The sequence below is a fragment of the Henckelia pumila genome, chromosome 4, assembly GCF_033568475.1.
Source record: "Henckelia pumila isolate YLH828 chromosome 4, ASM3356847v2, whole genome shotgun sequence".
NCBI lineage: Eukaryota > Viridiplantae > Streptophyta > Magnoliopsida > Lamiales > Gesneriaceae > Henckelia > Henckelia pumila.
In genome coordinates this window covers 190,951,917-191,024,005 of record NC_133123.1, presented here as the reverse complement: position 1 = coordinate 191,024,005, position 72,089 = coordinate 190,951,917, and the positions used below count along the sequence as shown (strand labels likewise).

The window sequence follows — 72,089 nt, the reverse complement described above, 5'->3', positions numbered from 1 at the left end:
ACAACAGCATACTTATTCACAATTCTTCAAAAAAATGAGAAAGTTTGTGAGACTATGTTAAGAGATTTACTCACGCGGTTCACAAAGTCCAACACGTGAACCACGATATGTTATCTGGAATAATGCAGCAGAACTTGCGTCCTAGAAGATTCAAGGAATCTATAGCAGAAAAATCTCCGGACACCTTGGAGGAGCTGTTGTCTAGAGCGGAAAAATACATCCGCATCGAGGAAACTGATGAGTTTCACTCCTCGGAAAAAGAAAACGAAACAAAGAATACAATGAAATATAACGCAGGACAGAGAGTCATGTCAATCTAAAAAAACTCTATACTCATAGAGCAAACACCTGCAAGCTAAAATAAATTTCTTGTTGCTATTTTATTTGCTCTGCAGATCAAAATGTTTATTTAATTCTCTTTTATTTTAAGTTTAATAATAAACTTACGTTGATTTGTTACTTTTTTTATTTAATTATATAGGAAGGAACCCAGATCCGTTAACGAATGCTTAACTCATACGTCACGACCCATGCATTCATTAAGGCTACTCATCCATCAGAGGCTTGGCTAGTCCTGTAGGACTACCTAAGCCACGATGCTGTAAGAGGTCAAGACGAAAAAAATACAGTCCCGGGATACCTCACCACCTAAAAAATAAAGTGGGTTCAGGACTTCTCCATGAGACAAAATCTTAGGAACTTGATCCACTCCTAAACATTATTTCTCCTAGAGCACAACAAAAAGTCATAGTGACACAGCAACTATAAATAATCCAAAAAGTAATAGCGACTATAAAAAAATTTTCAAAAGAAGTCGTAGTAAATATTAAAAAATACCAGAAAAAGTCATAGCTAATATAAATATTTTTTCAGAAAAAGTCATATCGACTATAAAAAATTTATCAAGTTATAATGACTATAAAAACAAATTCATCAAGTCATGATAACCATAAAAAATTCACCAAGTCCTAAAGATTATACAGAATCATAGCCCCAAGGGGTTACATCCAATGCACCAACCTAAGAGGTTATGTGAAATACACTAACTCAAGGGTTTCATCGAAAATACTACTCCAAAGGATTGCAAAAAACGCATTCCCTCAGGAGATTTCTTAGAAGACAAAAATCTCTCAGGCGTTCGAAAAACTCTCCGTCAAAAATATTATAAGTGACGGTCCTTACGCATCCATCGGAATAGCAGTTGCGGTCTAACACCCATATGTGAAAAAAAACCGTCGTTATATTCCCGCGGTCCGATTTTTGAAAATAGTGAAAATTCACTTATTACATTCACTATCATCGTTAATTAGGTTCCGCTAGATCAACAAACTAGTTGGTATTTCGGCTCACCCTCAACAAGTACAATACCTTATACCATAACGAACACCCCACCAAATATATATTTTAAAATATATATCTATTGCACCTTTTACACTATCACTCAATGCAAATAGCCAAGTCATAATATTTTTAAAATATTAGACAAAATTTGTCATAGTGAGACATTCAAAATTCTCACGACTTTATGGTGAAGCAGACCATGCATTTAAACACAAATAAAATAATTATTATCAACAACAAATAACATGTGTGTATATGCATATGCATGTATATACATGCATCTATCCATCCCTCTCACGGCCCAAGAAATTTATCGCCGCTTCGTCGCCGCGCCATTATAATCGCACTATCATCGCCGCTGTACCACGGCCACCGTCACGCTGCAACCACCGTGCCCATATCGAGCCGGGAAATGGAGCATCCACCAGCGGTGAACGTTCCATGCTGGAAGTCGACTCCGGGCACTGCTTTTTCTCCATCTCTTCGAGCGACCATGCTCCTCGCACAAAAATGCCACAAACGCTGCCGCCTCCATCGAGCCAGATCAGGAAAGCTTGGAAGCTACTCCATGGCTGTAAATCAACGAGAGCCCATCGCCACCTTTACATCGCGCTGCCAATCACCCTTCTCGAGTAGCATCGATCGAGCCAGATCTGGACGCATCCACCAACAGTGGATGCTCCATGGCTGGAAGTCGATCTTCGAAAGCTGCCGCATCTTCTTTCTCCTATCACAGCCATCGCCATTCAACGCTGTCGTCGACAATTTAGCCGTCCGTCGATGATCCTTGGTAATGGTGGAGAGATGGTAGATTGAGATTTACACACCACAGATAGATAACCATATTTTCACCCAAACTCATACGCGAAGATAATACACAAATACAGATATGGACACATACACACAGAACTCACATGATAAAAAAAACAACAAATAACTAGATAATAATATTCATGAGAAATAATATAAATATATATATATAGAGGTTTGTTATGCTGCCCACCAACCATGACCGACTCCGTGCCCACCATGTACAAGTCAACTCACCTATTGTACTGGTCAATTCACATATTGTACATGGTGGGCACAGAGTCGGGCATGATTGGTGGGCAGCATAACAAAACTTTATATATATATATATATATATACACGCATGAGCAAAAGAATAATTATGGGGTATTCACATATTTGCATATATATTCATGCATCAATATCAACAAATAACTAGATAATAATAGATCATGATAAATAATATAAATATATATATATATACGCACATGCACAAAAAGAATAATTATGGGGTATTCACATATTTGCATATACATGCATGCATCAATATAAATGTGTATATATGTATCCATCTATATTCTCCACTGCCCAAGAGCATCGTCGGCATCACTGTCGCCCTCTCACCGACACCCACGATCGGAGCTCCAGATTCAGATCTGGCGTCATCGTCGCTGTATCTCCTTCAAAGCTAGCTCAAGCCGCCGTTCCTCCTCCCTTTCAAAGATCTGCCCGCCGCACCTGCATCTCTTCTAACACGACCCGCTGCCTCGCTCTCCTCTCACCAGCGAACGGAAACATCCTCCATCCTGCCTAGGCTGCTGCCACCGTTGTTTCTCCTCCAGGGCTACATCGTGTCATCTCCTTCTTCTCGATCTGCCATTCATCTCCTTCAGATATGTCGGTCCCCTCTCGGCGCCGCAACCACCGCCATCCCTCTTGTCGTCGATCGATGATGGAACAAAGGTCAATGGAGATGTCGGAGAAAATAGACACCTATCCCATAGGGATACACATGATAGATGCTTATGCGTATCGATATATGCACACAAATTTAACCATACATTAAAACCAAAGGAAGAACGAAGGTGGAAGATGTGCAGAGGTTGTGCCGCAAGGCCCACAATTACATATATTCTAATATATATTGTAGGGAAAATTGCTTTTTTGGTCCTGTATGTTTGTCACTTTGCGATTTTGGTCCTTTATATTTTCAGATTGCAGTTTTAGTCCGCTATCTTTATTTTTTTGGCAATTTTAGTCCTTTTTCCGATGTGGCGCTGACGTGGCACAAATTCAATGCTGATGTGGAGCTGACGTGTACAGTGTCACGTCAGCATTTTCGAAGAAAAAGGACCGAAATTGCCAAAAATCGAAACATACAGGACTAAAACTGAAATGTGAAAACATAAAGGACCAAAATCGCAAAGTGACAAACATACAGGACTAAATTTGCAATTTTCCCTATATTGTATATTATATATTATATTACGTACATCTACACCTATCTATCTATCTACATATATGAAAGCATGCTATTTCTTAAAATGGCCAGTTCACTCCCGGTCTCCCGTCCGCCCCCTTCTTACAAATACACGTGTCTTGTGTCCTACTTCTCCACCGATTCCCTGAAAAAACCAGAGAATATCAGAGGTATGATTGATAGACTAGTTTTTTCCCATGTGCATTTCCTTTCATCGGTTTTTAACTTAAACTACATACATAAATTTCTGCACCTTGTAAAATCTCCGATTCATTTACACATTTAACAAAGCCTAGATCTACATTTATATTCTATTCTTATTTGGGTTTTTGGTTTCCAGGCCTGTAATTATTACGACTAAAACTAAAACATTTTTAACCATTTTGGTGTCAGTGCAATTTTTGCGATTATTAGTCTCTCAATGGAGCTGCTTTTCGAAGGTAACCATCTTCTAACTCAGTTTTTCCACTAATTTTTTGAATTCTTCCTTCCTAAGATAGTTTGTTCCTTCCATTATGAGTATATTTTAAAAAATGAACAATATCCTCATTTTCAATCATTCTTCTGCTGGGTTGAAGTTTGGTCAAATGTACTTACTAAATTCTTTATTTATTCTATCAACACAAGACGTCTTCTCATGGGTTATTAACTTTTCTTCACCCTAAATTAATATCATCTTATCTTCATGGCAAGAAATAATATCACCATGCTAGGTGAACTATTCCCTCAGTTTATATCAGCATATATTAATAGTGCTATGTATGGAAAACACAAACAATAAATAGTAGAGGTCTCAACTTCGAAAACTGACAAACATGGACATTCAAAGTGTCATTTTGTGATGATTGACATATTTAACAGCAAGAAGCTTGAAGATATTGTTCCATCCTCACACAACTGTGAGTTAATGTGTCGTCGATTTATTTGTTTAATCCATGCAATCTTTGTTTCTGACCTTCAAACAATGCACTCAGCTTTTGTATTCAATGACCAACAAATTTGACTTCTTTTATTCTTAAACGTTTTCTAAAGTGCCTCATGTCAACCATTCTGATTATCAGCTTACTAACATTTGTGAAGATGGTTTTGTAAGTTGTTTCATTTTACACTATCCTATGCTGAATTTGGTTTAATTATACTTATCCTCCTATATACTGTTGTCGTTATTTATGTGTATGATCTTACTATTAGTTTATTTGCTATATATTTCTCTTCCTTCATTTCTTGTGATTCGTTTATTGCTTCCTCTTTCCTATTCTAATTTATATTTTCGCTTTTTTTATAAATTTAATTATAGTTCAGGTTATACAAATTTGTTCTATTTGTCTATTCCAACACAAAAAAGCTTCAAAGCTCATAAGGAAGACTGAGAAACTTATCATTCTTACGCTCCAAAAACTTTTTGGTAATTAATTTCTTATCCATATTAATTTCCATATAAAACAATAGTTCGTAGCTCCAAAAAAAAAAAAGTAAGATATTTAAAATTATTGCTTAAATAAAAGTACAAATATAGAAAAATTATTACTTTACATTTACGCATCATTTAAGCTATTACAATTTAAATTTTCCCATTTCTTCAAGTACAAGTTATTCTCGGTCTAAATGTACAACATCAACAACTGCACCATCCAAAAGTAAACACTTTCTGCGTTTGAAACAACCCTGACACTATAATAACCAAATAATAGCAAGGTCCAACTAACCCCTCTCAACTTATTTCCAGGCTGTGATATTTTTGTTTCTTAACTCCTTCATTTACTTCGATTTTGCTTTGTTGTTTGCTACTAAGTTCCCAGGCTCTGACATTTTGGTTTTTGTAATTCCTTCATTTGCTTTATTTTTCCTTTGTTGTTTGCTGCTAAGTTCTAAATTAAATATCAAATGAATAAAAGAAAGTGGTCTATCATGAAGTTTTACAAGCAGCAAGTTCTCTTTAAAATAGATAACTTCTAATTTAACAATCGTTCATTTCATACATTCTCAATTCTTATATTGAATTAAATATTGTAAACACTATTATAATTGAATTACACTTCTCAACATCTTGTTAAACTTGCTTAACGCTGTTCCAAAGCTTTAATTAAAAATGTTTCATTCCACTTGTTACTGAAAATATATAATTCATTATAATTCTTACGAAATTCTTTTAAACTCCATGTTTATTTTAATCATTATTTGTAGCTCTGATTATTTCTCCCAAGAGGTAAAAAAATATTCAAAGAGATAGTTAAGCTAACTTTGCAAACCAACCATTATCAAATGGTGGTACCCTGCCAAAGTAGCAATAATCATGCAAGGAAGTCAGCTCAGAAATATGGAAATGCATGACGATGGTATTAGCATTGTCAACTTTCTTCAAGGGAAGGCCTTTCTTACCATTGATGCTACTTTTTTTTTTTGGGAAAAATAATGTCAATAGCTTAAAAATATAAAGTAATTTCAATTTATATAACTTTCATTTTTTTTGTCAATAGTAAGCTTTGAATTATTGTACACTTGCCCTTTATATCTATTATTTTCATTTCTACTTCTCAGTGGATTGCTTCATTTTCTGTTTATTTTACTCCCATTAACGTTAGTTTTTCTGGTTAGTTAATGTCTATCTTCCCTTTGTATTTTGATTATGTTAATCTATAATCTTAAGTAGTATCCATCTCATGAATCTACATATTTTTATTTCCTTCTGATTTGTTCACTACTTCAGTTTGCATAACCTTGATCATTAGTTGTAAATCATACTTTAAATTTGCCCAAGGTCATGATGATTGATGGTGAGACTGTTTTTTGTTCTACCTTTTATTCTACAGTTTTTCATTGACTTTGGGATTGTTTTCATCCAACTCTATTATTAATCTATCTCGGATTACGATGTAAAATTCAGATTAAGCGCAGGTGAAACAGATTAGGGTTGAATAATTGTTGTCAATGTGGTTAAGTGAACCCCAGCTGCACCACATTGCTTACATGCTGAACTTGCTTCTTCATGTAGTGATAGTTATATTGTCAATACTCTCCAATGCTCTATCAGCTCCCGTCTGGTGTTGTCATCATATGTAAGGTTAAGTAGTTTCTTTCTTTTTTTCATGTGTTCCAATCATTTCATCTTGCTTTTTTCCTCTTTTTTTTTCCACAACTTATTGGTTATATGTTCTCTTAATTGAAGCAACCATTTAATTTTATTCATATCTCGCTTATCATTGAGTACTAATATTACCAATCCACTTGTTATAACTTTGGTTACAATCTGTTCAATTTCATATTCATTTTCTTGATTTGTTGGTTTCCGAAAGTCGTTTCGTGTACTCACTGCTCACTTGGAATTAATGACACTCAGGTACAGTTGAATTATGAAGGCCAAGCAATTGGACTCACATCCAAAAGAACAACAGCCAAGTGCAATAAAATTGTATGCAATTCTTCTTATCAATCAATCTTGCATCAACAAAAATACCTTTTGAATTAGTCCATTATATTGTTATATATAGCAGAAATCAAAACACTTACATGATGACTCATGTTTTAAACTTAGAATTGAAAGGTTATAATATAATACTTGTCAATAATCATACTTGACTCATCGATCTGCCATAATATATGCAAAATACAATACAACAGATGTCATAAATTATTATGACTCATCATATCTTATATATCTAAGATGATTGTAAAATATATTTTAGCAAAAGATATCTACCTCTTTTGTAATAAACAGCATCACGAATAAGCTTTCTCATTCCTTTTTCTTAAATCTATTGCATTCTATTTATAGCAGTACAAAATAAGAACAGAATAAGGAATAAAATATCACTTTTGATCCCTAGCTACACATATCTCCCTTAGAACAGACACTTTCCATGAATCTATCCAGACATCCACTTCTAATGATGAACTCTCTAAGATTACTGGATTAGTAGAAAGTTTACATAGAACCTTGTGCCGCTTGATGAGTGAAAGAAGGTAAATGGCCTTTAGGACTAAAAACCTTTTCAAACTTCGTTGCACCCAGTAGTCGCTTGTATTTCTCGTACTTGCGATGCCTCCTAGGATAAACGAATAAACAATTTTTGGCATACTGGATTTTAAGCTCCAACAAATCCACCTTCAGTGCAACCTCCTCCTTAACGTATTTTTTAAGCATGCACACCTCCATTATCTCGGTTAAATGTGATTATATTTGGCTATTTTGTTTTGTTGAAGATATTTTTTGCAATATGTATAAATACAAACAATGTTTTGTTTCCTTCAAAATATTTTTTGCGATATCTATAAATATATCAATGTCATAACTATGATTTCGATTTACAAATATTAAATCTATTAACAACCCAACACCTGTCATGTACATGCTGACTAATCTATAAATCAGTTACAAACAATTGTCATAAACTCTTAATGACTCAGCTTATTTTGCATATTTATATATAGCCAAAATTTAGTTTATAGATAAAATCCAATAGAAAATAAATATTGCACATATATTAAGTATGGACAATATTCTTACAATTATCTACTTTAAAAAAAGTCGAAGAAATAATACGAAAATTTCACTCCAACTCAGCGTAGACATTCATCTTCCAAAGTGTTTTGTTTCCTTCAAGATGGTTTTTGCGATATGTATAAATATAACAATGTGATAACTATGATTTTGATTTAAAAATATTAAATCTATTAACAACCCAACACCTGTCATGTACATGCTGACTAATCTATAAATCAGTTACAAACACTTGTCATAAACTCTTAATGACTTAGATCATTTTTCATATTTATATATAGCCAAAATTTAGTTTATAGATTAAATCCAATAAAAAATAAATATTGCACATATATTAAGTATGGACAATATTATTACAATTATCTACTTCAAAAAAAAGTCGAAGAAATAATACGAAAATTTCACTCCAACCCAGTGTAGACATTCATCTTCCAAAGAGGGGTTTTTTTATTTTTAATTTAAAAAAAATAAAAATTTCAAAAATACTGTAAACTGAAAATAATTTCAAAACTACCGTAAAACGCTGTCGGTGAGAGTGGACGCTCGAAATTATTTTTGCAGCGGACGCTGCCAGTTGGCATGGGGACCTGCACCTGCAAGTCCCCATGCCTTATTATTAATATTTTTTTTAACTTTTTATTTATTTAATTTAATTGTTTTTTATACTTTTAAAATTTGTAAATATTTTTATAAAAAGTTTAATTATTTAATTTATTTTTCTTTATAGTTTTTTTAATTTGTAAATTTTTTTTACCTCTTAAATTTATAGTTTTTTTCTTAATAATTTTTTTTAACTCGTAATCAAATCGAAAATTAAAATTTGATTTTTTTGATAAAAAAATTACCATAATTTCAATAACAAATACATAATAATTTTTTATAAAAAATTTTACAAATTAAAAAAATTATAAATAAACAAATTAAATAATTAAAATTTTTATAAAAATATTTAAAAATTTAAAAATTATAAAAAAACAATTAAATAATTAAAAAAGTAAAAAAAAAAAAAAAAGATAAGAAAAAAGGCATGGGGACCTGCAGGTGCGATTGCCTTTTTTTTTTTTTTCCTTTTTTTAATTTTTTTTAATTATTTAATTGTTGTTATAATTTTTTAATTTGTAAATATTTTTAAAAAATTTTAATTATTTAATTTGTTTTTTTTATAATTTTTTAATTTGTAAGTAAACATATTTTGATTAAAATTTTTGATTTATATTACTATTACTATTAAGTGTTGTAAATTGTTATTTATTTATTTTGTAAAAAAATCAAATCGAATTGATCGGATTAGTTGAGTTCGAGTTCATATTTTCGAGATGATTTAGATCCAACTCGAATTTTATAAATACAACTGATAATAATTTTATTAATATGGTATTTTTTTCAAAAAAATAAAATTTTAATTTTAATTTTTGACTTGATTACCATCTAATAAGACACATTAGAAATTTAACATGTAAAAATTAAAATGATTAAATAAATTTTTAAATTTTTTTTACAAATTACATAATCGTTTTTTATAAAAAAAAATTTACTAATTAAAAACACTATAAAAAACAAATTAAATAATTAAACTTTTATAAAAATATTTACAAATTTTAAAAGTATAAAAAAATAATTAAATAAATAAAAAGTAAAAAAAGAAAAGAAAAAGAAAAAAGGCATGGCGACCTGCAGGTGCAAATCCCCATGCCAACTGGCAGTTGTCATGATTCCCCAATTGAATTTTTTTTCCCCTCTTCGCAATAACTTTTAATGATTCGAGACTTGGACCAAAGTAAATTTTAATGTTACGGAAGTGAATGAGTAATATGCCAAACGAGAGTTGTTGATCAATTTATAACGCTGATTACAACCATAATTATATTATGATGCTGAATTTATAATGATAATTCAGTCACAGTTTTACTAGGTTTCTACAATTATTATTCTGGCAGGACTTTGATTCCTATCCAATTACACTGCAATTGTAATTTTGCCAGGATTTTAATTTCTATTATTTTCAATTCCATTACATCACAGTCCTATTACAATTTCTTTATCACGGTATTTCCAATTTTTCTACTCTCGATCATCTATACTAAACAAGACATGCTCGAGAGTGGGGGGTTTATGATGGGTTATAACCCAATTTGATTTTCTTCCGGTCGAAACCCAAAGGACTCAATCCATTTGGGTCTCATATTATTTATTTGGACACTTTATCAAGGCCCACAAATTTTTAAAAACCCATAAAAGGCTCAAACCTATGAAACTCTCCGACTATCTATAAATACCTCAAGTCCTCTCAATATTAAGGTACTCATTCTATAGTCACATGCTCTAGTTCTCTAGAACTTTTATTGGGCAAATACTGACTTGAGCGTCGGAGTGTTTTTGCCGGGCAACCCCCGGCGCCACTCACTTTGATTTGTGATGCGGGTAACAACCCACGAAGTTCGGTATTTGGAACAACCCGAGTATTAATCCGGTTATCCAGATCTCTACCAGTTACCCAAATTTTTTCCAATTGGGTAATATCAATTTTTCGCTACATCATTGACAAATAGTTTTAACTATATCAGCAAACTTGTAATTAATTGCCTCCACAAATGCGTCATCACCTTGCATTTGGTGCTTCCGTTTCTTGGAATGTGATTTTTTTCTAGCAGTGGCACCTATCGAACTTGGATGTACGATAGGGATTAGTTCAAATATTTTCCTCAACAGTATGAAGTAAATCTTCCAGCCCCTCATTCATATCATGACCTCCAGTTCATCCATATTTAGTACACCCTGGACATGTGTAAAACTCACTGCATGTTCTCTAGTCGCACGATCATGTCCAAAAATTTGACACCAGTAACTCGTAAATAATATTCTGTCATGAGATTCAGTTAATTGAATTGACTTAAGAGGTAAATTTACCCCTTTCTGGATTTAACCTTCACAAATCCCTCTTCAAATTTTAAATTTAAATCTCAATAACTTGAAAATGTAAATTGCATTCGATGATTATTCTAGGTTCTTTATTCAATACCAAATGCTAATATTTTGAACCATATTAATGGTAAGTAAGTCGATTTTGTGTCCATAAAAATAAAATTTTTAAGTGGAGTAATGGAAGAACAAGAGTTGTGAAGTATGCGGCTTAATCAAATGAAGATCAAGTCAAAATTAAATCATGGAGAGGTGGAGAAGAAAGTGGCTAGCTCATTCTTTGCTAAGTGGAATATGGGAAGTTGCCCAAACATGGAAGAAAAGTGTACCGCAACCATTTGGAAAATCATTCATAAGGTTTAGTCTATGCTAGCACATGGGCACTATGTGCTGCATCAAATGACCCAATTTTTTTGCATTTGAGTTCAAGATCCAAAAAAGCTCTCAAAATTTACAATAAACATTTTTGCAGATTTCCAGGCGTCCAAGCTTCAGCTTTTTCTTCTATATTTAAGTATATTTCCAGCTTTTGTTTTTGTGGGGACCTCGGGTTGCTAATCTCATATTAGGGCAACTAATGATTAATTAAACAATTAATCAAACAATTAAAGAATATTAAATCAAGAGCAGAAAAAAAAAATTTAAAAAATTTCAGAGCCTCGCTCGATCGGGCAAAGTCAGCCGATCGAGCGAGCAAAAATATCAAATTCTCGGGTCTGTACATATATTGGCCTCGCTCGATCGGGAAAAAGCAGCCGATCGAGCGAGCAAGAAATTTCATATTTTCTGCCCAAGAATACAGGCCTCGCTCGATCGGTAACTTTAACCCGATCGAGCGAGCTAACTTTTGCTCGAAATCTGCTGCTGATTTTTTGCTGTCAAAACGTGGAACCATAGCATGATTTCTCAATCAAATTCAAGTCTAAACATATAATAAATTCTGAGAACATGCATACTTTCATATACCAAGTTCCTATCATCAAATCATACATGTATTACATCAAATGAATAGCTTAAGAGATATAAAACTACAAGCTATTCAACATAGCATAAACAACTTCAAGTCTTAAGTTCTTGCTATGTTTGATGCTATCACTATACCAAGCTTTAACTTATAAACCCGAGTCCACACTTGCTACATCTCTCTCCCGAGCTATCAATGTCGTCTCAGACCAGCTCCTGCCCCATCTATTGTGATGCACACATACAAAACAAAACAATAGCCGGATAAACTCCGGTGAGAAATCATTCTCAATATAATCGACATATAACTGCGTTAAATAAATTCATATCAACTCTAAACATATCAAATCAAGAATAGAGTAAATATAACTCATAATTCGACTCAAACTTCAAATCAAAACTTTAATTTATATAGAGCGCTTATCTCAAGAATTGATTCTTATCACTTCATTGCCATCAAGATTCGTAACCGATCTTGACATGGAAAACCATCTATCGTAGCCATTTTGGGCTAGAAAATAAGGTTAACTACAACCTTGGCATAGAATCAATTCAATATACAATCATATCGACTCAAAATAAAAGATCCACTACCTGCGATGGATCGACAACATCAAACATAAATCAAAACATCTCAAGTATGTGATTTTCGCGGGCCAACTCAAGAATAGTCGTTCTTGAGTTTCAAAGTCCCTAACTCGTGATGTCGTCATTATACCTTTCATTCTCGAGTTTGTCATGTTCCACATCTGGATAGGAAGTACAACAACTCCTACAAGAATCTGATCATTCAAACTTCAATCAATCTTTAATCAAATTCACTTCAATCTTGATCACTTCTTCTTTGGTTTCAAGTTGAGGTTCTTGAGTCAATAGTCTCCTATTAAACTCTGAAACATATCATCAAACATGCGTATCAAACTTTATTATATTCAATCATTTCAGAATTGAATCAAAATCATCAATATAGATTCAATCAACATCATTTCAAACTTCAACTTCTTCTTATTCGGTATAACTCGGAGTCTTGCATCGTTCGTCTTTCAAACATGACTGAAACTGAGAAATAAAAATGCTATATCATTGCTAACATTTCACTAACATCTCAATTCAATCTTTGGTTATCAAAACTGATCCTAAAACATCAACCGATGTTGTAGCGATTGAAAATCGGGAACCGACTCGGTATCGAATTCATTATGAACTTCTTATCAACTTCTAATCACTTCATATCATTCATACTCCTCATATCAGCAGCTATAATCACATGTTAATAAGTCAAAAACATGCTGAAACCATGACAAGTTCGTTTCTTAATTCATTTCCAATCCGACTGCGATATCGAATGACATACGAATTCAAAAACACAACATAGTTTCATAATCTGATCTCTGTCATATTTCATTCTTCAAAACATGCCGAAAGGATTAAATACTTACATCAATACAAAGGCTTCGTCGCAAGGATTCCAAAACATCTTTCGGAATCGAAATCGGACAAGCGAAACGAAAGTTATCGACATTTGAAAATCGAAAAGCAAAGGAAATGGAAGAGGGTTCGAGCTCCTCTGTTCGAATTTCCAAATTCTGTTTTCTTACAACATATGCACGTGTATATGCTTAAAAATCTGATTAAATCGGATATGTATTGCATAAATTACAATTTAGCCCCTCAAGTTTTCAATAATTGCAATTCAGTCCTCGGCCTTCGTTTTAATTCAATTTTCAATCCAAAATAATTTAAGAATATTATAATTAAAATCAAAACTCTAAATATTCCCTAATTAAATATACTCGAATTAAAATTAAATAAATTCGGATTAAATCAATAATCCCGGCCTTTTGCACTTTAGCCCTCGAATCTTCGATATTCTCCAATCAACCCCTGATCGGGTTTCATCTTCAAAATACATCTTCTTTAATTTTTGAAATATGGAATTTAATCTCAAATTCCATAAATATTCAAATCGAATATTTATTTTTTTAATTTAAGAATTCTCGGAATTTAATTCTCAAAATCCGTAAATTCTCAAATTAAATATTTTCGGCTCGGAAATTAAATCTATCATTTTCATAAATGCTCAAATCAATATTAGCCCATAATATGGAATTTAATTCTCAAATCCCATAATTAATAATTTCATATTTTCGGGCCTTACAATTCCTCCCCTCTAAGAAATGATTTCGTCCTCGAAATCGTATTCATCCAGAATATCAAATCTAATAGACTGAATGATTATCTGAAGTGATTCTCACTTCAATCATCCACTTTGCATTTCGTATCTCACTTCATCTTTCAATCTCTTGTCAGATTATTACTTCGAATCTGCTTCTATTCTCTTGTAATCAGTATCTATTCAGTTGTACTTTAAGTCATTGAAACGACTTTGTTCTGAGCTGTTTCTTTCTTCAATCAAGGATTTGTCGAATAATCGACTTAACTCAGAATCTCGTCAATATCTATCTCATCTGAATAAAGTACATACGAAGAATCTACTGATACTTCTTTCACTTAGATACTGAACTTATCCAGCTGAAAAGAATACATTCGTTCAATGAAATCATCAATTCTGTCTGACATTTCATTCAGTGAAATTCATCCTTTGGGACGACTTGATTCTTTCTCTATATCATTCTATACAGAGTATAGAAATAAATCAAGTCTACACTGTTATTTAGTTCATCACTTCAAGATTAGTATTCAACTTCATATTCTGAATCTGTAAATTAAACTCTGCCCTTTCTCTATTCTGAATTGAATGATGTTTCAAGAATAACTTTTCCACTTATCTAATCAATTTCAGCTTCAAAAGTTATATCTATCATTCAATTACTAATTCTGGTTCATCTTCTCTGCTTTCATTCTATACAGATTCATATTCATCATCCTTGTGTTCCTCAAATCACATCTGATCTGCTGACAACAAATCATGTCTGATCTGATATCATATACTTTAGTAGTATCATTCCAATACAAAGAAATCTGATTTCTTTTCATCATATCATTATCTCAAAATCGATTCATTAGCTGTTACAGGAATTATAATCATCAAGTGGCAACACATCAAGACAAGTAATACCGAATCAGGTATTAAAGTTTTGAGAATAGTCTCAATATCTGGAAAATCAACTCAGATAATCCATCAATCAAATTATGGTATAATGCAATCACATATAACCACCTCTCAGAACATCAATCAATCAATCGATGCCACATTCTATCGAATAAATCTAAAGTCTTAATCTTGACAATAGATTTTTATCATTCCTGTAATTTCATCATATCTCTTTCTTCTTCATAGATCTGAATAGATAGCTGTTATTCACATCTCATACAGTGTATTCTGCAAATCTAATTAGTCTATTCGGACTATCTATGAATCAGAGTTTAACATGCTATATTCACATATTTCAAAGTATTCAGAGCTGTTGATAATCGGTATCATGTCAGATAAAAATTCATTCTCGAAATTCAATTCATCTTCTCTGATTATTCTTCCAATTCAAGGATATCAAATTGCACCTTTACCTCAAAAAGTACTTAAAGTCTTCGAATCATCTGTATTACAATGTAATAGTAAACCCAATATTTCAATCTGAAACATTATTTCTTGGCTTACTGTTCGTCTTACAACAAATCTAATCACAATTCAGTGATTTGATCATACAGACAAATTATCGTATACAGTATTTCAAATCAATCTGTTTTTAACTACCACCTGTTTACATCATATAAACGGCTTCATATTGGTAGTTTCACAAATTACTCTTCCAAATCATGATCTCATTTCAATTTCTGGAGTTTCTAAACTATCACTGAACTCATCTGGTCAACGATTTTTAACTTAATCAGAAACTCTCTGTACGTTTAACTTCGAAAACATACTAATTCGTTTACTTCTATTTGCTTTATCTTCTGATAAAACAATTATTGGATGAATCTTAAATTCATTGTCGTGCATTTTCTTCAAACTCTGATATTTCTTTTCAGAAATATCAATCACAATTAGATAATCAATCATAATAGAATTCATTCATTCTGATCTGAGGCTTCAATTCATATCTCTATATGGCATTCTGTACTGAATTCTCATCGCTTCAGTTTACTTTCTGTGTTTCTTTCATCTTCTAAACAGTTTGGATTGCTTTCAATCAAAAATCATTCTGATTGGTCATATATTCATCTGAATATTCAAACCAAAATACACAAAATCTGAAATCAATTGACCGAATGCCTGTTTTGTTCTTCATTTCTATTTCTCAATTGAATTCTAATAACTTGATCTCATCTCAATGTGCTTTAATCCTTCAAAATCAATTCTCACTTAATTTGGATTACAGCAATTCGGACTGTTTTAGTATCATCTCGATACCCAAGCACATAAATTTAAAAGATCAATCAATCATGCATTCATCTCTTCTCTTCGTTCTATTTTCCAAATCTCAATTGGAAATTCTGTCAGTTACGAGTCATAAATATTATAATATATTGATTATATACATCAACCAATCAGTAACTCTTGAAATTCATAATCAAGAAAACTCACTTAAGTCAAGGTCATCCACAGAACAATAATATGAATGACAATATGCTAAGTGAAAACAACTCACTAGCATCTCAACTCAAGATGAGTAGATCAAATCAGACTCTATAAAAAAATAAGAGTCAATCAAAATCGATTGAGGTCGGTACCAAACCCTCAAAATCAATATCAAGAATTTCAAAAATCATGATTTTATGATGTAATAACTTCAGTAAAATCAAATAAAAAACTCATCTGTAACTGATTTTCATATCATCATCTATTTTGTAAACCTCAAAAGCAGTATTCAATTCATAAACTCATCAATTCTCTGATAAATTCCAGTTCACAACTTAAACTAAAGTTAAGAATCTTACTGAAATATATCTGTCATCTCTACTCATCGGCATATCTTTCAATTCTGGTTTAGATCATGAACATATCTAGTGCATTGAATATACTTATTTCAGAATATTTCTGTAATCAAACATCATATAGCAAACCGAAATCACAGAATCTTAATTCGAGATTCTATATCATCATATTCAATTGCACATTATGTTCTTACTGATCTAATTTAATTGCTTCTTATCATCAATTCTTCTACTAATCTGTATTCGATTATTGCATCATCATCTATCATGCAACATAAACAGATATTTCAATACGAACAAAATCATCTTCAGTTTCAGTTCATCGAAGCAATAGTTCCATTCTTCAGTTCAATTCACACAATCTCTTTTCTGATACAGAGGTGATCATATAATAAGCTTTCAGCTATCATGAATCTATTGCACCAATAATAGATAGGTCAAAACAAAATAAATCTGTTACCTGAAATTTCATTCTCAGGTGCAATTTCATTCTGATTTTTTGTATACTTCTGGAATAGAAATTGTAGCTAAATATGTGTTTCTCTCACACACTATAGCATCTTTACAATTTCAGTCCTTTTGCTCCATCATTCAGCTTCAGTTCTACTAAACAAGACTATGTCTTTTATAATATGTTTCAGTCATCAACATTTATTCAGACATATTCTTCGAATTCAAGCCATAATTAAACAACTCAATCTTGAGCTTTTTCATCATCTCCAATTCAAAGAATTATAATAGGCTTGAAAATTAAGAAAACATTCTTCAATACTCAAAATATTCAGCTTCTAAAAGGTATATTTGTCTTTCTGATCATTTCTATCTGTTGTGGCAAAGAACTATAAACAAAAATCATGTTCTAAGCACTTACCAACAAATTAATATACCTCTGTTCTTTCATCATTTCTTCATCAAAATTCATCAGCTGATTGCTAGGTTTCGAAGTTGGTATTCAATCAATCTGATACGTCATTCATCTGTATCTTTCAGGTATCTGAACGATTGATCTAGTTCTTCAGGCCAACTTCCACCTGCAATAACATCTATTCATTGGCTGATATGCTGTTCTGTTCTGTTCAATCAGAGATACTTCTTTCAGCTGAGCAATAATACAGTTCTGTTCAATCTAACCATACCATTCTGTTCAGTCTGGCCATACTATACTGTCAGTCTGGGGTGCTTACATCACCCAAAGAACACTGTTCTCTTCGATTCTGGGTGCTTACATCACCCGGGAAAATTCTTATAATAACATCGATAAGAATTCGAAAATTTACAAATCAGTAAATTAATCAATTCAATTTCAAAAGTAGATCAAGAACACATGCAATTTATTAAATCATCGAATCAAATACTGCATAATCATGCAATACTATAAATGCATGTGACTCACTCTACCTCGCTCAGCTTCTATCTCAGTCCAGAACCTATGCTCTGATACCACCTGTTGTGGGGACCTCGGGTTGCTAATCTCATCTTAGGGCAACTAATGATTAATTAAACAATTAATCAAACAATTAAAGAATATTAAATCAAGAGCAGAAAAAAAAATTTAAAAATTTCAGAGCCTCGCTCGATCGGGCAAAGTCAGCCGATCGAGCAAGAAAAAATATCAAATTCTCGGGTCTGTACATATATTGGCCTCGCTCGATCGGGAAAAAGCAGCCGATCGAGCGAGCAAGAAATTTCATATTTTCTGCCCAAGAATACAGGCCTCGCTCGATCGATAACTTTCACCCGATCGAGCGAGCTAACTTTTGCTCAAAATCTGCTGCTGATTTTTTGCTGTCAAAACGTGGAACCATAGCATGATTTCTCAATCAAATTCAAGTCTAAACATATAATAAATTCTGAGAACATGCATACTTTCATATACCAAGTTCCTATCATCAAATCATACATGTATTACATCAAATGAATAGCTTAAGAGATATAAAACTACAAGCTATTCAACATAGCATAAACAACTTCAAACCTTAAGTTCTTGCTATGTTTGATGCTATCACTATACCAAGCTTTAACTTATAAACCCGAGTCCACACTTGCTACATCTCTCTCCCGAGCTATCAATGTCGTCTCAGACCAGCTCCTGCCCCATCTATTGTGATGCACACATACAAAACAAAACAATAGCCGGATAAACTCCGGTGAGAAATCATTCTCAATATAATCGACATATAACTGCGTTAAATAAATTCATATCAACTCTAAACATATCAAATCAAGAATAGAGTAAATATAACTCATAATTCGACTCAAACTTCAAATCAAAACTTTAATTTATATAGCGCGCTTATCTCAAGAATTGATTCTTATCACTTCATTGCCATCAAGATTCGTAACCGATCTTGACATGGAAAACCATCTATCGTAGCCATTTTGGGCTAGAAAATAAGGTTAACCACAACCTTGGCATAGAATCAATTCAATATACAATCATATCGACTCAAAATAAAAGATCCACTACCTGCGATGGATCGACAACATCAAACATAAATCAAAACATCTCAAGTATGTGATTTTCGCGGGCCAACTCAAGAATAGTCGTTCTTGAGTTTCAAAGTCCCTAACTCGTGATGTCGTCATTATACCTTTCATTCTCGAGTTTGTCATGTTCCACATCTGGATAGGAAGTACAACAACTCCTACAAGAATCTGATCATTCAAACTTCAATCAATCTTTAATCAAATTCACTTCAATCTTGATCACTTCTTTTTCGGTTTCAAGTTGAGGTTCTTGAGTCAATAGTCTCCTATTAAACTCTGAAACATATCATCAAACATGCGTATCAAACTTCATTATATTCAATCATTTCAGAATTGAATCAAAATCATCAATATAGATTCAATCAACATCATTTCAAACTTCAACTTCTTCTTATTCGGTATAACTCGGAGTCTTGCATCGTTCGTCTTTCAAACATGACTGAAACTGAGAAATAAAAATGCTATATCATTGCTAACATTTCACTAACATCTCAATTCAATCTTTGGTTATCAAAACTGATCCTAAAACATCAACCGGTGTTATAGCGATCGAAAATTGGGAACCGACTCGGTATCGAATTCATTATGAACGTCTTATCAACTTCTAATCACTTCATATCATTCATACTCCTCATATCAGCAGCTATAATCACATGTTAATAAGTCAAAACATGCTGAAACCATGACAAGTTCGTTTCTTAATTCATTTCCAATCCGACTGCGATATCGAATGACATACGAACTCAAAAACACAACATAGTTTCATAATCTGATCTCTGCCATATTTCGTTCTTCAAAACATGTCGAAAGGATTAAATACTTACATCAATACAAAGTCTTTGTCGCAAGGATTCCAAAACATCTTTCGGAATCAAAATCGGACAAGCGAAACAAAAGTTATCGACGTTTGAAAATCGAAAAGCAAAGGAAATGGAAGAGGGTTCGAGCTCCTCTGTTCGAATTTCCAAATTCTGAAGGTTTCTTACAACATATGCACGTGTATATGCTTACAAATCTGATTAAATCGGATATGTATTGCATAAATTACAATTTAGCCCCTCAAGTCTTCAATAATTGCAATTCAGTCCTCGGCCTTCATTTTAATTCAATTTCAATCCAAAATAATTTAAGAATATTAGAATTAAAATCGAAACTCTAAATATTCCCAAATTAAATATACTCGGATTAAAATTAAATAAATTTGAATTAAATCAATAATCCCGGCCTTTTGCACTTTAGCCCTCGAATCTTCGATATTCTCCAATAAACCCCTGATCGGGTTTCATCTTCAAAATACATCTTCTTTAATTTTCGAAATATGGAATTTAATCTCAAATTCCATAAATATTCAAATCGAATATTTATTCTTTTAATTTAAGAATTCTCGAAATTTAATTCTCAAAATCTGTAAATTCTCAAATTAAATATTTTCGGCTTGGAAATTTAATCTATCATTTCCATAAAAGCTCAAATCAATATTAGCCCATAATATGGAATTTAATTCTCAAATCCCATAATTAATAATTTCATATTTTCGGGCCTTACAGTTTTCTTAGTCCTCGAACATTTCAGTACTGTGATTTTGTATTTTTATGGCAAATTTTTCCATATTCCGTTTGTAGTAGCAATGTTAGTGTTTCGATTGTTATTAAGATTGTTTATTCATTATTTCTTGTGTTCTTCGTCGCTTAACTTGTGTAACTTAGACCGACGGTGAAATCGGGGCTCACAATCACTTGGTTTAGAAGTTAGATTTTATTTTTTAATTTTTTTTTATCATTTTTGGCACGCATGTGCCTGAAAAGCCTGCAACACTCCCCACTCGCCAATTTTTGTGTGCAAACATAATTTTGGCACATCCAGTTGGACCATGCCACCGAAAAACTGCGGAAATAATGAGAAGGGTGACGGCAAGCTTCCGTCTCAGGATGACAAATCTAGAGACTTTGTTTTTCAGGTTGATGCTACTGAAAATATTATTCAGCAGAGGGTTGAGCATATTGAAAATAACAAGAAAACTGATGAAGGAGGATCTGGTGGCATTCCAGAGACCTTGGTGGTTCTTTCTGAAAACTTTGATTCTATTGTCTCAAAAAAGTTCGAAGATATAGAACTGATAGTTGCTAGAACCATGGAACGCATGAAGGAAGCACATAAACTGATGATATCGGCCATGAGTTATATGCGAGGTGAGACGATCAAAATCAAGACTAGTGGAGAATCTATGCCAAAGGACATCAAAAAGTTTCGGGGGCAAACATTTATTCCAAAGAGATCTGCTGATGAGAATCTCAAATCTAGTGAAGGTGGAGGTTCCCTGGCTGGTGATAATCGCCGTCTGATAAACTCGGGATCTGGTCATCAGAATGACAGGTATACTCCCCCTCACAAATGAGAATATGAACTTTGGGGAAAAGTTCCACCAAACCAAAAAATCAGTGGTAAGGCACCCATCATTCATAGCTTTGCAATTACCAACCCTTAAGCAAAGCCTGGCTTCTATCATGAACCATGTGGTCGCCCATATCCCACGTTGAACACTCGGGGGGAAACCACTTATCATCATCCATTAACTAGACCACCAATGGTGTATCAGGAACGGATACGGGAAATGGTGTAGGACCTGTGTGGACCAGGAATTAAGCCAATGACTAGGCTTGAGTTCCACATGCCTTATCCAGAGATCGTCGACAATAATAACCCTTACCCAAAGGGCTTCAAGGTACCTGACTTCACACTAATTTCAAGAGATGATGTCGAGTCATCTATAGAGCATGTATCATGGTTCACCATACGGTGTGGAACATTGGACAACTATGAAAACTTCTCGTTCTTCAAGATGAGGTTGTTCCCAAACATTCTAACTGGGACAACGTTCATATGGTACTCTCAACTGCCAAGTAACTCTATTTATGCTTGGCAAGAGCTGGAGAAACTATTCCATACTCAGTTCTATCGAACTAAACCAGAAGCTTGCATCGCTGATCTATCCAAGTTGACCCAAAATTTGGGGGAAATGACATGGTTGTTCATTGAAAGTTTCAAAAAGATGAAGAGCCGTTGTAAGGTGTTCCTGCCATAAAACCTGTGTTTGTCAAATTGGCACTAAGAGTGTGTGACTTTGAGTTGAGGAAGAAGTTCCAAGGAACCAAATTCCGTGATTTCTATGAAATGACCTCGAAAGTGGCCGAGTATTAGGAGCTATTACAAGAAGAGTCACGTAGAAAGAAAACTACTATCGGTTGTTACTATCAGAATGTGGAGGACATAGCATTAGCAGAAGTTGGAAAGTCTGGTTCCTTTATATGTCCATCTCTGAAGCGCAAGGCTGCTGATGCAAAATGAGTTCAATAATTCAAAGGCAAAATCATAACTTTCGATGTGTTGAAGACGGAGGAGATCTTCGATTTCCTTATCAAAGAGAAGTTCGCAACATTCCCTGCAGATCATTAGGTGCCTAAGAAAAATGAACTGAAAAAAAATGAATACTGTAAGTACCATAATTCCTTCAATCATGCTACAAATTCTTGTTGTGCATTTAAGAACATCATCCAAGATAGAATCAATAAGGAGGTACTGAAGTTTCCTGACAAAAAGGAAACCATGCTGATCGAGAACCCATTTCCTCCTGTTGCACACGTGAATGTCAGTACTCCAGATTTGAGAAGTATCATTACTCAAAAGAAGGAACATCAACAAGACAAGAAAAGCCCCAAGAGGATGGTAAAGAGATGTTGGGTCCCTAAAAACACGATGTTTGAGGTCCAAGAAGAGAATTACAGTGACAGGGCCACCCAATATGCTTGGAGAAACAGAGATAGGACCCATGAATATGCAAAAAGAACCATGGCCCAAGGGCCAGAGAAATATTTCAGAAGTCCAGAGAAAATACACTCGGGGGGCAACCAAGTGGTACGTCAAGCACATCCATCACCATCCATGCAGGTGAACCACTGTCAGAAGATCCAGACCGCGAGGAGAAATAAACCCAAATTCGTTGTTCCTCCCAATGTGAAACCTGATAGGTTGTGGTATTTAATGCGTCACAATAAATTACCTTTAACACTCACACAAACTTGAAAGAGGAGATTTTTGAGGGAGAAAACAATGGCACGCGGAATAAACAGTGAAACTCCAGTGCCAAGGAAGAGCAATTTTGGCAAAAATGCAACTGAAGACAAAGAGATTGATGATGATGACTTGTTGTCCGAGGAAGAACCAAGTGCCAAGAAACAGGTTAGTTTCCAAGTGGGCGAGTTCACCATATTGGTGGGCTGTAACACTGGGTTTGTGATACTACCTGTTATGTTCAAGTCCAAGGAGGAAGCTACCAGTTCAGTGGAACCAATGCATGAAGATGGTAAGAAATAAAGCTCCAAGGAACCATACAGTGGTGTGAGTTTACAAGGAGAGGAACAACATAAGCCAAATAAAGTGGTGATAGAAAAGTTTGTCATTGAAATGACCAAACATATTAGACCCTTGTACATAAAAGCACATGTGAATGGTCAATCGATTTCAAGGGTACTGATTGATAAGGGTTCCGCGATGAAAATTCTGCCACTAAGGGTATTCAGGAACCTTTGGAAGGAAGAAACAGATCTCAATCCAACGGGTGTCTCTGTAAGAGCGTTCACAAGGGAAGCCACCAAAACTATTGGAGTGTTTCCTGCAGAGGTATTAGTAGGGAGTAAGACTTTTCATGCCACCAAGTGTTTGGTTATTTGCTTTTATTGGATTGCACTTGCTATTTGAGGTATTTGGCTATTCTCTTACTCTTTGGTAAAGCTTTGGAAATTTTTTGTGTCTTTATTTCTACTCGTGTGCTGCCTCTTGTGTTGGTTGGAGTTGGATTGGTGAGTGTTGTAGGGATATGTTGTCCGTAGTTACATCTGTCGATACCATGAGTTCTAGCTCTACTAATCAACATACCTTGACTCGGGCATGAAATCTAGCAGTAAGCCCCGCCATGATTTATTTTTCGGGCGTGTAATCTAGCAGTAAGCCCCACCATGATTTATTTCTTGGACGTGCCATCTAGCAGTAAGCCTCGTCATGATTTAATTCTCTGTCGTGCGATCTAGCAGTAAGGCCCTGACATCTTTATTTTAAAGCCCAGGAGACATGAGGCCCTGACACACCTTATAAGCCCGGGAAACAAGAGGCCCCGGCACCTCTGAAATCCCAGGAGACATGAGGCCCTGGCATACCTTATAAGCCCGAGAGACATGAGGCACCGGCACCTCTCAAAGCCCAGGAGACATGAGGCCCTGGCACATCTTATAAGCCCATGAGGCCCCGGCACCTCTCAAAGCCCAGGAGACATGAGGCCCTGGCACACCTTATAAGCCCAGGAGACATGAGGCCCTGGCACACTTTATAAGCCCGGGAGACATGAGGCCCTGACACATCTCAAAGACCAAAAGACATGAGGCCCTGGCACACCTCATAAGTTCGGAAGATATGAGGCCCCGGACCTCTCAAAGCCCAGGAGACATGAGGCCCTGACACATCTTATATGCCCGGGAGACATGAGGCCCCGGCACCTCTCAAAGCCTTGTAGGTTTGAGGCCCGAGCATCTACCTTAAAGTCCCTGAGGTTTGAGGCCGGGACATCTATTATTAAGCCCTGGAGGTTTGAGGCCCGGGCATATATCTTAAAGTCCTGGAGGTTTGAGGCCCGGGCATCTATAATTAAGCCCTGGAGGTTTGAGGCTAGGGCATCTATCTTAAAGCTCTGGAGGTTTGAGGCCTGAACATCTATCTTAAAGTCCCAGAGGTTTGAGGCCTGGGCATCTATTATTAAGCACCGGAGGTTTGAGTGATAAGTGCAATTTTTGCACTTATATTTTATATGAATTGACTTAGCTTTTGTGATGTATCGAGCAATATTATGCATGTTTTCTTCTTGTTAGTGTAGTTGCAGGAATCTAGGTATCAATCAATTTTTATTGAGAAAATGAAGCGAAAATGATGGAATAAGGAATTCAAACAAGAGAAATGAATTTAAGCCAGGCGCACCCGCGCCCAAGGCCAGCGCACCCGCGCCCTGTAGGACATTTCCGAAGAATTATGCACCCGATCAGCACACCAGCGCTATGTACACAGCGCACCCGCACCCTGTATGTCTTAAATTGGGAAAGTGTTTTTAGACGGAATTTTAAGGGGGATCTCTTGGCTTAGAAAAAAGATACGAGGGTCTAGGGACTTTCTCTGAAGAAAAGAACGGTTGTTGAGAGTTTTGGAGTGCACAAGATCTCAAGAACTCGGTACGAAGATGGGACGACGGCATCCGGCGACGAAGAAGCTTTAATCTACTTCGTTCTAGTTTTTCTTTGAACTCAAATTGTAGTGACCCTTACCCGGATCACCTACTAAACAGAACTTAGGCATGCAATTAACTTAATTAAACAGATATCAGAATAAAACTGCGGAAACCATAAATATTATACAATCCCAAGTAAAGGAATCTGTAATTTATCCAATAATATACAACCAAATCGAATAGCTGTATAAACCCAAACAACAGTAATAAAACCTAAACGAAGCTCCAGCTGGCCAACCACTGACTAGCCCCTCCTGGATCCACCCTCCTCGTCCAATCGCAAACCTGTCCCATGGAATAGGGTGTCCAGAAAAATACAGAGTACGAGACGTGAGCATAAAACGCTCAGTGCGAGAGTATGAGTATACATGCATGCAAAGTGAACTCCCTGTAGACTCGAGGTCAAGGATCAGATAACAGAGACAGATCGGGCCCTGGTATGTAGCACGCTGTGCCGTCGCTTCAGGAGGTGGCTCCCATACCGAGATAACCGTGGATACGCCGGACCCAAATCGATGGAAGTCCATCCACTAACAGGATAGGGTACAACCCTACTAACAGACATCTCGAAGGAGATACAGCAAGATGCAAATGAATGCAGCATAATATCATGGCATATAAATCATGCAATCACGTAATACATGCATACTCAGTCAGGATATCTCGAACAGTACTTTTGTACCTCAAAACAGTGCAAGCTCTACCAACTCTAGGTCCACACCTATAGTCTGCTCTACACTGCCAAATGATACTACTATCATTAAAGTACTCTAAAAGCCTTAACTAAGCTATTGCATACTCCCAAATATTTATAGGAAGCAAAAGCTATACCTTCGTCCGTCGTTAGCCCTTTGATGTCGATGCCTCCAGAACTTGGGCACAACTCCGCTACGACTATCGAACGCCTCGCCGACCTCCGGACCAAGCCTAAGAAGACTAGAACAGCTCCAAAAGAACTAGAAAGGAAAGGAGAACTCGGAATTGGCAAATGAAAGTGAAATTTCGGCCTTCTATTTATAGACAACGATCGGAACTTCCGATCCTTGATCGGAACGTCCGAACCTCGATCGGAACGTCCGATCCTGCCATCGGAGCTTCCGAAGATCCTGATCTGCCACATGTCAAAATATCACTTGTTGACTCCGGATAGGGGTGATCGGAGCTTCCGATCCAACCACACGTCATGCCTGACGTAATAACATCGGTGCCTCCGATCGCTCATCGGAGCTTCCGATCCTGTTCGGAGCTTCCGATCGTGCCTTCGGAGCTTCCGATCCGTCCGATACCCAATTCAATTAATTAGTATTAATCCTTTAATTACTCAATTAGGGTACGGGCTACTACATTCTCCCCCACTTAAGATATTTCGTTCTCGAAATCAGATCTTAAGTACCGAATGCAAAAACAGAAATCAAAAACATTCTTTATTCAAATCAAACGTTTACAGAGTTTGCAACTAAATACAACTTAAAGAATGAAATCAAAACAACTCAGGATGGTCTTTACGCATCCTGTCCTCGAGCTCCCAAGTAGCTTCCTCAGTGCCTCGGCGCTGCCACTGAACTAAAACCAAAGGAATGACTTTGTTCCGTAAAACCTTATCCTTAAAATCCAGGATACGAAGAGGTTTCTCAACATAAGTCAAATCCTTGTCTACCTGAACCTCAGACCGCTGCAGAATATGAGATTCATCCGCCACATACCGTCGCAACAGAGATACGTGGAACACGTCGTGAATACTGGACAGATGCGGTGGCAAAGCTAGTCGATAAGCCAAATCGCCAATGTTCTCCAAGATCTCAAACGGACCGATAAATCTGGGAGACAACTTGCCCTTAAGGCCAAATCTGATAATCTTGCGGAAAGGTGACACTCTCAGAAACACTTTCTCCCCGACCTCGAACTGCAAAGGCCTACGCTTGATATTAGCATAGCTGGCCTGACGATCCTGTGCAGTCTTAATCCGTTTCTTGATTTGATCAACAATGTCTATCGCCTGCTGGATAAACTCCGGTCCCTCAGCCTGTCTCTCCCCCACTTCTTCCCAGAAGAGTGGAGTACGACAACGTCGCCCATACAACGCCTCAAAAGGTGCCATCCCAATACTAGTGTGATAGCTGTTGTTGTAAGCGAACTCGATCAACGGCAAATGATCCTGCCAGGCTGAACCAAAATCCATGACGCACGCTCTAAGAATATCCTCTAACGTACGGATAGTGCGTTCTGACTGGCCATCAGTCTCCGGATGATAGGCTGTACTCAAACTGAGAGTAATACCCATCGCACGCTGAACACTCCCCCAGAATCTAGAAGTAAACCTGGGGTCCCGGTCGCTGACAATGCTCACAGGCACTCCATTAAGTCGGACGATCTCCTGAATGTACATCTGTGCCATGCGATCCATAGAGTACTCTCGGCTATAGGCAATGAAATGCGCTGACTTGGTGAGTCGGTCCACCACAACCCAGATAGCATCACAGTTCTTCGGGGATACCGGCAAATGGGTCACAAAGTCCATAGTGATAAACTCCCATTTCCATTCAGGAATAGACAGACTATGAAGCAATCCTCCAGGTCGTCGGTGCTCTGCCTTGACCTGTTGACACACCAAACATCTCGAAACAAACTGATAAACACTGCGTTTCATTCCCTTCCACCAGAAACGAGTACGTAAATCCTTGTACATCTTGTTGCTCCCAGGATGAATACTCAACTTAGTGTGATGCGCCTGAGACAAAATCTCCTCTCGCAACTCTTCATCCTGCGGAATCACAAGCCTACCAGACAAACACAGAAATCCATCTGACTGATAATGAAATCCAGACGAGCTACCCTCGTTAGCTAGACGAGCTAAATGCTGGGTCTTCGAATCAGACATCTGAGCATCTCGGATCCGCGAATACAAGGCTGGCTCAGATAATATCGCAAACATCTAGATACTCTGCATACCTTTCTTATGCTTGAAGGTATAACCTGAAGTGCAACAGTCACTGATCGCACTAGACATCGAACAAGTCTGAAGTGCGGATAATCGCACCTTGCGACTCAAAGCATCAGCGGTGAGATTAGCAGCTCCCGGATGATACTTAATCTCGCAATCATAGTCCTTAAGCAAATCCATCCAACGTCTCTGCCTCATGTTCAACTCTGCCTGAGTGAACAAATACTTGAGACTCTTATGGTCGGTGAAGATCTCAAATTTCTCGCCATACAGATAATGACGCCAGATCTTCAAAGCGAACACAATGGCTGCCAATTCCAAATCATGGACTGGGTAGTTGTCCTCGTGAAGCTTCAGCTGTCTAGAAGCGTATGCGATCACATGCCCATTCTGAGTCAGGACACAGCCTAACCCCTGAAGAGAAGCATCCGTGTAAACTACATACCCTCCAGATCCTGACGGTAATGCCAACACCGGCGCAGAAGTCAACCGCCGTCGAAGCTCACGGAAATTCTCCTCGCACTCGGAGGACCACTCGAAATCCACACCCTTGCGGGTAAGCTGCGTCAACGGTCGATCTAACTGAGAGAAGTTTAGAATGAAGCGACGATAATACCCTGCTAGACCCAGAAAACTACGGATCTCAGCAACTGTCGTCGGACGCGACCAATTAAGTACCGCTTCAATCTTGCTTGAATCAACAGAAATCCCTTCCCTGGATATGATGTGGCCAAGAAAGACCACTCTATCCATCCAGAACTCACACTTGCTCAGCTTGGCGTACAACTGCTCATCTCGAAGAGTCTGCAGTACCAACCGCAAGTGAGAAACATGTTCTTCCGTATTACGCGAATACACCAAGATGTCGTCAATGAAGACCACGACAAACTTTTCCAAATACTCCCTGAAGACGCGGTTCATCAAATCCATGAATATAGCCGGCGCATTAGTCAAACCAAATGGCATCACTAGGAACTCGTAATGCCCATAGCGAGTACGGAATGCAGTCTTGGCTACGTCCTGATCACAGACTCTCAACTGATGATACCCAGATCTCAAGTCAATCTTGGAGTAAACTGACGTGCCCTGCAGCTGATCGAACAAGTCATCAATACGAGGCAACGGATACTTGTTCTTCACAGTGACTCGATTCAGCTGCCGATAGTCAATGCACAGTCGCATCGACCCATCATTCTTCTTCACGAAGAGAACAGGAGCTCCCCAAGGAGACACACTAGGACGAATGTACCCCTTGTCCAAAAGATCCTGTAGCTGATTCTTCAACTCACGCATCTCTGACGGAGCCAGACGATACGGTGCCCTAGAAATAGGCGAAGTACCCGGCATCAACTCTATGCCAAACTCGACTTCCCTAGCAGGAGGAAAACCCGGAATCTCATCAGGAAACACATCTGGAAATTCATCCACAATAGGAATGCTCTCTATCTCAATACTCTCAGCGGACAAATCAACTGCATAGATAAGGTAGCCTTCCCCGCCAGACTCTAGAGCTCGACAGGCTCTCAAAGATTATACCAAGGGCATCGGGGGTCGCGCTCCCTTACCATAGAAAAACCAGCTCTCACTCCCCTCCGGATGAAAGCGTACTAATCTCTGATAGCAGTCCACTGAAGCTCGATAGGTAGTCAACATATCTATTCCCAGAATGCAATCAAAGTCGTCCATCGCCAGGACCATGAGATTCGCTAACAGAATGTTCCCTTCGAACTCTAAAGGGCAACCAATCACTAGACGCTTAGCCAAAGCAGATTGGCCCGTCGGAGTAGAAATAGACATCACTACGTCTAGTGCAATGCATGGTAACTTATGCCTCTTAACAAAACGTGCAGAAATGAAGGAATGAGATGCACCAGTGTCAATAAGTACAAGAGCAGGTATACCATAAAGCAGAAATGTACCTGCGATGACTTTCTCATTCTCCTCCATAGCCTGATCATGTCTCAGGGCAAATACTTGGCCAGAAGCTCGTGGCCTCAAATGAGAACTCCCAGCAGACTGTCCCTGCGACCTCTGCTGAACGGTGGCCTGAGAACCCGATCCTGAACCAGATCCAGAACCGCCTCCCCCAGACAGTGGACAATCCCTCCGGATATGACCAGTCTCTCCACAACGGAAACAAGCTCCAGAAGCTCTACGGCACTTGTCAGATGGATGGTTCTTCCCACAGTGATCACACTTGTCCTTCTTACCGTAACGAACAACACCTCCAGAACCAGAGGAAGAAGAAGATCCAGACTTCTTGAAAGTTTGGGCACGGGGACCCAAAGAACTAGCAGGCCTCGACTGAGGGAAAGACCTCTTCCGCCGAATGATGTCCTCTGCCTGGTGACAACGGCTCACCAAACCCTCGTAGGGCATGTCGTCGCCAACCGCCACACGGTCATGGATCTCATGGTTAAGGCCCTGAAGGAACAGATTATACTTCATCTTTGAGCTATCAGCAATCTCGGGGCAATAGGATAGCAGATCAAAGAACCTCTGCTGATACTCATCAATAGACATGGCTCCCTGTCGCAGACTCAGTAGCTCGCCTGCCTTCGACTGTCGGAGTGCAGGAGGAAAATACCGCTTTTGGAAAGCTGTGCGGAACTCGGCCCAGGTGGCCACTCCTCTCGCCGCAACAAAAGGTGCAGAAGTAAACCTCCACCACCTGCGCGCACGCCCATCCAGAAGATAGCCAAGGGTCTCCACCTTCTGCTCCTCGGTGCATTGGAAAGTCTGAAAAGTCGTCTCCATGCGGTCTAACCAGTTCTCCGCATTCTCCGGAGACTCACCTCCAACTAAGGGCTTAGGACCCATAGCTAAGAATTGACGCACAGTGAAACGCTCGTCGTCATGGTGACGATGACGCCGTTCTCGACGAGGCTCCCGGTCGGCATCACCCCAACGCCTACCAACACTGCCATGAGAACTCTGGTCGTCACGATTTGACATCTACAAAAATACCTCAAGATGAGACTAAATCCCAAGAAATCTTTTGCATGCTCTGATACCATAAATGTAGTGACCCTTACCCGGATCACCTACTAAACAGAACTTAGGCATGCAATTAACTTAATTAAACAGATATCAGAATAAAACTGCGGAAACCATAAACATTATACAATCCCAAGTAAAGGAATCTGTAATTTATCCAATAATATACAACCAAATCGAATAGCTGTATAAACCCAAACAACAGTAATAAAACCTAAACGAAGCTCCAGCTGGCCAACCACTGACTAGCCCCTCCTGGATCCACCCTCCTCGTCCAATCGCAAACCTGTCCCATGGAATAGGGTGTCCAGAAAAATACAGAGTACGAGACGTGAGCATAAAACGCTCAGTGCGAGAGTATGAGTATACATGCATGCAAAGTGAACTCCCTATAGACTCGAGGTCAAGGATCAGATAACAGAGACAGATTGGGCCCTAGTATGTAGCACGTTGTGCCGTCGTTTCAGGAGGTGGCTCCCATACCGAGATAACCGTGGATACGCCGGACCCAAATCGATGGAAGTCCATCCACTAACAGGATAGGGTACAACCCTACTAACAGACATCTCGAAGGAGATACAGCAAGATGCAAATGAATGCAGCATAATATCATGGCATATAAATCATGCAATCACGTAATACATGCATACTCAGTCAGGATATCTCGAACAGTACTTTCGTACCTCAAAACAGTGCAAGCTCTACCAACTCTAGGTCCACGCCTATAGTCTGCTCTACACTGCCAAATGATACTACTATCATTAAAGTACTCTAAAAGCCTTAACTAAGCTATTGCATACTCCCAAATATTTATAGGAAGCAAAAGCTATACCTTCGTCCGTCGTTAGCCCTTTGATGTCGATGCCTCCAGAACTTGGGCACAACTCCGCTACGACTATCGAACGCCTCGCCGACCTCCGGATCAAGCCTAAGAAGACTAGAACAACTCCAAAAGGACTAGAAAGGAAAGGAGAACTCGGAATTGGCAAATGAAAGTGAAATCTCGGCCTTCTATTTATAGACAACGATCGGAACTTCCGATCCCTGATCGGAACGTCCGAACCTCGATCGGAACGTCCGATCCTGCTATCGGAGCTTTCGAAGATCCTGATCTGCCACGTGTCAAAATATCACTTGTTGACTCCGGATAGGGGTGATCGGAGCTTCCGGTCCTGATCGGAGCTTCCGATCCAACCACACGTCATGCCTGACGTAATAACATCGGTGCCTCCGATCGCTCATCGGAGCTTCCGATCCTGTTCGGAGCTTCCGATCGTGCCTTCGGAGCTTCCGATCCGTCCGATACCCAATTCAATTAATTAGCATTAATCCTTTAATTACTCAATTAGGGTACGGGCTACTACACAAATTTTCTAGTTTGATGGATTGTTTGAAAAATATGTGTTATTTGATTTTTAATTGCGTTATGAACTGATTTCTTAGTCTAGAGGTAGACCGATCTTGACTGGAAACTATGATTTAATGATTTATATATTTGAATGCTTCACACAGTTTATTTGTGTTTTCCTGATTTTAATGCTTTCAATTTACTGGACATAGATTGAATGATATTTTATTTGGAATTTATCACTCGAGAGATGAGATTTTGAATACGACATAGAAAAATACATCTTTGGTGTTTATATTGTTTGAGAGACATATAACTCCATAGAAGTTGTTAGAAGAATCATTGTGTCATTTACCGAATTTAATAGTTGAACATAGATAGATATATTGAGTTTGTTATTTAATACTAATTTCTGTTTGACACTCGAGAGAGGTAGTAGAAAATAATAGGGATTCTTGGCTAATAAACTAAAAGAATTTATAATTAAACAATCATTAGAAATAAACTGTGGTGGACAGTCAAGTGAAGTCGAACATCTAGCATTCATCTCTTATTGAATTTTCATCTTGCAAATTCGTGGTTATTTAAATTTTATTTCTTGCAACATTTTAGTTTCATTAAACTCAAACCATCTTCGTAGCTCTATATAGGATTATGATTTGATTAGATGCAAATATTTGATATAATATCATTTTATTCATTCTCTGTGAGATCGACTTGGAATCATTTTTTTATATTAAAACTTGACATCGTACGCTTGCGAGCGAAAAGCACGCAACAAGTTTTTGGCGCCGTTGCCGGGGAATGAATTTTATTTGATTTATATTAAATTACGCTAATTAGTCTTAGTTTTGATTTAGAGAATTTTATTTTATTTTATTAGTTCTAATTTTAAATTTTTCTCTTTTTTATGCAGTTTATGCGAAAAATCCAAAGTTACGACTCACTGCTCTTTGATCCGAAAATCGAGAAAACTGCTAAAGCCTTGAAAAGCTAGAAGAGAAGAGTTGCAACTAATGGCTGAAGAAAGAGAAAGAGTTGTAAAATAATGCTCCGGTGCCAATCAGAGATAATTTTAGACCGGTGATCAATAATCATTACTCTGGAATCGCTCGGCAGAATATCACGACGAATAATTTTGAATTGAAGTCATCTTTGATTAATATAGTGCAGCAGAATCAGTTTAAGGGTGCAGCTACTGAAGATCCGAATTTGCATTTGCGCACTTTTATGAAGATTCCTGACACAGTGAAAATTCATGGTGTTATTAAAGACACCATCAGACTACGATTGTTCCTTTTTTCTCTTAGGGACAATGCTCGTAGTTTGATGCAGTCTCTACCTCTTGGAAGTATTACTACATGGGAGGACATGGCTTTTAAATTTTTGGCAAAGTACTTTCCACATGCCAAGTCTGCCCAACTGAAAATAGAGATTACTACTTTCAAACAGTAGGATTACGAGCTACTTTATGAAGCTTGGGAGAGGTACAAGAAATTACTACGAAAGTGTCCGAACCATAATTTTCCAGATTGGGAACAGATTAAATTATTCTACAATGGTTTGAATGGGCCAACTAGGATTTTTGTGGATGTTGCGGCTGGAGGTTCAATATTTTCTAAATTTCCTATAGAGACTTATGAGATGCTTGAGCAAATGATTATTAATAGTTATCAGTGGCCGAGTGAGAGATCTGCGATAAGAAAGCCTGTTGGAATTCATGAAGTTGATGCGTTCACGGCCTTGACTGCTCAAATGACTACTATTTTTACACAGTTGGCTGCGCTGACCAAAGGGAATCAAAGTTCAACCGAGTCAGCATCACTGGCGACTGTCGTAAATTCTGCTGATGAATTTGAGAGTGTGAAGTAAGCTCAGTATGTGAACAACAAAAATTTCAATAACTATCGAGGTAATCCTTCACCCAATCAATATCATCATAGTTTGCAAAATCATAAGAATTTTTCCTATGCAAACAATAAGAATGTGTTGAATCATCCACCGGGGTTCAATACTCAGAATGGTGAGGGTAAACCATCTTTGGAATATTTGGTGCATAATTTTATTTCAGAGCCATCCACAAGATTTAAAAGGAATGAGAATAGGCTCGATAGTATGGAGACGCACTTGACCAATGTGAGCGCTTCTATGAAAAATCTTGAAACACATATTGGTCAATTGGAGAATGCATTGAATAATCAGTAGAGAGGAGCGTTTTATAGCAATACTGAGGTTAATCTAAGGGAGCAATGCAAGGCTGTTACTTTGAGAAGTGGGAAAGAAGTTGAGGTTGATGACCCAAAGGTAGTGGATTGTGATGAAGTTGAGGAAATAGAGGTTGAATCTGAAAAATTTGTCAGTAAAAATTCCAGCAAGTCTGCAATTGTGCCTGAGAAACCGCATGTGCCAAAAGCTGTTCTCTCATATCCACAGCGGTTCAAGAAAAAAACGTTGGATGAAAAGTTTTCTATGTTTCTTGATATCTTCAAGAAAATTCATATAAATATTCCATTCGCTGATGCTTTGGAGAAAATACCACACTATGGAAAATTCATGAAAGATGTGATGGCAAAGAAGAGAAAGCTTGAAGAATTTGAGACGGTGAAGTTGACCAAAGAGTGCAGCTCCATCCTGCAAAAGAAACTACCACAAAAATTGAAAGATCCATGGAGTTTTACTATTTCTTGTATTATTGGTGGTGCCACTGTTAATATGGCATTATGTGATTTAAGTGCAAGTATTAGTTTAATGTCTTTATCTATTTTCAGGTCCTTGGAGTTTGGAGAGGTGAAACCAACCACGATTACTCTGCAGTTGGCTGACAGTTCTCTTACTTATCCTCGAGGAATTGTGGATGATGTATTGGTAAAAGTAATACTTTTAAAATAAAAAGTATTATTTTTTATGTTAAAAATGCATAATTTAGTTAGAAGTAATATTTTTCACATAAAAATTAATACTTTTATGATAAAAACTAATATTTTTCACAGCAAAACCAACACTTTTCAAAGGAAAAGTGATATTTTTTATGTTCAATTAGCATACGTTAGAGGTAATACCTTTAATAGAAAAACTAATACGTTTGACAAAAAATGTAATACTTTTTTATGTCAAATTAGTATACTCTAAAAATAAAAATTTTATCATAAAAATAATATTTTTTATTAAATAAATAATATTTTTAACAGAAAAAATTAATAATTTTTATGTCAAATTAGCATAATTTAGAAGTAATATTTTTGACAGAAAAACTAATACTTTTGATTGAAAACGTAATATTTTTCAAAAAAAAAGTAATACTTTATTTAATTCAATCATTCAGATTATAAATATTAATTAAATATTGTATGGAGTTGGTGTTTTCTTAGTAAGTCACAAATTATTAGAATGTCATTAAGTCGTCAAGGTATTCTCATGTTTTTTCAAAGTAATACTTTGATATAAAAAATAATATTTTTGCAATGAAAATTAATATTTTTCATATAAAAAGTGATACTTTTGAGTCAAATAAGCATATATTAGTTTCTAATATCTGTTTAGCAGAGAGAACGACCGTAAAAACAAATATTCAAAAAACAAGCATAAATCATCAAAAGAACTCATGTATCCGCCATTTCCAGCTCAAAACTAGAAGAAAAACATAAAAATCTTCGAGATTTGTAACGCAACAAAAATTAATTCAAAAAATATCGGCATTTCCTCCATGAAGCTCAGAATGTATAACTTACTGGAAAAATAATGCGAATGTCATTTATGTATATGCTCCAAGCAAGTGCCTAAACCATTTTAGTATAATTAGTAATTACCTCAATCAGATAAAAATTAATTATGGACGATATAATTAGTATAATTGGGGAAGGAAGAGGCAAACCAATTATTAAATGACATTATCCCAAAAATGTTTCCACACCTTCAAGCCCATAATTCTCGGAGATGAATAAATAAAAAGTCATCTCCACAATCAAGTTACACTGGCACTATACAAGCTCTCAAATTTCATTTATGTATATGCTCCAAGCAAGTGCTTTATCTACGTATGAAAATAATAACAAAAATGTACTTCTTAACATATATTATCTATTTAGTATAGTGACTCGAATTATCTGTAGATTTACAAAAGTACGTATTAATCTGAGTATCATTTTTGTAAGAGATCTTGCAGCAAATAGGGGTGTCTGTGAGCCTTGGAGACGGCAGAATGCAATCTTTCATCGACGAAGCTGCGTGCATAGACCTTGTATCTCAGTCATGGTTGGGTTCGTGAGAGAATACGTCTGGTTTTTACCACTGTTTGAACACATTAAAGTATACTGGTTCCCCATTTGCTCCGCGTGGAAAACCATACATGTTCAAGCAGTGAACAAGAAAAAATAAGAGAGCGTGTTTCCAATATCAGAGCATTGAATGAGAAATTATGTAACATATTCTTCACCTGACAGGAGATTGGGGTTGTGGCAGCTCCACTTAGAAGTAGGAACACAACTAAGATAATGACACCACGAGCAATGATCATTCAAGTTCACGCCTCAGAGAAGCAATACCAGCCCAACAGTAAACCTATTCGAATCGCATCAAAAATACATTATTGAGGATCAATTTACACCAAGGGTGACATTGATTTGATTATCACTATCGAAAACTTATGGCTCATGTAATGTCTACTTAGAAAGGCATGGTTGGAAGAGTCAAATGCTTACCCTACAATATATGAGAAGAACTAAAGAAAGCAAAGAAGTACACACTGATACATCTTGAATTTTGGGGTACTCGTGGAAGGGTATCCGACAGGCACATATCTCTGGTTAACCCAATTGAATTGGGGACGGATTAAAAACACAAAACCCAGAAGAAAACCGGATATAATTCCTCCAATATGTGCAAAGTTATCCACGTGTGGGAGGATTCTTCGAGGTTTAACAATAAGAAAAGGATTCAGGCAGCTAACGTTTGTGCTTGCATTTCAAGGGAGATGTTTGAAGGTTCGAGAAAATTGAAGGAGCCTCTTGATTCCGAGTTTTCAGGGGCATTGGATGACAGAGATCTCGAGTACCTTGAATGTGCTAGTTTGCTCCACAATATTGGATTACATGCTGGAAAGAAGGGTTACCGTAAGCAATCATATCGAATTATTGTGAATGGAGATCACCTTCATGGTTATTCTGATGAAGAGATCAATAAAATTGGTCTGCTGTTAAATATCACAGAAAGAAATTTCCAAAAGGTGACGTTCTTGAGGAATCTAGTAAAGAAGCAAATAAGAAGTTTGTAATCCTCTGTACCATTTTGCGGGTATCTGCTATAGTCCAGCAGTCTCTCCAATTTTTAAACAATCGGATCGTGAAATTTAAATGCGAGCCATAGTGGGGAAATCTCCATATCTAATGATGATAGTAACATGTGCACTATCTTAAGGAAACCAACAAATGGTCCCAATAAAGCCCGCCCCTCATCATCAGACACACCCACAAAATAACTAAACTTAAAGATTGAAGTAACTACAAAAATAGTGTCACCACCTACGTTCCTACTTAAAGGTCCAAAAATAAATATTCATTCAGAAAAAAATCAACTCTTAAACATCCTCAAGAAAACAAATAGTTACATATCTCTTTCCCAATGGTCACCAGGAATAAAAAGTGCCACAAATAAAGCAGTTGCATTACGGCCGATATAAGTTCCTAGTGTTCATGAGTAGCAAATTTCAAAGCATCAATCAATTTGATTATACCTGTATGAGCCGATCACGGACACTCTCTGCTGTTGCATAATATGCTTGCTCCAGATCAAACTTGAAAGGTGAAAAATGAGGTACAAAATACTTGTCAACCACAACCCTGCCGACGGCCGCCCCTTCTCTAGCGGCTGTAGATGTTTCTGGCTGCTCGAGTAAGGAGTTGGAAACGCCAGGGGAGGAGCAGAAGAAGCGGTCGCAAAACTAATGTTTCTGGAGCAACATAGATTCGAGGTAAAGAAAACGAAACCAATCAATACACATCGCAAATCTAATGTTTCTTGAGTAACATAGATTCGAAGAACAACTTACAATCCGAAAAACACAATTCTTTCTAAGAAAAAAAAAACACGAGTTAATTACATGCTCCCATTTTTCTTACCTGTAAACATATGAACCCATCGATTTCCATCTTCAGTTTCTCAATCCGTGCGGACAAACTGCGAAAAAATCCTGAGCCAGGCCAAATTACACCGACTGCCGAGGAACAGAACACAAGCTCTTGTTGAATCCATACGCCTTTTCCATGAACAATTCCTGAGTTAGGGCATGATAACTGTCATGATTCCCTATTGATTTTCGAAAATCTGCGATAGAACCTAGGATGCAAGGAAAAGTTGAGAGATCAATTGGGGATTACCTACGTACCAGATGTGTGAGGATCACGAGATACGAGAGCCCGATTAGAATATGGGTCAATCATACGGATAATTTTTTGTATTAGGTTCACCCATTTCATGTGAGACGTTTTACAAGAGTGTTACTCATTAAATAAACAATGAACTATGAAATCTAAACTGAAATAATCAGATTGATTTGTTTTTCAGTGTCAACTTCTTATTCTTTTATACATCCTTGCAATAATCGATACTGTTGTTGTTTCAGAAAGAAAATTTTGCTCAAGATCTCACCGCTTATATATTGAAGATTTTTGGGATTTTTTATTTACATTCAGGCAATTCGGTCTTTTTGTTTCTTCCATTTTCTTCTTTGATGAATTTATTTATAATAATAACTAGTATTTCACCCGTGCGATGCACGGAGTGTTATTCATATACAATAAATAAAAAAATTAGATAATATAATTTTTTTTTTTTTGTGCAGTAATAAGTAAACCATAAATTTCATAGTGAAGATATTAATGTGCCAAAAAAATATTACAAATTATGAAAAACTTCTTTAAATACAACATTTGTCGTTGAGTTTTTTGGGCTACCGTCTACATTGCATATTAAAATTTTGAGGCCCTTCGGATTTGTAACCCTGGATACAGCGACGTACAACTGGCCATGACTGAAAACAGGCTTCTTCAGAAAAAGTCCAACATGTGATAATGATTGTCCCTGACTTTTGTTAATTGTCATTGCATACGAAACAATTAGGGGAAATTGTCTTTGTTGAAACTTGAAAGGAAGTCTTGGATCAGAAGGGGTCAATGACATTCTTGGAATAAGAACTTTATGACCTGCATTATTTCCTATAAGAATTTTTCCTTCCAAAACATGGTTTCCAAACCTCGTGATAACCAATCTAGTACCATTGCATAATCCAAGAGAATGATCTATGTTTCGCAGCAACATAACAGGAGTTCCAACCTTCAAATTTAGTTCGTGATTTGGAACTCCAGAGCATCTAATTCCATTTAAGAATTCGGGAGTATGAACGTCATTCAATAAATCAACATTTCTGTCCGAATGACATGCCGAATCAGAACTTAAATACATCCTTCCCTCCGAATTGTTCATTGATATCATGTATTCATTTATGGACTGAACAACATCCAGAGTTGGTGCTAATATAGCTCTCTGCTGGAAGTATGTTGTATCACAAACTGTACTACCAAACAACGGATATGTATTCTTGACGATTGTTGCAATAGGATCATCGATGTCTTTAAGCAACATTTCATTTGGAATATCAATCTCCGCATAGCCATCATTTGTTTCTTCAATTTTTCCGTCTCCTATATTCGAAATCCAATCAGAAAATCTCTTAATTTCATCACCATCTTCATCAGAAGCCAAATTCCGAAGTCGCATATTCTTAGTCAATCTCAATACTGTGCAATGTCTCCACAAATATGACGAATTAATAGTGGCATGAACAATATCCTGTCTGCTACCCTTCGGAATAACTGGCAAAATCTGTCGAAAATCACCACCAAATACAATTGGTTTGCCTCCAAAAGGGAGTTGAAAGCTTAAAGGATTTGAAAACCTCAGTATGTCACGCATGCTTCTGTCCAGTGATTCGAAACAAAACTTGTGCATCATTGGAGCCTCATCCCATATAATAAGTTTGGATTTCACAATGAGTTCTGCCAGAGGACTCCCTTGTTTGATATTGCATGTGGATTCTTCGTTAGGATTAAACGGAATTGCAAAGCGAGAATGAGCAGTTCTTCCACCAGGAAGAAGAAGAGATGCGATACCACTGGAAGCCACGTTTAGGACAATTTCTCCCTTTGATCTCAAGGCTGCTGATAGGGTCTTCCAAATGAACGTTTTTCCAGTTCCACCATAACCGTAAACAAAAAACATTCCACCCTTGTTTGAATTAATCGCATCCATCACCGTGTCATATACGTGACGTTGCTCACGGTTTAAATTTTTAAGAAGATGATCATATTCTTCTGATAAAGATCTTCTATCAAAACGCAACTCATCTTGTATTAACCTATTTCGTGAAGCCTCAAAATATTGATCACCGAAAAATGACATTGATTGAAAATCACGGAGACTTCTTCCGCAACTTCTCAAAAGCTTCTCAATTTCAACCAATGAATAATTCCTGATTTCCTCATCATTTAATTGCAATTCTAAGAAAAAACAATGATATTAACAATTTTTTAACATATTCTAAAATAAATGTCAAGCAACAAATAGTTTTTACCTTGATGTTTTAGCAAGTTTCGTTGTCTGTACAAAATATCATCCGATAAGTGTGTCCAGCAGGACTCCCAAACTACTTCGGGTCGACTAATGCAATCCGAAGACAATAATGTAGCAAAAAGCACTCTCATTGATTAAGCTGAAGCCCATTGACTTGCCTAGACGATACCATCAATATACTCTTTGTCATCATTTAACAATCTTAATCCATAGCAAGCATCGCGAAATGACTGATACTGAACACCATTTGCAAAAGAAATATCATCGTAGCATTTTTCACCACGGATGACGTTCAACAGACATCTTAGATAGTACAAATCCCCAGCTCCAGGAGGAACAAAAAAAATACGTCCAATTGAAAATCTTCTTTTCCTTGGAACTCATTCACGTGATTCTTGCTTCCAAACAAATTTCATTGGAAATTGAGCATATGTTAATTCTCGTGCCTCAGGATATTTTTTATTGGCTTCAAACCAAGCTAAAAACATGCTTTGATTAACAGAATAACGATCAAAAACATTTTCAACCTGGTCCAAATCAGAAAACACGACATTTTGTTCGTTCGGGAGATGAAAGCTCAATCTCTCGACTGGTGGATCTCTATACTGAATGTCAAATCCAAAAATTCTTCAAACAGCCTCACATGGAGAAATATATCTACAATCATAATACATATTAACTTCATCAACATGCTTACCCGAGTTTTCTTCATTATCACTCTGATAAAATGATGCAGTCACACGATCATGTCCCTTATTTATATACTTGAACAGATACTTGATGGCTCGAGATTGGTTACACCATTCAACGTTCATATGAGCTCCATAACGAACCAACAGATAACGATTATGGGGAACGACATATCTGTTGTCCAGATTAATACCATTTTTAAGAACAGTTAGCCCATTATCTCTACGTTTATAGATTGGGTGTCCATCCCGTCTATCGATGTGACGTCAACAAAGTTTTTCGGAAAATGTTTTGTGCAACGACCATCTGACATGCATGGAGAATGCTTTCTTGCTTCACCACATGGGCCATGTATCATGAAATCACGCACAGCCGCAAAATAAATTGGATCCTCCTTCTCATCAGGAATTTCAGCCGAGACAATACCATCTATTGCCTCTGTTCCTGGAAATTTGTCTTCTTTATGGAGAAAAATCAAAATGTGTGCATGAGGTAATCTTCGCTTTTGGAATTCCACCGTATATATAACTGAAATAAGGTTAATAAACAAATTTGAAATTATTATAAAAAATTAGTATTCTACAAATCAAGATTAAAAAATATTTATTATTTAATGATTGTATTTAAATCATTACCTGCTTGAACATTTCCGAAAATCTTGTTCGTACGAATATATTTAATCAAACCATCCAGCTTAACTTTGAATATTCTGCAAACAATATCAGGACGATCTTCAGGTTTCAAACCTCTAGCCTCAACAAATCTAACAATTTCAGGCCACTTGGGGTTACATGTAAAAGTTATAAACAAATCTGGATATCCGGCCCATCTACATATAGCCATCGCATCTTGATAGTTTTGAATCATGTATCTGGCCCCTCCAGTGAATGAAGATGGCAATATAATTCGTTTTCCTTGCGTATATGCATCTGTTTCCCCACGCAAAAGAGCATCATGGAGGCCTTTGTACATTTCACATCGTAGTTTCTTTTGATTCATCTTGATATACGTCAACCTTGCAGATTCAATCATTGTGTATGCATCAACAACAAATTGCTGGAAAAGCCTTCTCGAACAGAGGATTGTAGATGCTTCATGATTCCTCTCATGTAGTCGAAACGCAAAAAATTCTCTCATACTTACATTTTTTCTCCCCCGAGAACTTGAACTTGAAGTAGACAAAATGATATCTTCTCTGTAGCCATCCTCACCATATGGAAAAAGTAAAGGATATTGAAGACCCAAGTATGAAGCATTCAATTCATTGATACGTTTAAGTTGTCATGTTTGTGTTTCTACTAAAATATCCCTATCACCTAAAGATTGATCAAAATCTCCCACGATCAGTGCAGCAACTTCAGAAGTTGAAGGAAGATTATATCTTCTTGCATCTCGACCTCTTCTACCGATCAACTTTAATTTCACGTCAGATCGCCCTTCCTCCATCATCTTTTCTCTGGCCATCCTAAAAGACTTGACCAAAACATTATTTTCATCTAACATTGATTTCAAATCATATACTATCTCAGAATGAAGGTCATTATTGACATTTTTTTGCCTGCATAAAATAGCACGTATTCAATAAAAGTTAACAAAATATATATTTTAATGCATGCATCAATTTAATAAAAAGAAATGGATATAGAAAAAAAATACCTGACATCATATATTCTATTTGAAATTTCGTTATCAGTGTCATAAATATATAATTGAGCGAACTTGGGGGTTGAGCCTTCACATGGAAGTAGACTTCCGATTAGATGATAATTCTGGCCATGTAGTTTAAAAACTGGAGGGGCCCCGCCACTATTTAAACTCGAGTCTATTTTTTCTCCCATAGATGTGAAGCAAAACATATTGTTGTAAGATCGAATATTGTCGCAAAAATGTTTGCTCTTATCGCTCACTCCATACAACAAATCATGTAATATTCGAGGGGGATTTTTTAAAATTGGAAGTTGGATTTTTCCTTGCATGCAACATAGAGAATATTTAGGATCCTTAGATTTAAAATGCCGACATAACCTTTCTTCGTACCAAAACTTAGCTCCACAAAAATTGCATATGTATGTTGGATCACCAATATTCCAATAATCTACATGTAAATAAAGAAATTTTTTAATTTTAAAAAATGTGTCAAAAGTCCAATTTTGAAGAATGAAATAGAATAGATCGTACCAATCGATTTCATGGAAATCTTTGTTGCACCATGGAAAACACGTTCATTATGAGAAATGAATTCCAAAGTTTTTGAGATTTGATCAAAAGAGTCAACTGCACAAAAAAACCCAAATACATTAAGTGCGTTAAGATGGGTTTGCCATACCCGCCATTAACATCCTTAGCTATAAACCCAAATTAGAATAGATTGTAAAAACATGAGCTACATCTTTATGTTAGTTCATAATGAGAAATGCCAATTAATGTATTTATTTATATATTTTTATTTTTAGCTATAAATTTGTATTTATGGATAAGATATAACAAATATCACTATTAATTCAAACTGAAAAATCTAATATAAAAGTTATATTATTAATATAATTAAAAAATTAAAATATTAATTTAAAAACAAATACAATAAATTAAAACATAAGTACGTGCATTAATAAAATAATTATCTAATAAAATATATGTTGCTTGATAATTGTGTTAAAATGTGAGCTCAATTTATCATATAACCGTGTTAGTGTAAAAATGGTCTAAAACAATATATATATATATTTAGAACTTAAGGCTAATTTTTTAAATATTAATTTTAACTAATATCAAATTTGATTATAAGTATTTGTAGAAGATTATTTTGAAAAAATACATTATTTATGTTTAATTTTGGACCAAAATGTATAACTATTTTATAGTCTCAACAAATGTTGGGTATCAGCCTGCAATCAAAATTACACTTGGATTGGAAGGCCGAATTATAGTCGATGCTATTACAACTTAAATGAAGCCCAAATAAATGAAGCCCAAATAGAAACTAACTCATACCTACAATCATCATATATATATATATAGCAAACCCTAAAACCTACACGCCTCCAGCGTCTCCATTCTCATTGATTTCTTCCAACACTTGCACTCAAAAATCTACACACACATTTTTTTCCCTTATTTCAAGTGCGAAAACCATCGTCTTCTCATACATACATGCAGCCTATTGATATTACAGTGGTTTTTTCGGGAAAGGATATGTGGTCATTGGAGAATCAGATCTATGGAGATCCGGTCGTCCGAGAACTGGATCTAAGGAGATTTCATCGTCTTCGATTTATTTTATTTTTCCCGTTTTATTTGATGTTTCTACCTTTCATCATCTTTATAAGCATCTTATACATATCTATTTTAATTTTTCCCGTCATAATGTAATGCAGACTCAGATCTATTCACATCTAAAAAATTGATCTATTGAGATATCATCATATTTGATATATTTAATTAATTAATTTTTCTCGCATTCTTTTATGTTTGTATATTTTATCAACTTTATAAGAATTTAATACAGATAATTTTAAATTTTTCCCGTATTAGGGAGACACAGATCTATTTAGATCCCGTCGTCCGAGAACTGGATCTAATTAATGAGATATCATCGTCTTCGATTTATTTAATTTTTCTCGCATTCTTTGATGTTTGTGTCTTTTATCATCTTTATATGCACCTAATACAGATCCGTTTCATTTTCTTCCATATTAGGTTAGTGGAGAATCAGATCTATCAATATCCGATTATCCGAGAACTGGATCTATTCAGATATCGTCGTATTTGAGAAAAAGTAAGCATATTATTCTTAGTACCTGATTTTGTTTAAACTGATAAGCTAATGATTATATGTTTTCCATGTAGTTTCTGGATTTTTGAAGGAGCACAAATATAGTCATTAGTGAGTTAAATTAAATAACAAACAAACAGGTACGCAACTTACTTTCAAATTTTCAAATCAAAGTAAATGCTTGTCTAGAAAACTCACTTTCTATTTGAGGATTACTCTTCGGACGTTTCCAATTTAGAATTGTAGATTTTGTCAGTCGCTTCATTCTTTTGATTCACTACTGCAATGAATGGTTTACTGCTCCTTTGATTGTTGAATAACTGGTGTTTACCTGTATCTGAAAATGTTACTATCCAGAAAGAATATTATGGATATTTTTAATGGAATAGGATATGTAGTGTCTGGTTGTTTAAATTGAACCCACACATATATAACATATTTGAACAATAAATGCGATCACATTCCCATACTGTCTGGGAAGCTTCGTTTTGAAAATTTTAAAGAACTTTAATAATCTCCTTGAGCTGTGTCAAATAATTGTAGAATACTAATAGACCTTTTCCATTAAATGTGATTTGAAATTCGTTTTTATGATATCTAGGCTTTAAATGAAATGAGTTTAATTTCCTACCAGTTTTTTTAATAACCTCCTTGAACTTTGTCAAATATTTATTGAATTATTTTTTTTCATATATATGCATTAAAATAAATGGGTTTTAATTCTATGTTTACGTTTAAATAAAAAATAATATACATTTTTATTAATCATATTTTTACCTTGTGTAATGTTTTATGTGTAACTTAGTAATTTTATAACATCTATAACTTGGTGATATATATCTAAATCAATTAATTGTTCGATAATCAAAACAATTGGATATCCTATTGTGTTTTCATATTAAGTAATCTTTTTGTCACAAAATTATTACTATGTAAACAAAATTATATATGTATTGATATCATTGGTCTTGTGAATTTATTTTTTCACTACATGCTCGTGCACATCAAGTTTAATTTAGAATTCTTTTTGATGCTATATATGCGTTCAAATAAAAATTGGGTTTAAATTCAATGTTTACGTTGAAATGAAAAATAATATACATTTTTATAATTTTATTATTCATATTTTGTCATGTGTTATGATTTATGTGTAACGGTAATTTTATGACGTCTAATTGGATCATATATATCAAAATCTATTAATTGTTCGATAATCATAACAATTGGATATATGTTCTCTAATAAAATTTCTATTGTGTTTTCATATTAAGTAATATTATTGTCACGAAATTATTACTATGTAAAACAGTCATTTATGTATTGATATTATTGGTCTTGAGACATATATTGCTAATATAATATAATGTTTTTAGAAAATTATATTTTAAATTTATCATGTCTTAAGTTTATATGATTATAAAAATTATATAATTATCATATACTTTGTTATGATGGTCGATTTAAACATGTGAATATGTTTTTTCACTACATGATCTTGCCCATCAAATGATTTATGTCATGAAGCTATGCTAGCAAGCAAATCTATTCAAAATAGGAATGGAGGACAAATTTAAAACTAAATCAGAATTTGAACCAAAACTAAAATTCCATAATTTGCCCTACCATAAAAGAGGAAAATTGAGGGCATTCAGCGATAAATTAAAACTTAAATATCGAATTCAACAAACTAAATTAAAGTCTTTCAACTGAAAAATCATATTCAAATTGAAAAGAACATTTTAATCCTTCTCCTGCTTGATCACAGTCTTCATTTTTTTTCCTGGAGCCGTAGATGAAAACTCATCTAACAGGGACCTCTTCAAATTAGAGTCATTAATGACATCTTCTGCCACAGTCTTGGGGGTTGTTTTAAAAGGAGTGGTCACTTCATCTTCGGACGAACAAATCTACAAAAGTATTATAATTTAATTTATAAGTATTAAATAAATAATTAAAAAATAAAATAAAATGCTCAAAATATTTTGTTCAAATACCTCTTTCAATTCTCCATGTTCAGTATTCTTGAACTTGGACAAAATATCCGATTCCTATGTTAGCCAAAGTAAAAAGCAATGAATAAATTATTTGATAATCTATTTGTATTCCATTCAATTTATTTACAAAACTCAATAATTTTAGTATACCTGACTTTCTAAAATTTATCCACATAACTTGTCAATAATATTGGTATCGCATGTAAGTTTCATGACAGTATATGAGCCATTGAACTCAATTGTTTGACTCGGTTTCACCTGAATTTTGAATAGAACCTTTCGATCCACTAAGTCATCTATTTTCTTTGGCATTTCTCCTCCTATGAATTCCTGCCACATTTGTTAAACTTTTATCTATTTAATTAGATTTTATATTTTATATTTTATATTTCTTTTAAAAAAATTCATAAAATGGTAAAAACATTTGAAAACAAATTAGATTAGATTAATTAATAAACCTCATTTAGTCCCTGAGATCTCAATTCCATTGCTGTTTTTCCAATAAGTTCTATACATTCCCTGTCCCACATTAAGAAAAGAGCATTTCCTCTGTCATCCACAACAGGGACTTGGATCTTAAACCTGTAATTTAAAAAGTAATGAAATTGTAGATTTAATGAACAATAAGTCATAGAATAATAATTCATATAATGATAAGTTAACCTACCTCAACTTCCCGTTTACATCAAAATGATCACATCTTTCACAATAAAAACTATCAGCAACAGGGGTCATCTTCTTTGGACATTTGACACATGACAAATAATACCAGTCACCATTATTTTCCACAACTGCAACTTTTGCCAAAATCCAGAAACTCCCCACCTGGATATTATAGAAAAAATAATAACCATAATGAGATGGAACTAAGCAATTAAATATAATTTGAAATGACATTCAGCAAGGTATATTAATTCACCTCGTGATTCTCAGAAATTTGCTCTATTGTTCGAAAATTATCTTTTGAAGTAGAAATTTCTTCTAAGATAGTGTTGGCAGATGGTAGAGTCATAGTACTCACAGTGTTTGGTGTCTTGCATTCTAAACTCAATCTGAACTTGACAAAAATGCAGTTATTATAATATTTGTTTGTTTCGGAATGTAATAATTATAAGTTTTTTTGAAGGAAACAATTAACATTGAATATAGGAATATTCACCTGTTCCTGAAGTTGGCAACAACATCTGAATCTTCATTGATTATCATTTTCGTGACGTGGTAAGTGTTTGATACTCGTATTTCACCTTTATAAGTATTTGCACGGCACATTTGAAGAATGATGATGATCGGTTCTTCTAGATCTTTCCCAAAATGACTCATTATATCGTCAACAAAGTCTCCCCATAGTGTACATGACAATTGATTATTCCTTAAAAAAATTTATGATTAAAATTTATTTTAGGGCTGAGCAAAACGTTGGAAAAAAAAATCAGTATTCAATTTTACTTACTCAACGTCTCCCAGTACAATATTTATTAGTTTTGTTTGTTTGCCACTGATCTCTTTATATTGGGGGATATCTCGGGCAACAACTTGGCCCATAACATCTGAAGAGGAAAATTTAAATTTATAATTTATAAGCTATGCATGTAATAAATTAGTCTGGAATTATTATGAAAAAAAATATATGGATAGACAGAAGGTAATTACCGAAAAGATATGTCTTGTCGACCATGTCTTCACTTTTCAATTCAGCAAAGGGCTTAAATTCATAGATAAATGATGGAAATGTCTCATCAAATATTTCACAAACTTGAGTTTTTTGGACAAAGTTGATTTTGAACTTGTTAGTTGTTGTCTTCATTTTCATGGAGTTTTCTGCCACTATCACATCTTTAACCGCATAAAGATTTCCTTCTTTGAATTTTAGCGCAACACTCTTCAGAATTTGTTTTTTGATGGTGGCATGAATCCGTGAACCCTTAGTACAAAGAAAAAATTATTTTAGATAGTGATATAATCAATAAAGCAAGTGTTTTTGTAATAAAAGTATCTAAAACATACCTCTCGGTCATGGAATATACATTCCATGCTGAAAATGTCATCTTTATCTTTACCAAAGGTAGGAAACTCGTAGCAACGAACCAACCGCACTTTAAGTGCCCAAAACATCTTCTTCGGGGTAAGTTGGCTGATCAAACTGAAAAGGGGAGCCATGGTTCTCTTTTTAATTTTTGAATTTGAATTATGTTGTGTATTTTCATAATACTCTTTCGAAACAGATGCTGGAGTAAAAGAAAGAGACATCTATATATATTGGTAAAGAAACCAGAAAATAAATGAAGCATGTCTTGGAATATGTACGGCCATCTGGAATATGTGTTGTGTGCACAAATCGAAGACATTTACAACTGTTTATGGAAACCAAAAAATATACATCAAGTATGTATTGGAATATATGTGTTATCTGCACAAATCGAAATCATGTACTTTTTGAATTGGAATTTTGTAAAAGAATGTGAGAATGGTCTGTTTTGGAATTTGTGAATTTTCAAATTCAAATTAAATGTTGGAGAAAAAAGGCAAAGACATTTATATATACAGATGTGTGTACAGAAATCGAAAAAGTACATTAAATATGTATTGTAATACGTACAGAAAATCGGAACAATTATTTAATTATGTATATCTAAGTATAGTGGTGTAATAATTTTATAACTGTTTATGGAAACCAAAAAATATACATCAAGTATGTATTGGAATATATGTGTTATCTGCACAAATCGAAATCATATACTTTTTGAATTGGAATTTTGTATAAGAATGTGTGAATGGTCTGTTTTGGAATGTGTGAATTTTCAAATTCAAATTAAATGTTGGAGAAAAAAGGCAAAGACATTTATATATACAGATGTGTGTACAGAAACCGAAAAAAGTACATTAAATATGTATTGTAATACGTACAGAAAATCGGAACAATTATTTAATTATGTATATCTAAGTATAGTGGTGTAATAATGGTATTTCTATTTATGGATGTTATTTAGGCGGGAAAACTTGTAGTTACTTTTTTTAGTAGACTATTCTGTTTTTATATATATATATATATATTACATCTCACAGCCATTTATATACCTTATTCTTTTACTTGATCCCCGTTTTCTTAAATTTTTTGCTCTACTGATCAAATATTTAGAATATTTTACTCGATTGCTTATGTTATATGATGTTTTCAACATATTTTGCTGCTATATTAATTCAGATTTGCCAATTTGGACATCGAAATTTTGCAGAAGTTCTTAGTGTTACCATTTTCGAGCCTAATTTCCAACACCAACAAACTTTATTATTATTATTATTATTATTATTATTATTATTATTATTATTATTATTTTCAAATTTATATATATCTCTCCCTATATATAAAGAATCCCCCTTAGTATTTTTTCATTTACAAAAATTTCCCTTATTTGATATAATTATTATACTTTTATTTTTATTTTTATTTTTTTTGAAATTTTGATATTTCAAATTTCTATATTCTCTCAACTAAACATTATAGATAAGATAAATTGATAAATAAATTTTAAATTTATTTTTATATTATTTTATAAATGAAAAAAAAAATTAAATATTATCAAAAAAATAATATTTATACATAACATACAATATTAAATATATTATATGATTTTATACACATACAATGCGTGTGTGCGATTATGCTAGTATTCAATAATTGTAGCAATATTCACGCGATCATAAATCATGACTTTCATATAATGCATTTTTTTTGGTATAAATCAAGGTAAATCATATATATATATATATATATATATATATATATATATATATATATTAAACCTTTAATTTTTACTCTTATTTAAATTTGGTTAAAGGATAGTATACAAATCATTTTTTATTATGACTTTTAAATGGTTAAAATTTTATTAATGTTCCTTTATAGTTTTCTTTTGGTAATTTTGCTTTCTCGGCTTTCTGTCGAAACCAGAAGCCTGTGGTGTAATGTATTTATGGTTTTTTCAGTTAAAATTTGTGAGCACCTTATACAAGATATTGACTAATCACTTGCATTAACCTATATCAAAATCTATCTCAGAGATCTTAGGCAAATTCTCATTCCCAAAATAAATTTAAACTACCAACACTATTTTCATAAATATAAAAGATTATATTAGTCCCTAAAGGGGTGTCCAAGTTGGCTTGCCTAGTGTAGTTTACCTGGTTAACGTAGTTTGCACTTTGCAGGCTATTGCGTTAGTCCAGAGGTTTACCCAGTGCGCACCGAAGGTAGCGGCTGTGGTTCCCACATCACAAAAAAAAAATTATATTACTAAATTTTGACGTCAAATCACATATTTTAAAACAATTGCTTCATATATGCAACACTTGATATCCGTGTATTACAATACGCACGCAACGCGTATGCGTTATTCGCTAGTAATTATAATTTTTCCCCAAAAAATCCATGAAGTCTACCTATACCACGTCTTACCACTACGAATATTTATGGGACATGAGATTTTGTTGCCATATTTTACTCATTAGATGTAACACCAAATTGACGTGACAAATGGATTTTACCTACTCCTACGAGTAAACAATTCAATGGACGGTGTTTCTTGTATTGTTTAACAAAAATAATTATCACGCAAAGACCGTGACAAAAAAATAATCACACAAAGCAAATTGAAACCGACAACAATAATAGAAAGAATTGGGCGAAAACACAAGGACATGACTGAAATACATTTTTAAAAAATATAGGAACTCTATCACTCTCCAAAATTTTACATCGTATACATCACAAATAACCGAGCATGCGCGGAAGCAATTTTTTTGTTTTGTTTTGTTTTGTTTTATTTTATTTTGTTTTTTTATTTTATTTTTCGAAGTGCTCGTGAATCATAAACTCGAGATGTACACATTATGATATTATTTGTATACCCCAAGACTTGAAAGCAACTAAAAGGGCATGGATCACATGTACCATCTATTTATATGTATTTTCTCGATGTTTTAGGACAATTTTCCGATAGCGACTTGTTGGTTGCTTGCCTATATAAGGATCATTTGAAAGTGAAAATCTCTAAGCTTACATTCTCTCTGAGTGAAATATGGCGAGCAAACAATACCATATAATGATGTTTCCATGGTTAGCATTCGGTCATATGATACCATACCTCGAGTTATCAAAAAAGTTAGCCGCAAAAGGGATCTTGATTTCATACGTTTCCACACCTAAAAACCTGCAAAGATTACCTACAATTCCGTCAAAGTTGCAGTCCAAAATAAATTTTGTGGAGATCCCATTGCGGCGAGTTGATGGCTTGCCCGAAAATTGTGAAGCAACCATTGATCTGCAGTTAAACGAAATACAGTTCTTGAAAAAAGCATACGACAGATTAGCTCAACCATTTGAAAATATCGTGCAGAAGGTTGTTCCAGATTTGATACTTTTCGACTTTGCTCCATATTGGATACCAGAGATTGGTGCAAAATTTGGCATCCCAACAGTGTTTTTCAGTGTATACACAGCTGGAGCAATGGCTTTTATTGGGCCACCGGAGGAGCTCAAGAGTGGTAGTAGACGTCCAAGTCCAGAACATTTCGCCGTGCCACCAGATTGGATCCCTTTCCCTAGTCTTATAGCAACCAGACCAGATTACGCAACAAGTATGTGGACTAGCCTTAATTTCCCTGATGCATCAGGTGTGTCCAGTGGCCAGCGTCTGGCCAAAAGCATAGAAAACTGCAGCTTTGTTGCATTCAGAAGCTGTGATGAGTTTGAGGGAGAGTACATAAGTGTTGTACGAGAACTCTATCAAAAACCAGTTTTGCCGATAGGGGTACTTCACCCGGTACCTGAAGAAAACGAGAAAGGAAATGAAGTCAACTCAAACTGGTCCAACGCTTTCAAATGGTTGGATGGTCAAAAGGCCAAGTCTGTAGTTTTTGTTGGGTTCGGAAGTGAATACAAGATGCCCATCGAGCAGATACATGAACTTGCATTCGGAATCGAGCTTTCAAGATTACCATTTGTTTGGGTACTGAGGAAGCCCCAAGAAGTGCACAGCTCAGACTTGCTCCCATCTGGATTTGCCAACCGCACCTTAAGGCAAGGCATCGTTATTCAAGGATGGGTGCCTCAACTGGAAATCCTTGCTCATCCTGCAATTGGAGGATGTCTCTTCCATTCTGGATGGGGCACCATTGTTGAGTCTCTCGGCCTCGGACACCCTTTGATCCTTCTTCCAATGATAGCTGATCAAGGATTCAATGCAAAGCTGCTGGTGGAAAAAGAAGTTGGCTATGAGGTACCGAGAAACGAAGATGGTTCATTTAGTCGCGAAACTGTAGCAAGCTCAATTAGACTGGTCGCCGTGGCACCGGAGGGGCAGAAGTTAAGGTCAAAGGCAGAAGAAATGAGAAGCATCTTCAACAATCAGGCGAGCGAAGAACGCTATATAAACAAGTTTATCGAATGTTTGGAAAAACATAGGGATTCAAAAGGGAAGAAGTAGAACAAAAAAAGGGGAAAGAAATATCACGAGTAAAGTATGACAATAAAATCAAGTAATTTCATAGCTTGTAGAAAAAATTGATTGGTGCTTACAATGTGAGATTACTTACAGAACACTTTACCTTCGACTAGCAATGTTTACATGGTAAGAAATTAATTACCAAATACAGAAGAAAATATACACATCCACCAAAAATGTCCTCTTAAAGAAACAGAGGGCAACTGGAAAACTGTTAAAACGAAGCTGGTGAGTGGTGCCCCATATGAACTGGATCCAGATCTTCTGCTCAGCATAGTGTTTCATCCCCTGTTCAATGATGTACATGAATGACAGGTATCTTCAAATAAAATGACCAAAAGGAGACAAGTCATTCACATACATACAAGAACATGCGATGCAACACAACTATGGAGATGAGAGATCTGAAGCAGTAATCATTACATCTCCACATTTTTGCAGTTGCCTTCTCACAATATCCGGATGTGTCGTAACAATAACGGAAGACAAGTCAAACACCAGTGACTTGGCCGTTGAACTTGAAATCTTTCAGCTCCATTTAGGCTTCCACTTAAAAGGACTCAAAGGCAGCGGTCACTGTCTAAGCTGCAAAAAGAGAAACAGAAAGACATCGATTCTAGTATAGTAGTATCAGTAATAAATGAGAACAGGCATGCTATAATGGAGATGTCAACTAATAAATTTTTCACCAGTGTGAGGAAATAACCTAATTTACAGGCTACTTTAATAAATAGGCCATGAGAAAGAACTAACCCAAGAAAAATTCAACTAAGAATGAGTGTGAGAAACCGAATGCACAAGAAATCAATCCTGCAGCCTCAATCTATTGAAGAACACCAAGAAATGATATTCTGGGGCCCAATAAACAAAGCCTACAACTGGCCCTCCTTTGATGTGCTGCACAATTTGGTTCAGAGGGCAACAGTTAGTGGGCACTGAGACAGCCTAGCCAGTGAATTTTAAAATACTCACATCCAGGGCAAACAAACAACAAAAATCTTTAAACAGTTTAAACCTTTCCATCCAATATAACAAGTTCACCATCAACCCAACGAGGATTCTTAAATCCAGGCTCAGCCAGTCTTCCCTGTCCCTTGTATCGAGCAATCTGCATTGTGGTGCAAATTATGCCAGGCTGAAGTAAAAGAAAATGGTAGATAAATGATTGAATGTCATGCTCAATGACATACCACCCCAAATTCTTCAGGGATTATCCCTTTATGTGGAAGCTGATATCTTTTCCCAACTTTTGCGCGGAATGCTACCTGAATACAAATAGATAATTTGCCTTTTGGATAAAAGAACAAAGAGGAAAAGACATTCGTATTTGTTTTAAGATAGAGAATGTCCCAACCCTTGTTTTACAATCTGAAGATGAATGAGATAATGAGGCTGAATCAGTGAGCCATCAAGATGAACAAGACAGTTCAAAGACTTGAATGCAATGACTGTTGATATAGCTGATTCACGTTTAAAACATTTCGACAATGCCTAACATCCCCCAGATATTATGTAGAATTCATATACTAGGATAAGTGAAACCACCATCTTTCTTTGACTCCCGACTCCATGACCATCAATATTTTAAACATCCATGGGACAGTTAATGAAGAATAATATGATAAATAATTCGAATGAGTGAATCACCTGGCCAGCTGGAACATAAGGATCTCCTGTTATTTTCACTGCTTCTACGTACTCATAAAATTCAATATTTGATGGTTTCTTTGAGCTACCGTCCTCTTTCCACTGACCAAATCTTCGCTTCATATGAATGACTTCTGAAGTGTAAAGCCCATGGGCACCAATGTATAGTCCTGATGATTTAGCATGTGTCCATAATATAATAGTAAGATGTATATAACATTAAGAAACAATTTTATGCAACGTTTCCCTTTTAAGTATTCTCAGCTGAAAAATTAAACTGATCACCATTTAATGGATCCGAAGACGATATATCAATACGGTTAAATGCAGTTGACCCAGAGAGAGGCTGATGATTTCGGGCCTGACTGAGAGTGAGATTTATTAATTCACCGACATCTTTCAGGACCTGTGTAGTTGAGATTGAAATTACGATCCAAAAGGGAAATACATATCACATGTAAATGGATTGATGTACGATAACAATTGGAACCAACCTTCAACGGAATTTTCCCTTTCCCAATAGACTTCACAAGATCAAGCATAACATGGTCAATGCTGCGTTGACCATGAACCTTAGCTCTGTTCATTTGTGGAGACTGTCCACTAGAAATGTGTTCTTTGGCCTCTTCTTCTACTGTAAAGGTAAATGACCACCGACCCTGTTTCTCCAGCCTTGCTGGTACTCGGAGCAGGTCTTTGATGTGAGTTCCACGAGAAATTTTAGGGATGAGACCAGCACCAACAACTACCTCAACTGCAATTTGATTCCGCTCTTCATCCTCACTCACTTCACCACCACTATCCAGTTCGATGTCACTCTGCTCATCGTCATTGTCACTTTTGATTTCATCATTAGCATCAACATTCTCCAAGTCATAGTCCTTCTCTTCCTCTTCCTCTTCATCCATTATCTGTTCAATCACCTTAGATATCATATCCTTGTCAACCTTTTCTGCTGTTACTTTCACAACCTTGACTTTCACACCAGGAATCATGTCTCGCAAGACATTGTCAAAATCAGAATCATCATCCATATCATCACCATCCTCAGAATTGTCAGGACTTCTTTCAAACAGCTCACGTTTGTTTTCTCCCGCATCGCGAGAGCCAAGGTTCTTTGTATTTCCTGATGTGTTGAAAGATTGGGCAAAAAGATCTTGAGGAGATCCCTTCCTCTTCAAGTAAACAGCCTAAAAACCAATTTATCATTGAATTATTCATTCCGATGAAAAATACTAGTGCATTGATAATTTTCAGGAAAGACCACAACCATGTTTTTTAATATTTATGCATACAAGTATTTTTGTAAGTTGATGAGTGCACATACATGTGCGAAAGACACCTAGAAGACAATACCGCCTCAGCTATTGATTTCATACAAATAAATAGACAAAGAAATATTTTCTATTTTAGGAGATGTTTTGGAGAAATAAAAAGTATGTTTGCTTTTGCTTTGTGGAAGTATATTTGTTACCAAGGTATCAAATGATGTCAGAAATGGTTTTTAATAACAGTAATATTAAATTTTAAAATAGTATATTTTGGATTCTGATGTAATGTAACAATAGAACATTTCATAAAATTGATTTTAAAATATTAGATAACAGGAATTATTATGTTGGAAGATGTGCCAAAGGAGGGAAAAAATTGATTTGGGGAAAAAATGATACTGTATCATATTTTAGGGGATGAATAATTATTTCGTCTTAATAAAAACATTGTGATAATTTTTAAAATACAGTTGTATTTTGACCAATAAAGCAGAAAACTATCCTGTGTATTAACATGCTTACTGATCAAAACAGGCACAGCATATTATTTATTCCTCCTAGCACCAGATTTTATTTATCACCTGAAGATGAGACAATCCAGACAATGAAGACGCATTCACTAGAGAAAGTATAATCACCGGATTAAAGAATTTTTTTTAAAAAAAAACACACCAGAACGAAAAATGAATTGGAGAGAGAATTTCTCTCACATGATTGCATAACACTCACCGAAATCATCAGCTGCAAATGAATAGAAGGCTAGCCATACAGATACTAAATAACTCTAGAATCAATAAAGAAGCTTACTAAAGAAAAAGTACCTGCTGCTTATAGTGGCCTTCCGCAGTGTTTGTGAGATAAACCTCGAACAGTGGGGAGCCATCCAATGCTGTAGCAAGCTGACTGCCGAGAAACAGAATAACGTCAAAGCAGTTACCGGCGCATTTTAATCTAAATCATACCAGTGAAGCTTAAAATGGCAGATATTATCCCATTTCCACTGAACGTAGAATATTAGGCTATCTACGCAAGTATTGTTTCTTGACAAATCATGAATAACAAGAGCACTTTCTGGAAAAATAAACACCTGAGTGAGAGAAATTTTGCTTCAGCAGAGTTAACCCAAATTAATGTGTCAATGTAAAATTTACGAAGGTCTAGCACGAAGGCCTTTAGCTGAAAAGATTTCATCATAATTAAAATTCTGAACAGGGCAAGTAATTTTACCGAGGACTGTAACTTCTGGCAATATATCTTCCATACTCTGCTTGTATATGAATGATACGGCCATAAGGATCACTAGAATCTTCTGAAATTCCAGCCCACCATCCCACCTGTATGTCAGATTCAGACAAAAGAATTCAGAAACTAATTGAACATCTGACACAACAAAAGCTGCAGCACCAAACATTATAAAATATGACCCGAGCATGCAGAGAGTCTGTGTTCTCACATCTGACACGCAACAGAAGCTGCAGCCCCAAACATTATAAAAGAAGAACCAAGCATGCAGAGAGCCTGCGTCCTTTTAATCTTTATTTGCTCATTTTCGCACACATTTGGTAAGAAATGTGGATAGAATACTGAATACGCCTCGTCATCGCAATTGAATGGCATAACTAACAAACTACAAGCAGCATCATAGATAAATTTACGATTGTTATTGTCACTGATAATATCAGGTGGCAGTAAAATCTATTTCATTCAAACACACACAGCTTCATTGTTAGAAGCCTAAAAGCATTATACATCTTCCATACCAAGTACAGCCTTAAAAAGATTATTAAATTACATGAGACACATAAAATAAAGCTACAAGGCTTCATACAATATTGGCCACTCACCAATCCGGTACCAGCATAATCACGTAAAACAGATGCATCCCTGTAGCGTTCTTCCTCTACACACTTCTGCACTTAGAATAAAAATTATATGAGTACACCAGTTAACAAAAGATTAAATGTGAATAAAGATACAAGTACGTAATGGTGATGTAAACTGTGGAGGAAAAAACAGAGAAATCCTACCTTCAGATGGGATATCACTCTCCCAACAGTGTCATTTGTAGCAGCAGCGGCAATTGCAACCTTAAGCCTAGCAGCATCTTCATAATCCTCTCTCTTAATGGCATTTGCTAACTGGGACTGTCGTCAATAAGAATATCCATGTTACCATATTCGATAACAGAGCCTAACTTGACGAGACTACTGATTCAAAGAATGACAATCAAAAGAAAAAAAAAAAAAAGAATTCTTATAAAGGAACGGAGCCGGAAGTACACAATATTCTTTTTTTCCTATGCAATAGATTTTATCCCAGAAATAAAATCTCAAAACGGAGCACCCTCTTAGGGAAAAAAAAATCCCAAAAAAAAAAAAACAAATAATCAGAAATCGACAAACAAAAATACCTTGAGGACTGAGACCATGCGCTCCTGCTCATCCACCTCTGCGAAATGCTTCCTCCATCTCTCCCAATTCCATTCCTCCTCTTCCCCTTCCTCCACCACCGCAACATCAGCTTCCACTTTCCGATCACGATACGAGTCAAAATAACCTCCAACCTGCTTAATCGCATTCCTTATCGTCTCCTGCATACCAAAATCCCACCAAGGCGAGCTCTCGGGGCCCGAGTCGGAATTCCCCCCATCACTAACGTTGTTGCAGCGGCAAGAGAGAGTGGAATCGGGAAACCTAGGAAGAGCAATCGACGAAGGCCTTCTGAATATGGGGGGCGCGAATCTGGAGTCGGAGAAGCTGGGCTTGTGGCGAGACGATGGAAGCGTGGGCGGGCAAATGGACGCCATTATTATAGCTTTACTGAGAACAAAAAAAGTGAGAACCGATAAGGATGATAATATCGATTTCTCTTTTTTATTAATTTATTTATTAATTAATAATTAATATTTATAATGCTGACGTGGGATACGAGGTGCAATATTTGAGTTTGACACCTCCTCTGTATTAATTTATCCGGTCGTGGTGTCTAGAGGTGTTCATCGGTCGGTTCGGTGTTCAGTTTTCGGTTTTTTATTTCGGTTATTTCGGTTTTCGGTTTTAGAAATATATAATCCGATATCCGAATCGTTTTAATTCGGTTCGGTTTGGTTTTTTACTAAATCGATTTTGTTATTTCGGTCGGTTATTTCGGTTTTGATATAATTATTTTAATTAATATTATAAATATATTTTAAAATATAATATGTTATCTTTTAAATGATTTTTTTGTAAAATATTTAAATTCAAAGTCTAAATGACTTAAATAAACAACAATCAACTAAAAATTATTTAAAATGATTTTTTATTCATTAGGTATCATCTCATAAAATATATAATATAAACAATTATATAAATAAAATTATTAATTTAATAAAATTTTGGTTTTTTGATCGGTTCGGTTTTGAGATATATAATCCGAAACCGAACCAAATAAATTTCGGTTTTAACATTTATATCCGAATTTCAAATTTCGGTTTTCGGTTTGGTTCGGTGTTTGGTTTTTTCGGTTTGGATTTCCAGTTTTTTCGATTTTATCCGAAGTTTAAACACCCCTAGTGGTGCCAGAGGTGTTCTTGAGTTTATTGGGTCTTAAATACAGCGCAGATGGAAACGGTTGGTATGATGTGGTAGTAATAATAATTGGAATGACATACAAGTAGGTAAGTATGTGTTTGAGTTTAATCCTCTCTCTTTATAAATTTATCTATAAAATATGTCAATTGTTATTCAAGATATAACGATTTTTATTTTGTGTTAGATCAGTGTAGTGTGAAATTTTCTACTTCATATTTGAACTTAGTTGGGGTGGCAACTAAACTCTACTTTTTTCGGTTGTTGATATTAATTGAACAACAATAATAAGTGCGGAATAAAGTCAACTGATACATTAGAACACATGTGAGATGACTTGATTAAACAGAAGTATGTATGACAACTGAAAATAAGTACGCAAGGGTTGTTTCTAGATGTTCAGAGACTTAACTGCTCATACGTTACCTTTTATTCCAAGATTGGAAGAATTTCAATAAAATACTTTGAGTGTTACAAAAGATTGCAAAACCCCAGTTCAGTTTTGGATTTAACACTGAAACTCATAGTTTCTCAACTAGTTACAAATAACAGCCCTCGACTAATACAAAGATACAATGATTTGCAATTGAATTCTAAGCACAAAGTGATCCTATAATGATCAGATATAATACTTTGAACAGGTGCTTCGAAACTTTGAGTGTTGATAATTCAGTTGAGTATTGAAAGCTTTATAATATGCTTGAACTTCAGAAATTGCGAGAGAGTTTCTCAACTGATCTTCAAGCCTATTTATAGGCATCGCTTGCAACTGTCATAAATGATTTGAAAAGGATCTGTTCCTAATAAAATATCTGTTGCATTGTTTGTTTGTCCACGTAGACATTCTTTGACAGATAGTACAGTATTTTGTGCGCAGATACTGATGCAGCGTCTATAGTGTATGGAAAAACATTATAAAAAAAAGGGCTAACTGTCAAAAAAGGGCTAACTGTCCTATTATGGTTCAGTCAAGGTGCTACATCCAGTTTTCGTTTGTAGTCATCAAATACTCAACTACTTCCAATCTTGGTCCTTTCAATATTTCAGTCATCTAGTCCAGTTGTGTATTCAGTTGAGTTGTGGTTTCCAGTTTTTCCTTACTCCAGTTTTTCCTTTTAAAAATTAACACCAAAATTAAGTGTTCCAAATGTTTCTCCCTTTCTGGCGTTGACAAAACTTATGCATATTTTCAATTAATTTGTTCTTAGGGAAAACTTTAACTGATAATTAAGAATAATGAAGTATGCTGAAACTTCTGATATATAGATGAAGATAAGAAGACTGATACAGAGTGTAGATAAAATAAGAAAGGTCTTCTATTTCGTGCTATGGCCCTGATGACCTCTGCCCTGATGGCTTCTTGGAAAATCAGTTCTGGATCCTCTGGTTGATTCTGGCCTTGAGCCACTATGTTCCCTAGAACAGCTTCCAATTGGCCTTTTTGTAATGCCCGAAAAATCCATAAACCTACTCATGAGTATAAAATGGTTTTTAAAGGAATTTTAATAATTTCATTGTATTTAATTGTGATTTAAAGGTTATGTTTAATTAAATTAATTTATGTGATAAATTCATGATTTAAGAGTTATGTTTAAAAGATTTCGTGTTATGCATATTGAATGAGATTTTATGTTTCAAAGTTGAGTTTTTAGGTGTTAAAATATATATTTAAATGTTGTGTTAAATTATTTAATGTTATGTAATTTGTCTAATGTTTAATGGTTGCAAATTAGTTTTAATATTTTTAGGTTGGGATTATTCTGGACTGCGGGAAACGAGACTAGCCTACGAACGAGGTTTAAGCAAATTATTTTATGTTAATTTTAATTTTGATGTTTGGTGCAGTATTTTTTTTGAAAGCAAGTTCAAATATAATTTTTAAGTTGAGGAGAAGAAAATTTCAATGTCTGTGTTTGCAACTAATGGGCCGACTTCCAATCCCATTAGTTACAAACCAAGTAGGCGTTCAGTTTCTTTTATTCTTTTCTTTTTCCCCTAGTCGCCGCCTACCCCATTATTCCTCCTCCATCCTCTCGTTAAAAACGTTTCACCAGGGAATAAGAAGACTCTCAAATCTCGTTTGTGCAAGGCTAGATCGCTACCGAGGTACTGGTTAATCACAACCCATCACGATTAGGAAAGTTTTTACTGTTTTGAAATCCATTCAAGAATATATGAATTTTTCAAAGGTAAACCCTATGTGAATGTTTGATGATTTATGCATGTTTCTTGAAAATTTCATGAGTATGTTGTTTAATTGTGAAACGTGATGTGTTCCTGATGTTTTCGGTACACGTTTATTGAGAATTAAGTGCTTTGAAGTCGAGAAATCAGAAATGTTGTTGAACATTTTGAGGGAGAATTTTTGGTTCAAATCTTTGAAAAGTCGGGTTGTTTTTTATTCGAATCTTTTGAAGTTTTTATTGTGATTGATGGTATTTTTCATGGAAAAATGTTTCAAAATATTTTAGGATTGAAAAAGGTTGGAAAAAGAACGAAAAAATGGCGGAGTTTTGCCCTACGCGTGATGACCTGCTCGTGTAGGTCTTCGCAGCAGCGCAGGGTCGCCCTTGCCGGTGCAGCGCAGGGTGCCACTTTAGGGGCGCCCCTGCGCATGTGGTTCGAATTAGGGACTTCAAAAATGGGGTTTTTGGTTCCTAAAAATTATGTTTATGATATTTTAATGTATTTTAAGTATTTTTAAGAATGTTTATGAAAACGTTTCAAGTTTTCAATTCCCGGGACGGACAGAACGTGGACCGATTATACTATGTAAAGTATGTTTATGTCTTTAACCTACATGAACACTATTTTTCCACGAAAATCATGAAATGTTAAGAAGTATTTTATGCACGAATGGTTCTCTCATTAGTTTATGCATGCATGACATTGTTCTACGAAAGTTTATGAATATAAAAGAATGAAGATACGCATATTGGTTAAAGTTGGTATGGATGGTATTCGGTTCACATATCTACCAAAACCAGTATGGACGGTAAAGAAAGAGATGGTATGCATACTAGTCAAGGCAATATGGACGGTATGAAAGAGCTGAAAGAGTGGGTGCCCGGTTAGCCAACTTGTGGCTAAGGGCTTTTATGACTCTATGTAAAACAATCTTTTGTTTAATATAATTTACACTTTTATAATGACATTGACTTTATCTTTCTTCATAATGTTATATTATGATATACTATTGTTGTTTTGATAAAGACCTTGAATATACTATAGTGTATGTAAGATGTGGTAGCACATGGGGATGGCTATCATGAAACACATCTTATAGTCATTGTATATTCTAAACTGTTCCTAGTCAATTGAGCCGTTCGCAAATAAGGATAAGGATCGCTCGAGATTGAGACTAGCATTTGCAATGCCGAGTATCACGTTTCATTGGTATGGAACATAGAGATGTTCAAAGCATGCAAATGGATATTCATATGATGAATGATCGAACTACCCTATTCGGACTTTTCAAGTGGTTATCACTTATCGAGTGGATAAAGTCCGCGGTTTTGGTTGTACACCATTAGTCCTTATTACTTGAAACATCATTGAGACTCTATATGCTAGTACTGTATTTTGACTCGTTTACCGACTCTATTGGGGTCATCAGGTGTCGGGATTGGGTACAGTTACGACACATATAGGAGTCGATGCTTTGTTGTCAAGGATTCACCACATACTTGCGAGTGTGGATATCCTATGCGATCTGAGGAGATATTAGTGTGACGAATCTCTGGCCAGAGTACATGATGTGTTTTAGGTTACTTGGTGTTCCTAGTAACACATGCGATGTCACTAATAGATCTCCAAGATGTTATGCATAGTTATCGAATCTCGAACGACTCTCGATATACCAATGGTTGTTGATTCGATCGGGATATATGGATGAAGGGACCGTACTGTACGCTAACCAAAATCTACTGGTTCTTGCAGGCACTATCAGTAATACCTAGGGAATCATGGGGCGATGTTGCTAGGCGCTCTTACCATGATTCGATGGGTAAGTCGGAAATTGTTGTTCCGAGTCACAAGGAGTTGTGAGCCCACGGCTAGCTGCATTCCTGAACCATTGAGGGTTACACAAGTAATGAATTACTAAAACCCCGTAGAGATAGTTAAATTTAAAGAGTTAAATTTAATGAAAGAGAAGTTGGACTTCTTAACTAAAAGGAGTGAAATTTCCTAAAATGACATAGGGATGGACATTTTTGGAAATCACTGAATTCGGATTCAGAAAAATTTTCTTGACTCTAAAAGATGCCGAAATGGTTTCTGTGCACATTGGTGAAGTCAGTTTATCAATTGGAGTCACGATGAATTTTATATTAATTTCTATAACAACGGGCTTGGCTTGTTGGGCTTAAGTTATGGATTATGGGCCCTAAGGAGTTAGAGTCCAAATATAATTATAACTTAATCCAGTCTAGAAATTATCTATAAATAGGACTGCAGTGTTCGAAAATTTGGTGTGAATTCAGTCTTGCAATTTTCGAATTTTAGCCTATATTATTCAAGGGGATTTTCGAAATCCTCTGTCCCTTTTGGAGAAAATTCAGGTTGTGTTTTTGTGAAAAATTACAATCTGAATTAACAGATCATATCTGTTTATTCTCTACGCAAACTTCTGATTGATTTCTAGTGCAGTCATTCAGAGGGTTTTGTTTTCTATTCGTGGACCTGATTGAAGAAACGTTCGTTCATCAGTTTCGGGGATATACAACAAGAGCAGATTAAATTCTGTTGGTGTCCATAATCTCGCTTCGAGATTTTAAGGTAAAATATTTAATAGTGATTATTTGTTTTACTTACACAAATTTAATCGTAAAGTTTTGATACCCAGATATGGAATCGTTCCATATTAATAAAATAAATTTTTTAAACTTTCGCTGCACCGAGTATCAATTCTAATTGATCTGAACACAGTTTTCCAACAGTGGCGTCAGAGACAGGTTGCTCAGATCAAACGATTAAATTAATCGATTGTACAAAATTTTTAAGCCTCGGTTTTTGAAACAAAACGAAAATTTAAAATTGAAATTTTAATGGGCAAATCGGGCAGCGATTGGATACTTCCCATGGGCAGCGAACGCCGCTGCCAAGGGCAGCGCACGGCGCTGCCCAGCCCGGGCCCCTTTTTGGGGAGTGGGCTGCCCGGGATTGTCCTGGGCAGCCCGGAAAAATTATTTTTTAATTTTTAATTAAAATTTTAATTTTTGAAATTCTAGTTTTTGATTCGATCGAAAATTGAAGCTCATCAGACATCGAAGCCTGCATGTAGCATTTGGCCTTGATATCATGGTCCCACCATAAATCAAGTTTGGCCAACTCTTCCGGACTTGTATTAGCCGGGGCTTCCTTCGGAGGTGGCTTCTCTAACACGTAGAAAGCTTTTTCCGAAGTAAGAATAATTTTCAACTTACGGAACCATTCCGTATAGTTTGCGCCAGTCAATTTATTTTGTTCGAGAATTGAAAACAGTGGATTGCGAGAAGTCATTGTAATATTATACTGAAAAGGAAACAGACAATAATCAATGATTGTTTAATTAATTTACTAAGACATAAAATATGACGAATTTTATTTTATGAATCACACTCCCACTATTTTGAAGATTTCACCACCCTCTAGTGAAAACGAGAAACATTTTTTTTAGTGGGAACATGGAGTCCAATTGACAAACTATAGTCCCGAATAATATCAGTCAACCATAATTTTCAAAAGGTAGAGCCCAATTACTTCCAAAGTAACCCCCATGTTTTTTACCTCATGTCCAATAAGGGCCCAATAATATGACGCCGTTTATTGTGACACGTCAAGATAACCCATCAATATTAAGTTGTGATTGACGGTCGCCATGTGGATCCCCCAATAATATGAGCCAATCCCATGGGAGTTCCACCTAACTTACAACATGTGTCGATCCAATGTACAGCTTTCCGACGAACGGGCCCCCCCAATAATATGAGCCAGACCGTATCCGCGGGTAGCATCTCATACATTGATCGTTGATGGAAGGTAGGAATATTTAAACAATATTTAAATTCTCTTTTTATTAATCTTGATATCAATTTTAAATCATATTTAAAATGAGGGATTTTAATTTTGAAAATTTGTCTCATCATGCAATTTATGTATGCTTGCGGGATTCATACAATTTAGTCTAAACATGCATATATCAATAATATCATATATTATTTAAGGATGATCGATCCCATTAACTAATCGACCCGTGGTTGCCAATCACGAGTCTAAATCCAATCCTAGGTGATATGTAAGTATGCAATGCAATCCTATTACATTGTGCTTCCAATTTAAATTTCTTCGGTCTTCATTGTCTGCTGGGCCCACCATTTCTTCAAATCTTTGTCTCCCACTAAGTCTAATAAATTTATAATAAATTTCGATGACAAATATATGATACATTTTTAGGGGTGGGAACGGGCCATAAACCAGGCCCACTTTTATTACATATGACAATCATATTGGGCTATAAACCAAGCCCATTAATAAACACCAACAACAATAAGACAAATGTAAATCACCTAACATACACCTAAAACATTGGTCATGGCAATCGATCATCCTTTATCCATTAATTAATTCAATAATTAAATAATTGGATAAACATGCAAAGGCATCATAATTTAAAAGATAAAATCATATTTTATCTTATCCATCCATAAGATCATATCTTATCATCAATTGTACCAAAATAATTAATTTTATAAAATATAATTTAACGGATAAAATTTATAAATTTTTCAAAAATTCAAATTTATCCAAAAATCAATTTTAAAAAATTTCGGACTCGAACAATTCGATCCAATGCCTCGTGATCTAATCAAAAACAATTTTCGATCGGATCAAACACTAGAATTTCAAAAATTCAAAATTTTTTAAAAAATAAAATTTTAATTTTCCGAGCAGCCCGGGACTATCCCGGGCAGCCCGTACCCCGACCGGGGCTCGGGCTGGGCAGCCCGTCGCTGCCCATTGGGCAGCGACGATCGCTGCCCTAGGCAGCGACAGTCGCTGCCCTTGGGCAGCGATCCAATCGCTGCCCCAGGCAGCGATCCGATCGCTGCCCGTGTTTTGCCCGTCAAAATTTTGATTTTTAAAAATTTGTTTTGTTTCAAAAACCGAGGCTTAAAAATTTTGTACAATCGATTAATTTAATCGTTTGATCTGAGCAACCTGTCTCTGATACCACTGTTGGAAAACAGTGTTCAGATCAATTAGAATTGATACCCGGTGCAGCGGAAGTTTAAAAATTTATTTTATTAATATGGAACGATTCCATATCTGGGTATCAAAACTTTACGATTAAATTGTGTAAGTAAAACAAATAATCACTATTAAATATTTTACCTTAAAATCTCGAAACGAGATTATGGACACCAACAGAATTTAATCTGCTCTTGTTGTATATCCCCGAAACTGATGAACGAACGTTTCTTCAATCAGGTCCACGAATAGAAAACAAAACCCTCTGATTGACTGCACTAGAAATAAATCAGAAGTTTGCGTAGAGAATAAACAGATATGATCTGTTAATTCAGATTGTAATTTTTCATAAAAATCACAAGCCGAATTTTCTCCGAAAGGGACAGAGGATTTCGAAAATCCTCTTAAATAATCTAGACTGATTTTCAAAATTCAAGACTGAAAATCACACCAAATTTTCGAACACTGCAGCCCTATTTATAGATAATTTCTAGTTATAATTGTATCAGGACTCTAACTCCTTAAAGCCCACAATCCATAACTTAAGCCCAACAAGCCAAGCCCGTTGTTATAGAAATTAATATAAAATTCATCGTGACTCCGATTGATAAACTGATTTCACCAATGTGCACAGAAACCATTTCTGCATCTTTTAGAGTCAAGATAATTTTTCTGAATCCGAATTCAGTGATTTCCAAAAATGTCCATCCCTATGTCATTTTAGGAAATACCACTCCCTTTAGTTAAGAAGTCCAACTTCTCTTTCATTAAATTTAACTCTTAAATTTAACTATCTCTACGGGGTTTTAGTAATCCATTACTTGTGTAACCCTCAATGGTTCAGGAATACAGCTAGCCGTGGGCTCACAACTCCTTGTGACTCGGAGCAACAATTTCTGATTTACCCATCGAATCATGGTAAGAGCGCCTAGCAACATCGCCCCATGATTCCCTAGGTATTACTGATAGTGCCTGCAAGAACCAGTAGATTTTGGTTAGCGTACAGTACGGTCCCTTCAACCATATATCCCGATCGAATCAACAACCATTGGTATATCGAGAGTCGTTCAAGATTCGATAACTATGCATAACATCTTGGAGATCTATTAGTGACATCGCATGTGTTACTAGGAACACCAAGTAACCTAAAACACATCATGTACTCTGGCCAGAGATTCGTCACACTAATATCTCCTCAGATCGCATTGGATATCCACACTCGCAAGTATGTGGTGAATCCTTGACAACAAAGCATCGAATCCTATATTTGTCGTAACTGTACCCAATCCCGACACCTGATGACCCCAATAGAGTCGGTAAACGAGTCAAAGTACAGTACTAGCATATAGAGTCTCAATGATGTTTCAAGTAATAAGGACTAATGGTGTACAACCAAAACCGCGGACTTTATCCACTCGATAAGTGATAACCACTTGGAAAGTCCGAATAGGGTAGTTCGATCATTCATCATATGAATATCCATTTGCATGCTTTGAACATCTCTATGTTCCATACCAATGAAACGTGGTACTCGGCATCGCAAATGCTAGTCTCAATCTCGAGCGATCCTTATCCTTATTTGCGGACGGCTCAATTGACTAGGAACTGTTTAGAATATACAGTGACTATAAGATGTGTTTCATGATAGCCATTCCCATGTGCTACCACATCTTACATACACTATAGTATATTCAAGGTCTTTATCAAAACAACAATAGTATATCATAATATAACAATATGAAGAAAGATAAAGTCAATGCCATTATAAAAGTGTAAATTATATTAAACAAAAGATTGTTTTACATAGAGTCATAAAAGCCCTTAGCCACAAGTTGGCTAACCGGGCACCCACTCTTTCAAAATTATAGTAGCCCGATTTCTAATTAAGTTAATAAATTACCTAAAAATGTTTAATTTGTCAAAAAATGGTTAAGAAATCTTCATTTGGGATTATGGAGTTGAAAATCGGATTCAGAACGATCAGAAATGGTCCAGAGGACTTCAAGAATCTGGGCGGTTTGGAAGCTCCAAAGAGCAGTTCAGAAGCTCCGAACATGTTCGGAAGGCAATGTGCAAGATCGGAGGCACTGAGCAATTCGGACGTTCCGAACTGAAGATCGGAAGGTCCGATCGCCTTTGGATAAGAAAGTATGGGCTTTCTGATTGGTTATTTGACTCGAGTGAGTACGGAAGCTTCGAACTCTGCGAACACAGTGGGTTGTCCAATCAGAGGATACGTGTTCGGTGGCTAGGGATCGAAATCTCCAATTGGGAGATCGGAAGCTTCGAAGTGCATTTGGAAGTTCCGATCTATGCCTATAAACAGATGGTCGAGGAAGCCATTGTTCTTGATCATTCCAACCATTTCTCTCTCAGTTCTAGCCAGATTTTAAGGGTTTTTAGGCGTTGGATCGAGGGTCGGGCGATAGCGAGGCCTAGGGGTGGGCGTTTGGGGTCGGGTATCGGGTACCCGACCCACCTCGATCGGGTAAAAACCGATCGGGTCGGTTACTTTTAAAAAAACGGGTTTGGGTAGAACCCGAACCTGATATTGTGCTTTTCGGGTTGGTGTCGGGTAGTATAATTACTACCCGATCGGGTTCGGGTACCCGACAAAACCCGACAATTTTTTTTTTGAAAATTCAATATATATTAGTATGTATTATTCAAAAACATATCCTCTCTATTTTCATTATATTGCTCTCAACTAAAATGGTTGTTCATTTTTTTTTGGATTGGGCATACATACATCTATTGAGAAATGATGATTTTTTAATTTGATTTTCCATAGATTTCGAATATTTAATTGTTTGTAGAGTTGAGAATTTTTTTTTTCAAAACTTATGAAAAATAAGTAAATATATGAGGGTAGAAGTAGTTCACAATCATAAATATATGTATTTGTTTTTAATTTTCACATTCATCAAATTTGCAAAAAAAAATCTCGGGTACCCGCACCTTACCCGAAAAAATCGGGTACCCGATTTTTGGGTACCCGATTTATTTGGATCGGGTTCGGGTAGTCAAAATGACTACCCGAAATTTCGGGTACCCGACATATCGAGTACCCGATCCGATGAAACCCGACCCGCGCCCACCCCTAGCGAGGCCCTACCGAGATCAAAGCAGAGTTGTGACTAGAGTTTGTAGCCATCGTCATCAAAGGGTTGACGATGGATGCAGTATAAATCTAGACTCTGATTAGCTTCTGGGAGTAGCTATTAGTCTAGTTAATACTTTTAGTACGCAATGAGTGATATGGTGATTACTTGCTTATAGGCTTGGACTTGAGTACCCGAGTTGCTAGGTCGCTTGAGTAGAGGTACAGACGTACTATCCAAGATATCTTGGTTGAGTATGCATGTTCTATGTTTGCATGTTTATATGATATATTTTATCTACATATATTATGTCACGGTTATTATGATGCATACATTATCATGTTGAGCATTTACCTTGATATAATCCGTAGTGGGGTCACTCAACTCCGAGTTCTTGAGTGGATGGTTGGATTCATTGGTGCGGGATCAGGTCACCGTTATCCACAGATTTACTTCTGGTGTGTGAGCCATCTCCTGATGTCATGACCCAGTGTTCTACATACCATGGCGCCATTTGATTGAGCAAGAGCTTTATCGTGATAGGTTTTTGGTATCCGTACATTTGCATTAACATTCATAGCTTATTTATACTCGTAATTTTTTATTGGGCGTTGTATCGCTCACGTCCTCGGTTTTATCTTGGACACCCCATTCCACTGATCGGGCTTAGATTGGACGGACTAAGAGGTAGCGGTCGCTGAGGTTGCAG

General features: G+C 35.7%; 3 protein-coding genes, 1 long non-coding RNA gene and 1 pseudogene across 8 annotated transcripts; 1 reads left to right on the top strand and 4 right to left on the bottom strand.

The window, feature by feature from the left end:
• Positions 1–36,858: 36,858 nt before the first annotated feature.
• LOC140866070 (uncharacterized) lies at positions 36,859–39,608 on the bottom strand. Of its 2 annotated transcripts, none has more exons than XR_012144796.1 (4): positions 39,364–39,608; positions 39,098–39,252; positions 38,713–38,928; positions 36,859–37,541 (listed from the first exon to the last, which is right to left on the bottom strand). It is a non-coding gene; the product is annotated as an uncharacterized lncRNA (long non-coding RNA). The 2 variants fall into 2 exon arrangements; XR_012144795.1 differs by having other exon boundaries at positions 39,356–39,607.
• A 264-nt stretch (positions 39,609–39,872) lies between these two features.
• LOC140862480 (uncharacterized) lies at positions 39,873–44,629 on the bottom strand (annotated as a pseudogene).
• Positions 44,630–47,807: 3,178 nt separating this feature from the next.
• On the bottom strand, positions 47,808–50,219 carry LOC140862479 (replication protein A 70 kDa DNA-binding subunit B-like). The gene is made up of 9 exons (XM_073265502.1): positions 50,067–50,219; positions 49,713–49,983; positions 49,222–49,306; positions 48,982–49,114; positions 48,730–48,887; positions 48,521–48,644; positions 48,321–48,392; positions 48,063–48,116; positions 47,808–47,975 (listed from the first exon to the last, which is right to left on the bottom strand). The coding sequence occupies exons 1-9, from the start codon at positions 50,217–50,219 to the stop codon at positions 47,808–47,810; spliced, it is 1,218 nt and encodes a 405-aa protein (XP_073121603.1).
• A 2,897-nt stretch (positions 50,220–53,116) lies between these two features.
• Positions 53,117–54,621, top strand: LOC140863027 (putative UDP-rhamnose:rhamnosyltransferase 1). Its single transcript, XM_073266122.1, has one exon. The coding sequence runs from the start codon at positions 53,138–53,140 to the stop codon at positions 54,542–54,544; it is 1,407 nt and encodes a 468-aa protein (XP_073122223.1). The 5' UTR covers positions 53,117–53,137; the 3' UTR covers positions 54,545–54,621.
• A 2-nt stretch (positions 54,622–54,623) lies between these two features.
• LOC140863025 (protein EXECUTER 1, chloroplastic) lies at positions 54,624–60,309 on the bottom strand. Of its 4 annotated transcripts, none has more exons than XM_073266120.1 (13): positions 59,891–60,309; positions 59,508–59,624; positions 59,325–59,390; positions 58,708–58,814; positions 58,302–58,383; positions 56,704–57,399; positions 56,495–56,615; positions 56,210–56,379; positions 55,753–55,827; positions 55,578–55,670; positions 55,316–55,459; positions 54,924–55,147; positions 54,624–54,850 (listed from the first exon to the last, which is right to left on the bottom strand). In XM_073266120.1, exons 1-11 carry the CDS (start codon positions 60,284–60,286, stop codon positions 55,367–55,369), a joined length of 2,016 nt encoding a protein of 671 aa, XP_073122221.1. In that variant the 5' UTR covers positions 60,287–60,309; the 3' UTR covers positions 54,624–54,850; positions 54,924–55,147; positions 55,316–55,366. The 4 variants fall into 4 exon arrangements, with proteins under 4 accessions (XP_073122221.1, XP_073122220.1, XP_073122222.1 ...); XM_073266119.1 differs by having other exon boundaries at positions 54,928–55,147; XM_073266121.1 differs by having other exon boundaries at positions 54,986–55,147.
• Positions 60,310–72,089: the final 11,780 nt, after the last annotated feature.

What these genes read in the sequence shown, in the direction of transcription:
- LOC140863027 (XM_073266122.1), top strand. Translation starts at nt 53,138, where the DNA reads ATGGCGAGCAAACAATACCATATAATGATGTTTCCATGGTTAGCATTC.
- LOC140863025 (XM_073266118.1), bottom strand. Translation starts at nt 60,286, where the DNA reads ATGGCGTCCATTTGCCCGCCCACGCTTCCATCGTCTCGCCACAAGCCC. An exon ending in ATTATGCTGGTACCGGATTG is followed by an intron (nt 58,815 to 59,324) that starts GTGAGTGGCCAA and finishes TCTGACATACAG; the next exon opens with GTGGGATGGTGGGCTGGAAT. An exon ending in AAGGGAAAATTCCGTTGAAG is followed by an intron (nt 56,616 to 56,703) that starts GTTGGTTCCAAT and finishes TCAACTACACAG; the next exon opens with GTCCTGAAAGATGTCGGTGA.
- LOC140862479 (XM_073265502.1), bottom strand. Translation starts at nt 50,219, where the DNA reads ATGGCTCCCCTTTTCAGTTTGATCAGCCAACTTACCCCGAAGAAGATG. An exon ending in GTATATTCCATGACCGAGAG is followed by an intron (nt 49,984 to 50,066) that starts GTATGTTTTAGA and finishes CTTTGTACTAAG; the next exon opens with GGTTCACGGATTCATGCCAC. An exon ending in GATGTAAACGGGAAGTTGAG is followed by an intron (nt 48,645 to 48,729) that starts GTAGGTTAACTT and finishes TTTAAATTACAG; the next exon opens with GTTTAAGATCCAAGTCCCTG.